General features: G+C 38.2%; 2 protein-coding genes across 3 annotated transcripts; both read left to right on the forward strand.

Moving 5' to 3' along the window:
- Nucleotides 1–14,375: 14,375 nt before the first annotated feature.
- ttyh2l (tweety homolog 2, like) lies at nucleotides 14,376–52,057 on the forward strand. 2 transcript variants are annotated; one of them, XM_059348985.1, is made up of 15 exons: nucleotides 14,376–14,799; nucleotides 19,239–19,411; nucleotides 27,403–27,514; nucleotides 32,171–32,291; nucleotides 32,364–32,391; nucleotides 37,325–37,420; nucleotides 40,057–40,129; nucleotides 43,127–43,196; nucleotides 43,304–43,359; nucleotides 45,314–45,406; nucleotides 45,495–45,587; nucleotides 47,971–48,113; nucleotides 48,264–48,449; nucleotides 48,530–48,608; nucleotides 50,348–52,057. In XM_059348985.1, exons 1-15 carry the CDS (start codon nucleotides 14,671–14,673, stop codon nucleotides 50,426–50,428), a joined length of 1,533 nt encoding a protein of 510 aa, XP_059204968.1. In that variant the 5' UTR covers nucleotides 14,376–14,670; the 3' UTR covers nucleotides 50,429–52,057. The 2 variants fall into 2 exon arrangements, with proteins under 2 accessions (XP_059204968.1, XP_059204967.1); XM_059348984.1 differs by having other exon boundaries at nucleotides 32,171–32,391.
- Nucleotides 52,058–53,687: 1,630 nt separating this feature from the next.
- Nucleotides 53,688–60,579, forward strand: LOC131983580 (charged multivesicular body protein 6-like). The gene is made up of 8 exons (XM_059348317.1): nucleotides 53,688–53,907; nucleotides 55,690–55,799; nucleotides 56,109–56,196; nucleotides 56,922–57,008; nucleotides 57,417–57,482; nucleotides 59,272–59,352; nucleotides 59,983–60,058; nucleotides 60,180–60,579. Exons 1-8 carry the CDS (start codon nucleotides 53,842–53,844, stop codon nucleotides 60,227–60,229), a joined length of 624 nt encoding a protein of 207 aa, XP_059204300.1. The 5' UTR covers nucleotides 53,688–53,841; the 3' UTR covers nucleotides 60,230–60,579.
- The last annotated feature ends 369 nt before the right edge of the window (nucleotides 60,580–60,948 follow it).

Raw genomic sequence — 60,948 nt, forward strand, 5'->3', positions numbered from 1 at the left:
GATGTGTATATTTATGTTATCTGGTGTCACATAGAGCATCAAAAAGAAATAGCTGATTCTAAGTAGACCTGTCATGACATCAAATATTTTAGGACTATATATTTTCCCAGAAACTATCACGGTAATGTTATTGTTAGTATTGTTGTATCGATGTTGTTTTAGCTTCATAACCATATTAGAGCATAATGAGTAAATCCTGTTCCAAAGCAATGAGTTTTTAAATCTCCAGGATATTAAACATTGGAATTGAAATGTGAAAAAGAAATATTAAAATATTCTAGATAAATAAAACAAATAAATAAACTACAACCAAAACAAATAAAATAGACTTTCAGGCTCTGTTAACAAAACATTGCAATGAGATTAACATTATGTATTATATTATTTTATTATAAAAAAAAATTTTAAAACCGCTGGAATGGCTGCTTGGGGAATATAATTTTTTCCCCAACAGTTCATGCTGCCTGTCAAACATCTGCAGCATTACTTTATACACAACACAAAAAAGCACAAAAAGTCACACATGTAAACAACAATATATTGAGTACAGCAAAAAATGATGTGTCCATTTTTATGTATTGAACGATAAGTTGATATAGTAATTATAGTGACAGGCCTAAATCTAAGCATTATTAGATTTATCAGGTGTCCATATAGCATTTATCAATTAATTTATATATTCTGTTGTTCCGAACAAAGAGAGAGCATATATGGATGCCTCGATAAAAAAGCATTGCACCCAGCATCTTTTTTTCAAAGCACTCCAACATTTTGATTGCAAACGGTCCGCATGTTATGACTAACAATAGAGGCAGGATGAAAAGGAGGCGTGTTGTACAGTAATGACTCAAGGCTTTTACTGTGGGATCACTGTCACACACTTTTTAATGGACTTAATGAACTGACAGAGTACACAGAGTCGGATACAGCCACAACAGTTTTAACAGCTTGAACCAATCAATCAGGGAAAATAGCCTCTGATGTGCATAAATACCTTATATAAATGGTCTTATGTGGATCAATTAGGCCTATAACAACCCTTACTGACTTCACCATCAACAGATGGATTTTTAAGTAGTTTAGCTTTAGAAGTCTGCACCAGAGTCTGCTCTAAAGTAGACGAGACACGCCAAATGGACCCGACTTATGCTGGGCTTACACCAAAAGATTTTCACAGTTCCAGACTAAAAACTGAAAGTTTTTAGTAAACCTAGGAGTTTTTAGTAAATCTAGGAGTTTTACTGGGGTCACTGCACGCTCCCGTCATCTCCATCGTTAAGTTTAAGGTAGTAATCTGCACTGTTTCACATCAGTCTTTTCCTAGTCTTGGGTTTGATATTATCACAAGTCGCAGTGACGTAACACAATCAACAACCAATAGATGAGCGGGGAAAGGTTCCCAGTAAAACCCCTTCGACAGGAAAAAGGAACAATAATGCTAGTAAGCTCAGTCCTAAATAAAAATATAGTGATGTCATATATTTAGATTTTTGGGGGCGCTGTTTCTTAGTAAAGACAACACTAAGGAGACCCAGTTAAAATTTATAAATAAATGTATACATAAATAAATAATAAATAATTGATGATTAATATATTATATTATATATATATATATATATATATATATATATATATATATATTGAATTGAAATTGATTAATATATGATTAACTAAATAAAAGTTGATAGAGATGATAAATATAATTATTCAATTAAACAAATGATAATTAAATACAACATAAATGTATATCATTAATTCATTTCTAAATTTTCCTTTCCTTTATTCTTCCTTATATCTATTTTTACTGTAAAATAGTGAACTTTTCATGTCAGAAAAACAGAAACCCTTTTTCAGCTTTGTGAGAGGACATTTTGTGGCGTCTTCTCTTCTTTTTGTTGTTGTTATTTTTTCAACACAAACCACTGCACACACTAGAGCAGCTGCTAGCTAAAAGCTGCTTCTCCTACATTTTGTAAGTTTTTACTAAGCATGATCGGGGAAAAAATGCTAAAAGAATCTAGTTGTAGTCTTGTAAATAGTGACCCTGCAAGATTCACAGTATGAGACTAAGCTGGGACTAAAAACTCTAAACACTTGTCTTTAGATGTGAGCAGGTGTGAGCTTATCGTTTTCCAGGAGTCTTTTCCAAATCTTTTCAAAGTCTTCTGATGTATAGGTAGCATTAGTTTAGAACCACACACATATATAAGTCTTACTAAGAAAGGTGAAAGAATGAGAGAGGTCCCATATGCGAGCATAAATGTGGTATGGGGTCAAATTAGGTAAGAATTTCCAACATCACACACAAACTCGTGAGTATTTAACTAACAAGCAAGAAGTTATGTGTAATGAATTAAGATGGATAAATCGAACTGCTGGTGCCCACTTGATATGCAGCATAAGGCAGAGACACATTAGCTATGCACTAGATCATTATGATCTTAAGCGTATTAAAACTCAGAAAAATGTATGGCTTGAAGCAGACAATCTTTTCCTAAGAAATGCTATGTAGCAGAGAAAATCGGCGGATGACCATCAGTTCATGGAAATAAGCTCAAGGTTTGCAAGGAGTGTGGTAAAAGGTAGTAGTACTTTAAACTGTAAAACAGGAGCTCAACAGTTAAGATGTAATTATGATAGGAGGAACAGTAAAGAAAGCTGTCACATAGTGCTTTGAATTGAATTATGTCCGCAGTGCTTAGCTGGATATGAAGTGTGTGGAGAAAAGGCGAATGTCCAATCATGACAAAAGCCATTTATTAGCCAACATTAGAAGGGAATAAATATGCAAATGGAGAGGAGTGCCAGAAGACTTTGCTCAAGCCAAAATACAATATAACCGACTAAAGAATAACACGAGTCAGTGTTTCCCACAGACCAGGTAGCAATTTGTGGTGCTCCACTGACAACGGTGGGGGAATCGAGTGTCACAGTGTCATGGAGTCATTTCACAGCTTCTACCTCTCACCCGGGTTCTTTATTCTAAATTTGGTTTTACAAAACACTCAGGACAAATGAATAAAGTCAACCATTTATTGAAAGAATCATAGCCAAATGCAATGCTCAGCGCTGGACTCTGCCATGCGACCCCAATGGCATCACAGGACAAAGTGGTTACAAGAAACCCTGATGTTACACATAGCTTCTTGGATTTTGGCGAAATCCCGTACAATGGGTGGGCTCTTTAACGCAATTGGTCAATTTGGAAATGATATGCACTGCTACCACCCCTTAACCAAGCATCTGGGGATTGAACATCTCACTGATCTTTCAAACTTTATGTGTGTGTGTTGTTGTCTGCTGAAGCTTCACATCCTATCCTCTGCTCCCCCATGCATACCTCCCCTGAACTCTGACCTCTCCTAACCATAAATGACCAGTCCCGTCAGTGTATGACCCAAGACAGGTCAGAATTTTAAGTCTCAGGCAACCTGAGTACCCCCAATCCCACAGCGGGCCGCGTTCAACACTTTATGAAGCTGTCATATGAAAGAAACTGTATCTATTGTTCTTCAGAGTCACCTGCTGAGACCACTATAAAGCTACAGCATTTCAGCTCAATCTTACTTCTTTAAAAGTGTAGGGGTCACAGCTACTCAACTCAACTACTTCAAGATGGAGGTCGTTCTTTGTCCCCCTCCAAACAAAGACAAACGACCCCCACCCCCACAGGTATCTGGAGATACCTAAAGGCGTCTCATTGGCTGATACGAACAGGAAATACAACTTCCATGGTGAGACACAAAAGTCTTGTGCAGCCATCCCTTCTCGCTCTTCTCTTCTCAACTCCCTGAGGAACAGCATGCCTGCTGTCCTGGTCTGATCTTCCAGGAGGAAGATCAGACACCTCCCCTCTGTCTCCAGCTCTAAGGGAAGGCTGGTGAGGCCCAAACCAAGTGGGCCCACCACAACGCTTCTAAGTTTCCTGCCTGTGATCTATACTGGACATAATCACAGAGACCCTCACCAAGCTTCTGGAGCCAACAGCAACCAACGCTACCACCACCAAAACCCAACCAGGAACCAGATTCTTCCTCAAAAGGAGTGCTGCTTTCCCCTTTCAACTCTGGACTCTGTGGTATAGTACTGGGCAGTTAGTAAGCAAGAACAAGTTTGTTAAGCTTTAATCAATGGTGTTGATCTGTTGTGTGTTTAAGTATATGTGTTGGGATATTTTGTGTAGTTAGATCACTTGAAGTTGTATGATTAATGTTGCTCTACATATCTCAAGTTGTACATGTAATTTAACTATGACTCATTTGATTTGCTCACACACTAATCCACATGAAATATACCTTTAATCTGGCTTCCTACAACACATAGACCTTCAAGACCGCATGGTCTATTGTTCTCCAAGAACAAAAGGGTTTCCGCCATTTTGATTTATTTAAATGACCGCCTTTCGGCAGCCATTTTGTTACACATTCTTTCTCACCCACATTTCCACTGTAAATAGTCTTTTAGATTAGTTATTGTGTGTTCTGTTGCTTTGTTTTATTTAGAATAAATATGTTTTTGGATTGATATGCTTCTCCCTTTAATGTTGCACATGAATGAGTGATTTGCTAACCTCTGCTATGGAAAGAACTCAAAATTCCTTCAACCGTTACTAAATATTAATAAGGTAATTTGATTATAATTATATTCATAATTAATAATCAATGTTCAAAATTGATAATTTGTTAACTTTATGAGACTGATTAACTATGATCTGCTATCTTTTCCTATTCCTAAGTGAATAGGTGGTGCCCCAAAATAACTTTAATTCATTTAAAGTATTAAATATAAATTTAGTCAATGACTGATAGCAAAATTGATCTAAATTAGCTTTACCTCTAAATATTTTGGTACCCCTGCTGGAGGCAATGTGTATCTGAAGCAGGTACCCCTACAAAAGTAAGTTATTTAAGAGAAGACAACTAAAAACATTTTTACGAGAACCCTGCCTGGTTTCATTCCTCACCCCAACTAGTTCAATCTGTAGATTCTGTGACAGGAATGATTTGCACAAAACAACTTCAATTTGAGGTTTTTATTTCAAATAATTAACTTAAGACCTAACTTACCTAACCTAATTTGGTGCACAGCTTGCATGTCCTATCAGAACACTTCATTTTCCTTGGCTTCCTGAAAAACAACTCAAGTGCTCTTCATAACTTCATAACTTCCCCATAACTCAGCAAGTACAATAAGTATTTTTAATGAATAGCAGAAATCAGCAGCCAACCAAATACAGGGCACAGCCAACTGCAGATCGGCAGGAGAGGAATAAAACAGCTTAAAAACTTTCAAGCAAACGTGTCCTTTTGCAGCCCCCATGGGCCCTTAAGGGGAGGAACTTGGGCCCAATGCAGGTAGCCCACTGTGGGCCCTTATACAATATGATGGGGCATGTTAGGGACCCAAACTTTAGGACCCGGGGCAGACAACACCCAGCCCAAAGTGTGGGCGTAGAGCATGCCCACTGGGTGCCCACTTGGTTGCACACTGATTGAACACTGTGACCTATTCACAGTTGACAACCTTAACGAGGCACTGCACTGCTCAAAAAAAAGAGACTTCTCTGGTCCTGGTAGTCCATACATGTGTGCCAAGTAGAAATGATCAGACAGTGATTTTCATGTCTATGGTACTCTGTTCTGACATGCTGGAATCAAACCAGAAATGTCGCCGTAACATGTCACGTACCGTGAACATTTGCCTACCAAGGCACGGCACCCAAAGATTTTTGTGGTCTCGATACTCTGTTATGACACTTAGAAAAAAACAGCCAGAGATTTCCGTGCCTCTGGTGCACTGTTGTGACACACTGGAATTGAACCAGGATGTTGCGGCATGCAATGTAACCAGCTGCCGACCAGGGCACTGCAGCCAGAGATTGTCCTGCCTCTTGTTCCCTGCTGTGACACTTAGAAAAAAACAGCCAGAGGTTTTTGTGGTCCTGGTACTCTACTCTCTCAGTGCTAAGACTAAGAAAAAAATCTGCCAAAGATTTTCATGCCTCTGGTGGTGTGTTTTGACACTTTAAAAAAAAATCAATCAGCAATAGATTTTCCTGCCTGGGTCCGAGAGCACGCTGGAAACTAGCCAAAGGCTGAGGAGGCATTTGGGGTATTGTTTGAGTGTAAGTGGACCCAGGGTCAGCCTGGGGAGCTTGCTAAAGGGTGTTGCAATGTTGGGAAGCACTATTAGGGGGACGAGTAAGGGTAAAAATAGGGCCTTGGGCCGGGTCGTTTACTTACCTCAACTCCAGAGGGTACCCTCTTTTTTTCCTTGTGTGCTTTGTTTGTTTCCACTCCATGGACCCACTATCAATACAATGCTGTTGCAATTATTACCATCAGCAACCATTTGGGATGATTGGATTTGCTCCAAAGGCTGAAAAATAGACTTAGGCTGTATCATATGGTCGACTTCGCACTGCTGTAAATCCGTAATTGGATAAATTGCATGCTAAGAAAGCCATTTTCCTGCAGGGGAATAAAAAAAGGACAAATGTGCCAATGTCAGTTTAGTTTTTTCTCCTCACAAAAATCATTACTGCATGAAATAGCCCTTATAGCACTGGGCAGCTGTATAAAATAAAAGCATTATCATGACATTAAAACTGCTGTCTCACAAAGCTCCAATGTCTGAGTTTCTCATTTTAAATGCCTTACCACACACAGGGTTGAAAAATCAAGCAGAATGGAAAAGACAGTCAACATGCGTACGTCAGTGGGGGGACGGGTCTCAAAGGGGACGATGCTGAATGCTTTGCACACTAAAGGCTTCATGTGGGCCGCAAGCAGTTTGAGAATGGACAAGAATTTTACCCTAGTAGGAAAGTAAAAAACTTAGGTTCAAGGCAGTCTTCTTGTCAGAAAGAAAATTGAAGAAAAGTTGTTAACTTCACAGTAACAATAAAAGTGTACATGTTTTGGCCACAGACTGGCCTTCATCAGCACTAGAGAACATGACCTTTTCCTCATAAAGAATTCCTAAGAGTACTTTGAAAAGTACTAAAAAATGTACTTCCTCCCTTTTGTTAAACTGTTTTCTGAATTTCTGAGGGCACAGATGGTTTAGAGGTGATACAATTTAACTTCAACAGAGCACCTCCACAATAAGAGCGCACTACGCCAGGTCTATATTGTCACCGTTTGTTCCCAAAAATTGCTGCAAATTTTGAAGCTTTTGAAACAGATACATTAACATAAATAAATGTAGATTTTTTGCAATGGGGACACTCTTAAGGAAATAATTCCCAGGGACTCTGTTCTATTTAATTTGCTGCACAGACAGAGACATATTGTAATCTGGTTATTCCCCCTGCTTTTATTGTTTATTTTAAGGTCACCTACACTGCTTTGACGTTTCATTTTTTTCCTGTCTCCATCCAATCATTGATATAATAAATTAAAACATGGTAGGCGACTTTTCATTCATTTACCGAAGCAATCTCCTACATGAGACATTACCTAAATAGACAAATCCCCTTGATCATAGCATGTGGCTATAGCATCAGAGGGACACTGGGTATTCCAAAGTGGCAATATCCTGAGGATTGCTGCATTGATATTACACCTTAATGCAATCTCAGGAGCCACTGAGCAGCCCAGTTTGATTGGGTAATACCAGCACATTGAGCTCTCAGGCATAAATCTTCATTCCTATGTATAAATCACTCAAAATAGAGCAAGGGGATTTGAGTCACAAATCCAAAAAAGCAATAACCATGAAGGAGGAAAAGTCCAATACAAAACATATCCACATCTCACTGAGCAGTAACTGTTATGGCTTGGAAGGAGCCCAGTGGTACAGGAAGTAGACACGGAGCTCTTCAAAACACTTTTAAATGAACCAATCATCCCTATGATTGTTATGGAGACAGTCAATCAGCAGGCAAATTCAGCACTTGTTGAGGACACTTGAGCACATGATGAGGAAGAAGCAACAACGATGTAACTACAAGGAGTGTGAAGAGTGTTTTTTTTCTTCTTTTAAATAAAAAATACCATCTGTAAACCTCTGCATATCGCCAAGTTTTGTCTGGGTGTGTCAGGGCACTTCATGCATTTCTTATTCTACACATTTTTAAAAAAAAAATGGGGTTTATGGTAAAGTCAAAGAGCAGCTTCTTTAATTCAAGTCAGGTGTGACATTATTCTCAAGGCACTTCCAGTCAGCTCCAGGTGAAATGTGGCTTCCCACAGAAATCAAGGTCGGAGTATAACCTGCTCCTAAAGGAATATTTGGCCAACGATTTGAAATTCAGCAGTTTTTTTTTTACCTTCTGTAAAACATTCCAATAGAGCTGTTGGACCAATTCTGACCTTGAGACTTGTCACTCACTATATGACTTTATTCCTTCACTGCCCACTTTGAGGTGCGGTTTAAGTTACTTGACTTCAAAGTCCTCTTTGATATGTATTTCCTCTAACATCAATGCTCAAACTGCTGACCCCAGGGACTATTTCAAAAAAAGTAGCGGATCTGTTCTAGTTCATTAAGATTAGATCTCACTTTATGGACAGTGTTATTCACAAAAGGAGCTCCGTACAGTGATGGGTTGAGATCTTGTTCGTCACAGATAAACACATGGATGGATGACCGGTCGCGGGCCCGGGGTTCCTCGCTGGCCTTCACCTACAAAATACCGCTCAAACAGAAACATGAACCAACCAGGTTGAGACAAAGAAATGTAAAAAAAACAGCTGCAAAGAGACTGGGGTTGTCAAAAGTATCGATACTCAAAAAAGTAGCGATTCTAAAATGTTGTGTCTGAATAAAATACTAATTTTCAAAAGTATCGATCCAACAACTTATTAAGCAGCTAAACCATACAACCTCAAAATATTGTTCTAATTGTTATTGTTTATTGTATTTATTTCTTTTCTGCACTACCTCAGACCTGAAGCTTGTTATCATCAACTGTTTTTTATTATAAATATTTAACCTGTGGTTCTGTTCATTTTTACATGTTGCATTTTTCTTGTTAATAAAAATATTTCTATTAAATTTTGCGGTCTTTTTTTCTATCCTTGTGGTATCGAAAATGGGATCGAGTATCGAATATTTTTTTGAGTATCCGTATCGAGTTGAAAATTTTAGTATCGTAACAACCCTAAAAGAGACACAACGACCCACAAAGACTATGAAAAAGAGGCAAAACAAGCACAAAGAGACACAAAATTAATTTAAAAAGAGACAAAATGACTAAAAAATAAAGACTAAACCACTGTAAGGTTGAATAAATTTAAAGTCAGTGTGTCTTAGTGGGGCCTTCTGCATGCATGTCTCGTAACAGTTACACAACCAGAGCACTGGACAGCGTACAGTAGAGGCATATGGTTCTCAACATTACAGAAAAGTGCTGGGCTGCCACCTAATGGCTCAGCCTCATTGTCTGTATGTGGAACTGTTGCATGAACATTTGAACCATTTCCCACTTGGTGGTGGCTTTAATCAGAGGCACTTTAAGCCACCACAACAGCATACATTTATAGTAAATCCTCTACAGGAACCAAACCCCAGCAGTGAAATATTTTTACACACTGATTTACAAAGTTGCACTCACATAGCTGACTTTAATTAGACTCAGGACATGAATTGACCTGACTGTAAAGAAGTGTCAGAAAATAAGACCATAGTGGGTTTTTTGTGGCTTAACATACATCCTTAGGGTAAAAGTTTACACTGACATCAATGTGATTTGTGAGTTTGACATGTTTTGTCTGCAGCGAGATAACAAGAATATATGAGCAGCAGGCAAAGGGGCTTGATACATGTGGCCTGAATTAAAGAGACACAGACAGAGGTGCTTTTATTCATGTCATTTCCTTTCTCACATTGGCCCCTCGGTCTAAACACTGAGAATGATTGGCACTGCAATCACTGGAGAGTTTCTTGGCACCAAATCCGACTGTTTGTAAATGCAGAGCACCGTCAAGAATTCATATTCATGCAGTGTATTTCAAGTGTCACCTACTCAGACTATTGAGACTCAGAGCACACACTCCTGGCACTATGGCCGTGGAGGTGCATCAAAGCATCCAAATAATTACAGAGGTAGCCGTACGATATCAAGATGGTTTAGCTTGCAAGAAAACCGCTCTGTACTCCATGTAGATAAATCAACTCCTGAGGGAAAAATGTAAATGACATATTTTCATCATCCCTTTTATCTGCCAATGGATTTTTATTTTATCTAATTTGGTTAAAGCGACATTACATGGAAATGGTAATTGTTGCAATATAGTGCCCCGATAATTTCAGTAACTATCTAAGTATGAGCATGAACATAATGCATTTGTAGTTATTACATTACTGATGATGAAAGACTAGACAATATTGCAAGTGCAACAACACAAGATGTAGCAAGCCAGCTAATATAATTTACTCATTCAACAGCCGTGATGGACAGCAATATTGCTAGCTCAGCGCCTGACTTTCAGCCTTTTATACTGCAAAGCTCTTATTAGCAACTAAGAGCCAATCCAAGGTTTACTCTTGTGCCGGTGTAGGTACCAGATCTTCCAGATCGACTCGGGGTCTTTCGTCTGCTGATTACGCCACACAAAATGCTATCTACAGCAACGGCACTCGGACAAACTAAGTTGTGTTGGTTGGTTGGATGGATGGATGGATGGATGTGAAATTTAATTTATGAACATGGAGATTTAGATGTTTAATTTCAATACGAAAGTAAATCTGATGAGAGAAAGCAGTAAGAACGCACGGGCGACACTCAGGCGACGATCTTAAAAGTACATCTGTATTTTTACTGTACTGTATTTTATTGTGAAGGACAGAAGTACGGTCCGGATATGTTGATAACGATGGTTGATAACGGTGATATTTATTTGGCTTACCCAGAAACATCCAATTTTCTCCCGAAAAACTCAGCAGCCCTCATTGTTTTAAAGCGAGGAAATTCAAGTGTCCGATTTGGAATCGGCTAAATGGCTAATTTAGCGGTGTTAGCATCTTTTAGCCGACTCTGGTGAACCCGAGGCTAACGTACACGGTTAAAACAATATACGGTTCAAAAGATAAGAAGTTAGACTTTAGTTTCACACCATTTAATTAATTGGAAGCATAACATGATAATTTATGTTAGTAGTTAATGTGAAATTTTGATAGAATCTCAGCCGACTTGTCCGACTTGGGATACAGTTATGCTAGATATGCTACATGATATGCTAGCTATAACTACAGCCAATTGCTATGACTACAGCCAATCACAAATGTCCGACATACAGCCTAAGGTACATCCTGCAAGAACGTGCATCTGTAGCACAGATTGAAAATGACAATGGCAGCTTTCTATTACAAGGCAGTGTATCAACAAAATTATTAATTATTTATAAGGTAGAGGAGTTGCATATTCTTGCTTTAATTACCCAAAGATTGCCATCTATATTACTGAGTGATGGTATTGGTGTAGATTGTACTGTCTGTAAGTATATATTGAATCTGCTGTATTCACCGTAGGTCTCCATTGTAAGTAAGGTTATCGAATCTCAATGTGGTTAAACAAAAGCCCATTTGTATATCTAATTCATATATGCTTTGGGCAGTTAAAGAGGTATCGAACTTTTTCTTTTTAATAAATAAACAGAGCTACAGGAAATGCAGAATGAGTCAGAGCCATATGCAATGTCATGACATAGAAGCTGATACAGCGATATGTTTTCTTAGTAGCCTACAGTCCTGGTCACCAAGGTTACTCTCATTCCCAAATCAATAGACATGGAGATGATATGTCTTAACACAATATATTAAAATATTTACAGTCAATTGGCAAAATAGTATTTAAATAGAATTGATGTCATCTCTAAATATGTTTAAGTTACAGGGAAATCGTAAAAAAACCCACTGTATTTTAATATGAAATACTGGCACTTTAAAGGATTTAAAAACAGAATAGAGTATGTTGTTGTGTCAGTCAAAAAATGTATTTATTTTTTGTTGAGTGTTACTTTTAAATTCGAATTTCTTTCCTTTGAGACTTTCCTTTAAGTAGATGGCATTCACTTCATTGAAGTATGCATATTTAAGAGACATGAAACATGAAAATAAAGTTTCATAATGGAGATCAAAGACAACAACTATAAAGGAAGATATTTGTTCTGATTGTTTAAAGGTTTGATAAAGAACACATGGGATAATTTGAGCTTTCAAAGGTGGTTCTGGTCCATTCAAAGTGGGACCATCTGGTCTTTCAGAAGAATCAGATTAACTATAAAACTATGCACTCATTTTAGCAGTGACCCAGGTCAGACAGTGCTCTTCTCCAGATTTGCACTATTCAATTGTGGCAGAATACACCAGCAGCATCAGTATACAGCATATTAAGATTTAAAAGTTATGTCCACATCAAAAAGTATCAAAGCATGAATAATTTACAGCTGATGACTCATTATATGGCACAACTTCAAAACTAATCCTGAATAGCAGAAGTCTTCAGAGCTACCAACAGACCTGCACAGGCACATGCAAAACTAACAGATGACTGAACAATCAAGAAATGCAAAAAATAAATAAAGTCTTAATGATAAATCAGCAAAACACAAACCAAGCACAACACACCAACCACTACACAGCGAGACGTTTTAGGCTACTTACAGACAGCCAGGAGACCGAAGTCATGACGACCTAATTATTTACTAGAATAAGAAACAGACAGGAGCTCCACTAAATTTATAAAAAGCGATGCACGATTTGAAGGTGACGATGTTTAACGAAAAAACAACAACAAACAACGCGATATTCACCATATTTTGTTGATGCCGAGTGACAGCAGCGTCCCGGGTCAAATGATGACCTTTTACCTGTCCGTCATTGTGTGACGTCATCGTAAGACTGACGGCGAGGAAGGTGTGCCTGCAGACCTGGAGACTGCAGATCTAGACCCGCAGTTCTGGACCCCTTGTATTTTGCGATAGCGCCCCCTATTTCATTGGACGCATTACAAACTAACTTTTGTTTCATGAAACCGAAGCGCGATGACTAATATTTTTTAGAAGTGGATGATATGAAAAAAACATCTATCTGCCTACGTTTTCATACAAGCATGAAACTGTTTAGGCTACATATTGGCAATTAGTGTACTTTATGCAAAAAGTTAATTTTGTATGAATTTCTGTATATTATGTAATACACCTATACACATTTTTCCTTTATTATTCATATTATATATCACGTGTGTTTATATCACTACATTGATATTAGCTACTCTATAGCATAACAGATTTATTTGACAGAAACTAAACTCATCCAGCTCAGAAGATCCGAAATGTATTTTTGTCTATTATTAGGTGTTGGCTAATCAAGCGCTCTCTTTTTAGGGAGTTTGAGATGATTTAGTTGCAGTTTTAAATACACGCGAAATACAAGGAGGCATACTTTTGCTGAGGGTTATTTTATTTATAGCTACATTTTTTATGTCTATTTTTTAATATGCTTGTAACGAACAGGCCGTTACATAAATAAAAAATAAAATCTGCCTTGACAAAAGGGGCACTTTTGACACCAAGTGGGAAAGGGGCACCAGCCAACCCCTCTGCACGTGTTTCCTGTCTCGTGCCAGTACATCTCTATTGCACTATTAGAGTCTCTGCAGCGGCCATCTGTACACCTTGCTGCATGAATTCCCATAGTGATAGAATCAGTTACTTGTGTGCTGTAGCAGTTTCCAGAGTTGTGCCTCACCATGCTTTGCATAAAAAGGAAACCACATGTGTATGCATATTTGTAACTGAGTCAAAATCTTTATGCCCAAGACACCACAACAAATCCCAGCACGTTTATTACAGTTAATATGGTGATTCTGAAACAGGTGGAAAATTTCACCTCTTAAAAAAACCCATCACACTGTAAATAAAAGCATAAAAGCCAACATATTGTCCCGCTGTCTGCGGCATCTCATTACCATGTTCATTACTGTTCACCTCAGTGCGCCTCATTGTCCACAAGAGGTCAGACATTAACAGCAGAAGTCATAAATAGTGCACTAAATACCCCTGCCTCTTTACGCCAACACACAGCAGCTGCAAGCCAAGGCCACTGTGCAGAGCTGGCTCATTTTTTTATATGACTCAGTTTTTATTGTGTAATCAACAGTTTCCTCGTGGAAAAAAGCATTCATATGAGAAGTGGGAGAAGGCCATTGACATCCATACAGAGCTGTGTAATCTCTTCCGATCATATTAATTTTTCTTTTTGAAATTAAGAGCAGACATTTAATACATTCTTGTCAGTACAAATACTACAGTATATATATTATTGTTTACTTTCCCTAAAGTATACCGTGGCCTGACCCACTTGACTGAGTGTTTGTCACGCCTTCTCTGTTTAAGGAGGCAGGTTCATGTCGTCACTCGATCCCGTGTCTCGGATACAAACGTCTGGCCCGCACCGAGGCTGTATATTGTTCAGTAGTGGCGCAACTCAACAGTTCACACAGAAATATGGGAACCGGAGTGAGAAGAAGTGATATTCTGCACTGTTCTGAAGGTGTAATGGCAAAAAAAGAACTTCCTCTTTGATATCCTGGTGTGATTGTAACCTCTCCCGAAGTCGCGTTTGTTTTATTTATTTATTTCTACTTTTCACAAAACCTGGGAATATTTGAGCGTCAGAAGCGTGCTGCCGCTTCTTTGGGACTGACTTTTTTTAAAAGCAGGAATGGCCACTGCAAGGCTTGATTACGTTGCTCCGTGGTGGACATATTGGCTGCACAATTTCCCTCACTTCAATTTTTTTTTCCAGTCGGTCGACAACACTTTCAAACCGGAGGAGGCGAGCTATCAGCAGGTTGGTAACTGTACTTGCGCGTAAAAGCGCACGTAGTTTCAAAAAGAATCAAATCAGAGCTGGTGTGGACCGCTGGCAGTGGTAAACAACATATTTAAATACACGTAAAAAATATACTCTCACACAAACTGCTGTGTTGAGTGATAAACGCTGTTTTCCCCCTTCAGCTTCTGTGATGCTTCAGTGTCTTTAAATGCTGAAAGTGTTGGTCCCAGTGTCAGGAAGTCAGAGCCCATACTGTGCTGAAGTTCTCACATGATGACACACATGACCTGTATTAACTGAGCTATGAAATATATTGGGTAGTAAACATCTACAGTTTGTATCTATATATGTGTGTACACACTGCCCAGAGAGCCACAACACATGCTTTATTCCAACATTCTCACTCTTTATTGCAGTGAACACTCTACTTCATCATGCATATTGCCTCAGCTATATTTTTTTCTACTTTCTCATCACTCTCTAATGCCTATAGCTAAGTTAACAAAGTAAACTGTTCATTCTAACACTTCAAACAACGCATTCCCTGTGAGAAATGGTTATGTTCTGCTCTTTTTTTTAACAGTCCCTTTCATGATTTTATTTTAAGAGAAATTGGTTTGTATGAGAAATATATTTCTGGGCGTAAAAAGATTCTTTTTCAAATAAAGCATTTCAATTTCCCCAGGGTACATTTATGACCATTTGAGGCCATGTTAATGTCCCAAACTGTCATGTTTAGTGATGGGGACTGAGTGTGGGCAGCAGGACCAGAGTCATTATAGATAAAATGAGCTCTGTGATGGAAAAAACAAATATGGGATCCTCAGTTGTTGCTCTATTCTTCCATCTGCACTCCATCAATTCATACATTTTATTATTATGCCGTTATGTTATGGCCTCCATTTCTTCGCTTTTTGTCTCTTTCAACCATCTAGACTGGATTTGTCTCAAAGAATTTGTTTTGTTTCTGCCACAGTGTTTTCCAATAAATATAAATCCCATGATAGGACAACAGTTTGACGGGCGTAAATTTAATTAAAAATCACTAATGAAGTTCATATGAGCCAAACTATCAACACCGCATTATTTGATTTATTCCAACAAAATGAAAGCTCTGTGTTAATTTGTTGCGCTACAGATAATACTGTTTCCAATCTAATTTAGAAAAATTGTTGACATACTGTATGAGGATAAAATTGCATACTGATCTCATTTTCAGCCTGGAAAGACATCCTACACCCATTGTTGTTTGGGCTATATTTCAAAAATACAACAACAGTCTTTGACAAGAATTATGAATGAGTTTAATAATAACTGGTGTGTGTCTGTGTGTCAGTGCACATCTGGCACTACATGCTCCTTTTTAGCTTTAGGCCATATATGAATGTAGAAATCATTACCAAGAACCTCTGAGCTCTGGCTTGTGTCCCTCACTGTACCTTTCTCTCATGTATCAAGGTTCATGTGGGTCATTGAATCCCGGCAGTGTCACCCTGGCTCAGCTGAGCATTAGTGAGTGTAGAGTGCCACGGTGGCATCAAAGAGGCTATTGGTAATCTACAGAGCTCACACAGCCCCGCAAGCCTGAAAATAACTCATGTTCTACATTTGACATCCTCATCTTTTGTCTTTTGAGGAGAGGAGAAAGTGCAGACTAGCTACAGACACTTTTCCTAAGGCTTGTTGTTTACTATTTAATTAAATTAGACAGGCGCACATACTTTTATGCAAACATCCTTCGAGGAAGATGAAAGATCAATGACCTTCCGGTCAATGACGGATACTGTAGTTGTTTTCTGTCTCTCTTCCCTCCTCCCTCTCATGCATCCTTTGCCTTGTTATGGCATTGCAGCGGGTGGAAATTGAAGTGCCTGCATGTCTAATTACAAAACAATGGAGTGGAAAATTAGAAGAGGGAGTGGAACTAGTATTATTGTGCGCATGAAGGGCCTGAACTGAGTTATAGTGACAGGAAATCTAACCAGGGTAGACTCTACTCTCTGCGGCTCTTGGCTCATCAACAGTGTCCTCAAAATCCAATGATAAGCAAATCATTGGATTAAGGTTTTGGCCCGGGTGCCAGGTAAGGTAGGGCACCTCGGCTGGCACTGTTTCTATATTGACCTATTTAATTTCAGGCACAATTAATGTCACATTACTGGGTAGAATGTTAACTGTATTTTTTGCTGTGCAGTTAAATTGGAACTGTTGGGCACGATTGGGGTATTTAAGGTCGCCATAGCTTCTTTGCATATTATGTCATAAATCAGTTCTTTTGACACATGATGGAGGCCAGACTACAGGGCGCAGGTTCTGAGGGGGAACAAATGCCTTCAAAAAGCACTGTTTACAGCTTTTTGAAGAACAAAGACTACTTTTGAGTGACGAAATAGTACTTATTAAGTATTACGTCCTTAGTCTGGAGGAGTCAACAAATGTTAAGTTAAAGTGTTACCATGCGTGTGCTGTGACAACCTCTTTTGGGGTTTTATAGCCCAAGATTTAAACAACATTTCCCATCACTGAGTGGTTAATATATTTAGTAGAAAGTGGTAGCTTAAGTTGGCTTGCTAGAAGCCTGACGCCACATTGGATCCTGAGATGAAATAGCAATATAAAATATGAGTGCATTTACTCACCAAAAGCACACAAAATAGTTCCTACAGGTCCTTTAGAATCTTAGACATTTTCATCTCGCTGGCCGTGTTGTAGAAGGTCAGCAGGGCAAGGCCGTTTGTAATGAGGGATGCACCACAGGTCCACTAGGTAAACTGAACAAGTTGTGTTCAAAAATAGCTTTTCTTAATTTTGTAGATCACATATAATATAAGTTTCATTTTCCCGATAGCTGTTATGTGCAGGTTCATCTAAACCTTTTATATCTTCACATTCCTCTATTTCCAATTTGCAGTATATGGATTATCACTTCCTGCCCTCCAGCTTAATTTTACCCATTATAATAGTCACATGATTGCAAATGTTGATCTTGGTTTGTAAATCAATGAACATCCCAGGGATACAGAGTTTATTACTGTATGCTTATTCATTCATCTTACACTGTTCTATGTCAGTCTTACCTCAGTCTGAATGTCTGATGATCTTATTTCTAATTGGCATATAATAATTGCTAGCCTACCTAATTAGTGAAACGCAGGGCAAAATAAGACTCAGCAGGACATAACTTGAAACAGAGTTTGAACAATGAAGGACTATGCAAAGAATATGCAAAATAATATAATTTAAATTCAGTCACAGTGTCAATGTCATCCAAATGGAATAATTAGTCACACACATTGTAGTCAAGGAATAGCTCTGCTTAGTCAGCCAGACTAACACTTTCTGAACTTGTGGGCACTAAAATGTGCAAATTATTTGCAAGTAAAATCAAGGTCATGCTTTTCTTTTGTCTTTAAACAAAACAGGAGCTCACTGTTTTGAGTTTGACTCAATGAAATGTTATGGTCCTAGTGATGATCAATGCTAGGGGAGGCCCAGTTGAGATTTCATTTTGTATTTTTTGGGTTGGAAATTACCAGCCAATACTAATTTCAATGTTTGTTCAGCAGTGTAAACACTTTTTAAATGGTTGAGGATTTGTTTTATGATGCTGCAATAAAGACAAACATATCAGTTTGTGTTTCTACTGCCTTTAGATGGCTTAGTGGGAAATAAGCTACTAAACTAAACGGCCATATGACATGTCTGTAAGAAAATAAAAAGGGATTAGAAACTTATTGGTATAAAGCAAGATAATATCCCCAAAGTATATTCTGATGCAAATAAACAATGCCATTTTTGTCTGCCTTGGAGCATACTGCCAATTCTGTATTTCTTTTCTCACCATGTAGTGATAAAAGTAACAGCTTTGCAGAGAATAAAAAAAAACTGAAAGGGGATTTATTATGAAATAGTGTGAGCACAGAGTGTCCATATACACTGTTTCAATGCAGCATTTCATACTTTCTCTCTACATCAGTGTTTCCTTCCATCCTGCAGGCTTTGAATATTTTGTACACTCAGAAATCACAAGACTGAATGAAAGCCACTGTGTCACATGATTCTCCCCTCCCACAGCCTTGGATCATTTCTGTTTTCCTTTGAGTCAAAGTTCTGCAGTGGCAGAAAAAACAGCATTCTCTGTGGGCTTTCTTCACCCAAAGACCCCCAACTTGTGTATTTCTGCCCCCTGTGCTGCTGGCAGCAGTGATGATGTTGATCAGAGGATGAAGTAGCTACATGCTAACCTCAAACATATCTTTACGCATGAGTGTTGGTTGATATTAGTCTCAAACTTTAAGGTGGCGGGTTCACCCAGCCTGACATCTAAAGACCACATACACCAGCTTTTCTGCCTCTTTAAATATATATGTGGATATAATCTTCTGAGAAGTTCTTTTTTAACTTTCTTCTTTTTTGTCTTTTGGCTCTGTTCTCTCTCCTCTCCCCTGCCCCAGTCTTTGATATTTCTAGCATGTGTCGGAGCAGTGGGCCTGGGTCTGAGCCTGCTGGTTCTGGCAGTGTGCCTGATCTGCCTGTGCTGCTGCCGCAGGGACATAGATGAAGACACCAAAAGGCCAGATACCTGCTGTCTCACATGGTCTGCTGTCATCACAGGTCTTATCATATGGTGAGTCAAAATTGTTAAAGTTATAATATGTAACATTTCCGCATTAAATGTCAAAAATGATTATACGTTGAGTTGTGTGATTACATTATTCAAAATCTTTCCAGCAATGTTCGAACCCAGAGAAATCTTTCATTTGATCAATATAACGGCGTGTTTCAATGGCGTTCTATAACCTTTGCCACCTCTTGTTGCTCTGACTTCTAGGGAAACACCAGATAATACATCAGAGAGTAATAGTAAATCTTACAATGTTACAGAATTATACCCTTTGCTTTTTCTGCCCCACAGCCTAATTTTTCATTGATTTGCATGCAAATTTGCAACACAGTAATCCAGTAAAGGTCTAATTTATAGATATGATATTTCAATTTTGATCCAACCAAGTGGGTCATGCCAGTGGTGTGTAATCGTAATGTTGCAATCTTCAACACACTTATTAAGTTATATTTGTGATGAAAATACAGCGCTGCGCTACCCAATGATAGAATTTCCCACATAAATTCAATGCAGTATCATAGTAACATTATTTGCTGTTATTTTATTAGAATGAAATGACATAACGTGAATAAACTTGACTTAATGCGACATAGATAAACTTATTTACATAAACTTGTTTGTGAACATTAGTTCTTCAGTTCATCAGTAATGGTCTTTGTTTAATAAAGAAGACAGCAACTCCCATGATCCCACACTACTTCACAGCATCATCAAAGTCCATCTTTTGTTTTGCTTTGATTAAGAAACCCCTACACTGCAAAAAAGCCAACTTGTATTTTTTGGCCTAAAACAGTGATTTAAGTTGGTAAAACTTGGAAATATAAATTATTGACATTTAGGGCAATAATGTAAGTTAGCACAACAAAGGCAGCCAGTTGTCTGCTCAAAAACAAGTTTGTGAGTTGTTGTTACTTATATCTTTAAGTTGGGGTTCACAACAAGGGACAATAGTTCTGCTAACTCTTATTTCTTTGTTGTGAAATGCGGCAAAGCGGTAGCCTGGCTAACACCAGATAAATCTCAAATGAGATGTGGTCTGGGAACCAGCCATTCATTTCTCCGTAGAGGAGCTGTGGTTTACGATCCTCCGGAGCCGTTTATTGGGCGCTTAGAATGTCTATCAAAAGCGTCTGTAGGTAGCTCTTAGCCAATCGTATCAGTTATACCAGATGACGTAGTAGAGCAACAGAAATGGATGTTTGTTGTGTGTGTGTCTGTGAGAGAGTGTTGCTTGCTGCGTTGCTTCTCCAGTTCTCGCTTTCTGCTATTTATTTTCACGCTTTATTCCCCCTCATGTCATTCAGCCACACACATCCACTGATTTTATGGGCAATAAACAAGCTGCTGCGGGTCTCTCGGCGGCTCCGCTGTCCCCTGGCTCGGAACGAGTTCACCGCCGTTACGCTAGCGCCGGTGATTAGCGCCGCTAGTCCCGCTACCGGTGACCTCGCTACGAGCCGGGGGACAGCGGAGCCGCCGAGAGACCTTTCGCCTTTCAACTTTCGCTCTAAACTATTTAAAACACCATCTACAGCTAAAGAGAGTTTCGCGTCTGCAGCAGCCATGTTGGATCCGTAAGAAAACTACAAGCTTCCAAGTGCCGAGTAGTATGCATCATCGTCTTGCCGTCCCTCCCCGCTCTGTGATTGGATCCCTAAAACAGGGCTAAGGAAGCTTCCTGGTTTCCAGACCGCCTGGAGGTTCGAAATTAAATTCGAGCGCGCAAGGCAGTCAGGGTATACCCAGGCTAGGAAAGCGGTGAAATTAATTAGCGAAAGCTAGCGGCTAACTGATGCTAGCGGCTAACTGATGCTAGCGGCGCTGCTAGTTACAGCTACAAGAGTAGCCATTAGCGTATCAATGCTAACTCAAAATTGTGGTCGCAACATTAGCTGACATTTCATAGCGGCGTTACAATGGTGCCAATTCAGCACATTGCAGAACTTAGCAGAAGTAAGGATTAAAAGTTATTACAATGTAAAATTATAAGTTAGTAAAACTTACAGTTGAGTTGACAAAAATCTGAATTCAGAGTTGAGCAAACTCAAAAACAAAACTTAGAATATTTAGTTTAATTGTCCAACTTAAAATTTTATCGAAGTTTGTTGCCTTGAAATTTGAGTTCACCCAACTTTTCTGTTTTTGCAGTGTAGCAGCAGAGATTACATACTGTGCATTTAAAATGTTTAAAAAGACCATTGTTATTCTTGTTGTGCCACTAAACTGACAGATATGATTACCCTGATTAGTAGCTTTAAATATAAAAGAGGTGAAAGCTTTTATTTTTTTGGGGTAATTTTTTGGCTTCTCTACGTCATGAAAACACTGCAAAAAATGTCACCCAGACATTCAGGAAGAGCGAGGAAACTTTAGGATAAGTAGTCTAACTAGAACACAGCATGAGACTGTCTTAGAAGATTATGCTCAAATTTTGATATGAGTCAAATGACTTTGATCTACTGTTTATTCCGAACAAATGTTCCAGTAATGCAGGCTTTGGCAAAGCGTGCTTTTGTTTTTAAGAATACAAATAAGGCTGATTATTCCTGACAGGCCACATCATCAATAGGGCCCCTGATCAGCTGACGGCTAGGTGATCAGACTGCTAAATCCCTCAGCTGACTGTTGAGCTGAAGCCCCCCACCAAAACTCTGACCACTGATTGTTCAGCTGTGTCCATTTAAATCAATGAGCTTTAAATGTTGCAGCCTCAGATTTGGCCTTTGTGCTTTTATAATATATTGTCTTACCTGTTCATTTTACAATCTGTACCAGCAAATATTCCCCCAGGTTGTATTCTTTAAATTTATGCAAGCTTGAACGAGCAGGGGGCTTCCATAACAACTTCATAGCGGCATTTCCCGACATAATCGTGCTTTTGATTAAGCTCTAATATGCTTTGACTCAAAAATCATTGAGTCAGAAATGAAAATGGATAAATCAGTCTCCAATTCTTGATTGAATTTGTGTACAGATCCGCTCAAACTTGTGACATTTATCTAAGTGTTGAGCTTTAACTTTGTTTGCCGTCTGTGTCCGTACCGAGCACATATGCAGCACACAAGGCCTGTTGTGCTGTTAAGTGACTGGGCATGATGCTGTTTAGCAAAGAAGTTCTGTTATCTAGTTTCTGCTCAGAGCTCTCATCCATCTCTGTAGAAGCTCGTTCCAAGGGATGTTAATATATTCAGATCAACAAATTATAAAAACAAACTCACATAGGACATCCAATTTAATAATCAAGCCATTAATTAGATGACAGTATAAACACTGCATCTTTTCTTTCTTTTTTTTTGGTATTGCCTGCTCTCTGTACATAGAAGTTTACTTGCTGAAAACAGCATTTTATCTTCGTATTGAAATTGGGAAGTTTTTCCTTTGGATGTGCTTTATTGTTTGATACCTATTGACTGGTGTCATTGATTAAAGTTTTGAGCTGTAGCAGCTCAATTGAAAATGTGCTAGCTTTTAATTACTTTTATTTTGGAACAAAAAATGCTTGTAAGGAAACACAAAAGGATGCATAGAAAAGGAAACATTGACCCACTGTATGTATTTCCCTTCTTTTATTATGTTGGATCATGGGATTTCTATTTGCTATTATGAGTAGAAACATCCTTTCATATAATATAAGAAAGACCCAATTGTTTATCACGATCACTACATTCACTTTTTCCCAGATTTTCACACAGCATTATACTCTCTAGAAGAATTACATCTCGGCTCCACTGCAGAACTCAAATAAAAAAAGGATTTAAGAGCTGCCGCACCTATCTGGATGATTATTTCTGACCCCAGGAGAATGAATGGGGGTAAATTAAGGTTAAAGATAGCAAGCAAATCTAATATTCTAAAAATCCTTCCTGACTGTGTCGGTTTCTGTTAACCCTGATACAATTTATTATAGCAGCAATACACTGGTCTCCACAGAATCAAGGCATTTATCTGTTATTACTTGTTCATCCAGTGTGGCCATTTGTTCTGCTCACAACATGTTTTGAATACTAAGATGCAATTGTCCAGTCAACACACAGTCTTAGAAGTAATCTCGCCTCGGAGGAACAAAGACACTAAATATCCTGGAGTGCATATATGCTCTAGTCCTATTGTTTATTGTGTTGTTTTCTTGTAACACCTCTCACTGCAGACAGCCTTTTCCAAAGCCACATACATACGAATGTTTCCCTGGAGGCTAAATCTATGATATCCTGTGCCTGCGCTGTTTCTTTACTGTGTTGTCTTTCTTTTCGCTGACATGTCACCACGTTGACCACGGTGTTGATGAATGGCTCATTGTCCCAGTCGTTACAGATCCACTGAAACAAAAATGTCTTGAAAAGCGATAAGCAAGCCTTCTTTAACACCCCCGCAGCCACACTGACCAGTCTTTAGGGGGAGATAGCAGGTCAGCAGTAGATACCACATTGCAGTGGTTTGCGTCAACTGAAATCTGGGAACATGAAGGTTTATTTGAGATGCAGCTCAGCACTGTGTGTGATTTTTTTTTCTTTCTTTTTTTATAGAAAAGAATAGAATAGAATATCTTTATTTGTCATTATGCAATGCATAACGAAATTAAGTGTAATACTCAGTGCAGAAGTATACAAATATGAACTATGTAAAAACACATAGTATAAAACATAAATCAAACAGATAAAAGGGATAAAAAAAATGTTTTTAAAACCATGGATAATTAAAATAAAATAAAATAAATAGCGCATTCATCCACGTACACATACATACACCATTTCATGAATAACTTTATGTGGTCATTTAATGCTGTAATTGTCTTTGTATAAAAGCTGTTTTTTAGTCTGTTTGTATGTGTTTTCATTGTCCTGTATTGCCTGCCTGATGGTAACAGTTTGAAAAAGGTGTGGCCGGGGTGGGATGAGTCATGTCTGGCGTCAGAAATATGTAAAAAAAAACAAAAAAAAAACAGGATCTTTTGGTAGGAGCTTATTTATTTGTTTAAAGTGTCTAGAGCAAATGTCTAGAACATTACAAATGATCATTCCCTTGCTCAATTATGTTATAAATTGCACCAGCAATTTTTGGGTTGACACCATTGACTGGAACATCTTACAACATTCACTCAAACTCAGCACAATTATAACAAAACTGGGCCAGTTTAAAACTATGATTACCAATAACTGCAGCTGTTTTTAATGTTTTCCAAGTGTTTTGGCTGTGTTTTTTTGTACTTCATCGTGCTTTCTCTGTACTCTTGATATCATTAAATGAGGGGTTGCCCTCAATGATTACTCGAGAATTGAATAAAGGATAAGTAAATAAATTGACAACGCTGCATCAGTAACTTCTTTTAAATCCCTTCTTAAGAGCCCTTTTTATAGACTTTCTTTTATGTGATGTCGTCACCTTTTTTATTATCTTTTTATTGCTTTATTGTCTACATTTTTTATACGCATTTTTGGGCATTTTTGTGTTTATTTTTATTCATTTCTTCTGATAAATATTACTTGTTCATTTGCCTGTTGCCCACTATTATTTTGCATCTTGGTTTTCTTGTATTAATCTTACCCAGATTTATTTTTCTTGCTCTTTTTGGGCCGCACTGTTTGACCTTTTGGTCACACATTACCTTTTGCCTTTTGCTCTTGCTTTGATTTGTGTCTAAGAAATATAATATATAATATAAATGCCATTTATAAAGGTTACATATTTATAGAGTTAGAATTATAATTATTATTTGGATTTGGATCAAAGTTTTAAAATTTTTGACCTCTCAAGAATTGCTAAAAATGATCAAAAATCCCTCCGAAAACCACATTAAGACACCGAAGAAGTTGAGGAATACTGTAGAATTCATCAAACGCCAACATCTGCATGACCTTTACCCAGAACTGTGTGGGATTAGCATAAAGTGTCTGTAAAGGAAAGACAAATCTGTTTTCATTCAGTAATGCTGAAGTCAGGGGTAGAGGTAGAGACCACTTTGAAAATGTCCTTGCCAGTGTTTCCCTCATCAAAATTTAGCCAAAGTTTGGAGCCTTATTTAAAACTGAGCCTGCTTGAGCCTCTGAAATAAAGTAATGTTGGCAGGGGATGCCGGCAGCCGAGGGGAGCTGAAGATCAACCAGCAGAATGAAGTAAATTTCAAAACCACATTCATGAATTTTTGCTTGTCAGGATTACTGTCATTGTGTCTATTTTTTCCCTGCAAATTTGATTGTGCAGAGAATGCCCTCGATGCTCCTAATCATAACCAGATGGAACTTGGTTAATAGATGAGACGCAGGCAGTGGTTTTCATTATGCTTACAAGGTTACAGTGACAGGATGCTAATGGACACAAAAATAAACACACCTATGCACATAAGCACTCACAGTGGCATATCACATGCACCCTGACAGGATATATTAAATGTAAAAAAAACCCTCCACATCCTGTCTTTGTACTTAAATAGCCTCCTTCATTGTCTTTGTATGACTGTGGAGGATGACAGTGTTAACCCTGACATTTGTCTATCTGGATTATGATGTATGCTTTTTTTGGCTTTGCAGCTGATATGGTGTATGAGTCATTTCGAGGATAACTTTCTGTTTTTGTGTGTTTGTGTGTACATGTGGTATCCCAGAAACAACAATTTTGCTGTGACTTCCTGCTATCAGAAGCTTGATTGATGAGCTCCCTCCTATAGACGTTGAAAATGCCTCTGAATGTGGCTGAAAGTGTTACTAACCTATGACCTTCGTGTAGAGTAACCTTGCAGCAATCAAGTATGATGAAATTGTATCATTGCTCATGTCACTGTGGACTGCTAGCAGTAGGGGTACACTGGCTCCGGGTGTTAGGACACTAATCCCCCCTATTACAGAGGCTCCGCAAAGTCTCCGGCTGCTGGAAGGTGGGAAATGGGAATCCTGTGTATTCCACTCGGATACATTTTTGGATGTCAAACAGAATTCTGATGTGGTTTTAGCTATGAATGGGATGACAAATTCAAAGTTACTGCTGGAAATAGAGGGTTTGATATATTGTCAGAGAAAAGCGTAAAAGAGATAGAAGTAATAGACGTCGGAGGGTGTGGTTTTAAAGTAGGAAATATGACTTATAAAAATGTTATCTTTCACATATCAGCTCCACTCCGTTCATCCAGCCCATGTGGTGGTAGGAGAAAAAAATCTTTGGCAAGCTTATTTAACTTTAAGAGCGCTGACAATACAAAAGTAGAAGTGGAAAAAATGACACCTAATCCTCTTATTTTTTTCTTTTTTACAACTTATTGGCAACTATTTTGATGTTCATGAAAAATGGCAGAAAATGCTGTTTTCAGCCTCTTAGATGTGGAGATTTCCTGCTCATTAAACTGAATATCTTTGGGTTTTGGACTGACAGAAAAAAAGACATTTAAAGACATAATTTTTGACTCGTAAGGACATTTTTTCTTTTACTATTTCTGACAATCACGATAAAAACATGATCAGATTGACTGAAAATAATCATCAGCTGCAGCCCTAATGTCTAACCAAAGATACCTTTGTTTATCCGTGAAGTTGTAGTTTTGCTGCTAAAAGAAATGCGTTTTATTTGTGCAATATCAATAATTTCATAATGAAGCATATTTGTTTATACTTTTTTTGTATATATGTTGATATTAATTTCTATCTTTGTATTTTTTGCACGTTTGAGCCTATTCACAGTCCCTCCTAACCTCCTCACCAGGTCCTGCATCAGCACAACCCTTTTATGTTTCAGTATGGATGAACAATAATAGAGGTTCAAGAGTAAGAAGATTATAAAAAACAAACAAACAAACAAACAAACAACACAAAGCATTTACTGGTATGGTACTTTACATATTCCCCCTGAATCCTCAATGTTTCCCCCTTTGGGAACTGTGAATACCATTTCTTTGTCTCATGTCCTTTGATAACCTCATGCAGAACGTTATCATGAACGACAATACAAACAGAGAATTAATTATGTTTATTTATTTGTTCATTAAACCTGAATCTCTCCTTTTTTCACAGTTCTGCTGTAGGAGTGGGTTTCTATGGAAACAGCGAGACCAATGATGGGATGTACCAGCTGACCTACTCGCTCTACAATGCCAATCACACATTGGGTGGCATCAACAATCTGGTAAGACAAGCATGCCAAACTCTCTTCAGTATCATATCAGCATCATAAATATTAAATGCACAAACTGAAATGTTTTTTTATTCATATCAGTTACAATTTAAGCCATTTTCAGGTGGATTACTTTGAGTTGGCCGTCAATTTCGCTGCTTGTCTCACGATTTGTGGTTGTTTTTCAATCAACAACATTTTTGATTAGCCATGATGGTTTTAAACATGGCTTACCCTACTTGGAAACAGTGATTTACAGCTGGTAGACACCAGAACCCCGCCTTTGTTATTGGGGTGTGCATCTGTCTCGAGGCTCGCACCTCACTGTGGGGGGTCTCGATCCGCTTTTTGTCACAGTGAAGGAATTGAGGTGACTGCTGCCTAAGGATTTGTAAATGGGGGATTCTTTCTATGCAACTCCTGACCTGCATTCAGGGAAGTTATTTGGGAGGCTTAGAGGGGGAGGAGGGAGGGATAGGGAAGAGAAGGCAGAGCAAGGGAGTCAGAACAAGGCCCTGCGAGAAGCAATAATCTCAATGAGGAAGAAGAGGATTAACTCCATCTGCAGTGCATTAATGGATGTTAAGCCTCCTCTTTCCATCTCTCTCAGTCTCACTACCTATATTGTATATATATTTGTGCGTGTGCTTGTGTGTGTATGATCACACATCCACTTATAGGCACTCATATGCACACATACTGTATTAACGTATGGACACAAACAGCTCTGTGTACACTCCTTCACTCTGCATGCTGAGATTTAGATTTAATCCATTTGTAGCTCACGTCATGATGGATCAAGGGTTATTTATGAAGTATACATTTATTTGCCAGTTGATTATCATCCCTAAATAAATATATTATATTTATAATGATCAGCATTTTTGTTTAAACTCCATTAACTCTACCATTGTTGATATAAATGAAATGGATAAAAATGGAGTAGTGTCTCTCAATATAATTCAATATATTTCAGCATCATTGCAGGGGACATGCTCCAGAATGACCATAAAGTTGAATCAACACCTCTCTCAAAAGCAGTTTAAGTCGTATTGGACTGCATTAGTTGCAGCTTGGTGTAACAAATAACCTGTAAAAAAGGTTGTAGATTGCAGTACAGCATTTCATTCGAGCTGTAGGAAGGAAATGGGATTCAGGCCTGATCATTTCACATTCCTGCTACTGACTTTCTCTGCTGTATCTTGGTATCGATTTGATCCTGCAGCATGATGTACTGTACAGCATGGCTGCATGAGAAACATACTATAGATGTTCCCTAGGGAAACAAAGGCTTTCTCACTTGCGGGATCATAGCTTCATGTAATGTACTCCACTTAAAGAGCTGATGAGCTTGCCGGCTGTCCATCGCATAAGCTGCTTTCGTCTGGTGATTGAGAGAGTCATTTCTCCACTGATCTTTATTGGTTTACCAAATCCTTTCTTGGCCTTTCATGTGAGTTTCTATGAAGTTGGTTCAAATCTAATCACTTCAGTGGTCTGCTATAACTTAATACCTTAAATACATGTTGTTGTGTGTCACACTTGTGGTTTCCGACATTTCTATAAGACACACCCCCTAGTATGGTCAAATGGGAACGGCTGTTCTTTTCAGTGTACTGAATCTTTAGAATGCGTTCTTTAAAAAAATAAGTACAAAAGATTCGTACACTGAATCGAGTATCAGTTCTCACTGAGCTGAAACACAGCTGAGTGCTCCGTTTTGCTCGCTAACGGCCATACATGAAAAAGCCAATGAGCTGAGAATTAATTAGGATAGTGCTACAGTTTGCAAACTGAAAGTTGCAAAAACGCTTATTTTCCGATACAGGGAGCAGACCATATTTGGACTGTGGAGGAGCAAGAGGGATCTGACGACACTGACTACACACCTCTCTACACCTCAACCTGAATGAGAGAAGTTACTGCTAATTCATGTTAGCATTAACTGGAGCATTAACTGGGATGTTAGTTTTGGCTAGCAAAAAACAAAACAAAATGTACGTTATTCACCTAATAAAAATGAACAGCGACTCCTTGGAGTGTCTGTTAGTCCAACCAAACGCTGAACAAGACATTTTTACTGTACAAAACATTCAAAAAATCTGTCATTAGCTAATTATTTGAACTGTATATTCAGTATATTTAGCTGATCTACACATTACTTTTAGTTAACTGTTTTAGCTAACTGAACTTCTTTGCTCGTTTGCTAACCGCTAACTAATTTTTAATTTCAAATTAGTTGATCTTCTTTACTGCAGAAGTTCACCCAAAAGTACAAGTACCCCTGTTTGGGAAATACTGTTTTACACACCAGGTTGATATCAAATTTGTCCATTAAAGCACATGGGCACAAAGGCGACAAAATCTCCATGATTCACGAGGCTCCTAGCTGTGAGCTTTGTGATTTACACTAGGAGCTGTTTGGCTCTACTGATGGCTTGTTAAGGCTCTTTTCATCATAAAATATGCAATCTCTCACGCTGTGAGGAATCATCTTGTGTCAAAGAGAGAAAGATTTGATCAGGAGGACCACTCCGTCTATCTCTATTGAAGGAGGCTTTTGATTGTTCGCAGGCATCCTTTGTTAAGCTTTATTTCCAGTGTTCAGCTTGCAATATTAAGAGCTCGTGAGCGCTGCCTGGAAATGATGGATGAAAAAACACGGCAATCACACTATATCAAAATGCGCGCTTCCAATTTACAACCGCAGTTACACTTTTATATATAGCTCTTCCTCTTTGAAAGTGAAAGCTCGTCTTGTGATTCTTGGAACAAAATTATTAGTACTTTCTGCACCGTGCATTAGTTTTCCCTGAATGTCTCTCCTCAGTGTCCCGTTTCTTAATGTATTATCTTGCTAGGCTTTAAACCACTGTGATCATATATATATTGTTTTATTGTCAAAGTTATTACAGTAAATCTCCGATACATGAAGTCACTGAAGGCAGAACAGTTCAGTTGCATGTGAATTGGCACTTGGAGTGCTTCTGCTGTGAGCCTCAAATCAGTTTCATTTAACAGGCGTGTCCAATATGGAGAAGCCTCCTTGTGACCCGCTTTCAGTAAAAGTGAGCTTTAATCCATTTTAAGGGAAGACGGGACGGTCCAGATTAGGGAAATGTGGATCACCCAGAGCAGCTAGCTGATGGATCCCATTTCTCACACTCAGGCATACAGGCTTGCAGATAAGATTCGGGGCGTCGTGGCAGGAGCTGTGAGAGATGATGAACATAGAGGTGGGAAGTGGGAGCAGTTTACTGGCAATCACATATCCCCCCCTGGGAGTTTTGGAGTGGAGGATGGGCCTCTATCTTTGCCTCATCTCCACACGGATACTCTTTCTTGCTCGCAAACCATTAGCATCCACTCTAGAATTTAATCAAGAGTGTTTGAAATGTTTCAGTGTGAAGAAGACTAAGATATGATTTTATCTTCTTTTGTGGCGAGTTTTCGTAGCGTGGGAATGAACATTCTTCCTCCCAATACTTGAGTGTGTTAAAGAAGTCATGGGTGTAATGGAGAAAAGATGATAGATAAAGAAAGTGGGACTGCCACAAACTGCTTCAGATTAGAATACAGAAAGCAACATCTGTTCAGAATTAGTGGAGCCTCCTACTCAGTATGTGTGTTTGTGTGGGTGGGTGTGTGTGTGTGTGTGCCCTTTTAAGGGTCGTCTTGCTGTATTCTTGTGGTTTTAAAAGAAAACTTAATCATTCCCCACTACTATTTCTAACCCTGCATTACCTTGGATTCTTGAAGAAAACTTTTCTCACAAGGGGAATAGAGAATCCTAAAAGTTAGACGATCTTTGATGAATTAAAATAAAAGGGTACTGCATATGAAAGAAGAAAAAAAAGCTATTTCAAATCTGTTTACAAACTCTGCAGAATAATGAGAATGCATTTTCATTGTATGGTAATAGAGTTTTTTGGAGACAGAGTTTCTAATGTAACTCTCCCCAAAATGTTGAACTGTTTCTTTAAAAGAAAAATATAACCTGTCTTTAAATCAATTTCAGAGTGACAGCAGGTTTTGAGCACATGTTTTCAGTTTTTATTGCAAGTTTACCTCTTTGTTCACATTTGCAGAATGGATTGCACCTTTCAATGCCCTTTCTTAAAATGTCTGTAAGTGAGTCATGCTATTCTGCCTGTGATTCTCAATGAAATGAGGCTGTGGTAGAGAAACAATTTCCCCCTGCCTGTCAGCATCAGGCTAAAATTGACCTGTTTCTGGCTCCATTGATGCTGTGAAAGTGCAGGCGTTTACTGCATCGCATTGTTTTTGTTCAAACAGAAAAGTAAAATGTATTTACTCTACTCCACCATGCCTCCTCCCACTCTGTTCTCACTATCAAAGACCCCTGTGATAACAGGTCTCCCCGGCATTGTTATCAGTATTCCACTCTAACATTGTTTACCCGAATAAAACACACGTTTGAGGAGAAAAGTTAATCTTTTCCCGAGGGAGTTCTCCTTTGGTTCTCTCACCTTTTTCTATATTTTCAATCATGTTTTTATGAATATCTGTTCATGAATTCATTTATGTTCCTGTTTCCTTCTGACCCTGTTTTCTCTCTGACTCCTCTTCACCTCACTTGTACTGTTATTTCTTTTTCCCCATTTTCTTTCATTTCACCCATTCTCTTATCTTCATTTTGTTTTGTAGGTTGCAGGATCTGTGGGCAATGTACAAACTGGTCTCAAGCAGCATCTGGAACGACTGGATGAAATCTTTTCCACCAGGCCCGACTACCTCAAAGTTCTGGGCTTTATGCAGCTGATGGTCAACAACGTTATTCGTGAGATGACAGCTCTGCCGGATATCAACAAAGTCAATGTTGACATTGCAGCCGTTGCTGACCAAATAGCCTTCGCTGAGTATTACAGGTAGGTGGAGCCTTAGTTACTCCCCTGGGGTGATTGACAGCTTTTAATTTCATCTGTGATTGGTTGAAGTAAACATACCTCTCAGAATGGGACTACAAGTGATCCAGAGCAGACAGGGAGCAGATGGGATTTTATTGATCTTCCCTCCGGAACACAGACCGGAAAAGCTATTTTCTCCTGATTGCTAAATAAATGAAAGCTGAAATTGAGCTTATTGCCCACTGTGCAGTTTGAGCTCTAATGCTTATGATCTCACAGAATGTTATGCATGGCAGAATGGCTATTAGACCATAAATGATCTCCTTACCCGCAGACCACTGCTCACATTGATTACAATTATTATTTTGATGTGGTTTTCCCCTTGAAAACTGTGTTCTTTTCAAAAAACAGAACTGTGAAAAAGTATTAAGAGTCAAAAACTGAAATTCAATAAACGGGAAAAAAAACTCCAATCAACAAAAAAGAAATCCAACTGAATTAACTATCCAGCATTAATTCAGGGGGGTATGCTTATTTATGAGACTCCAAAGGCTGCTGGTCCAAACTGTGAGTGTAATTTGATAGCTTCTGCTGCATGTTTTATTCTTCAGCACATAAAACTTCATAGTGCTGTTATGCCGTGAAGTTTCACATTTGCAACCTGTTCATTTCAGTACTGTAGGAATATTTTGGGCTAAATTGGAAGGAGAGACTCATGGGAGGTAGATTTAGGCTAGTATGGTACCTTCTGCAGAAGGATTTGTTTGATATACATTATATGCACAAAGTTAATCAGGGAACAGAGCTTATCTGAGTGTGTGCTCTGTAGTGATCTGACGCTGATGTCATCTCATCAAATTCTTCCCATAACTCCTGTCTGTCCCAGGAGGTTGCAGATTTAGTAGAAGTAAATTGCAAAGCGTAAAACTCTCCCTCTGAAGCACATTAAACACTGAAGTGCTATTAATTCTACAGCCTGATTTTAATTAAATTTGAATAAAACATATGTTGACTCGTATTTGTCACCACCTGAGATCTTTCATTGCAGATGTGGCATGTCTATAATGCAGTGCACATTGTAATATTTAAAGTGTAGTGCAGTGTGTAGGATTAAGAGACATACTCTAGCAGAAATGGAGTATAATATTCAAAATGATCTTTCCTTTCTATGTAGTCACCTGAAACATGGAATCATTGTGTTTTTGTTAACTAATAAGTCCTTAATGTCTTTCACGTAGTCCATCATGCATAAACGCCATGTTTCTCCAGCAGCCCTGAATGGACAAACCAAACACTAGCTCAAGGGAGAGCCTTTTGTGTTTAGTTTACCATTGACTTTGTTTAAGAAGTGGATGTGGTCACTGCGATGTCACCCATTGGTTTGTGGACTATGGTTTTGAAGCCTCAAGTTTGATATCTTGGTATCTTTACATTTAGTCATTTAGCAGACGCTTTTATCCAAAGCAACTTACAAGAAGAGTAAAAGCAAACAATCAAGGTATAGTGCAATAATAATTATTGTATCAATAAGTGCTAGTGACAATTCTTTGGGGAGTTTAAACCACAAATTACAATATTTGGACAATACAGTGGAGCTGGGCTCCTATAATTAAAAATTAACAGCTGAATCCTTAGAGTTATTTTATTACAGGGGAATGTTGAACAAGATATTTTTTTAGGCAACCAAAATGTTCCAAATAACTGTCATGAACTGATAACACACCGTGAAAGATTCAACGTACAGTGCGCTGTGGTAGCAACCTGTCAATCACAAGATAGCCACGCCCTAAAGCATGCCTGAAAAAAATGTTTACTGGGGTAATAAATCAAGTGAGAAGTAGGGTTAATTTCTCATTGATTTTCATACAGTCAGGCTTCTTCTTGGAACCACTGTAGTCGCCCCCTGCTGGCAATTAGAAAGAATGCAGTTCTACAGCACTACTGCATTGGCTTCACTTTTCCGACCCTGAGGTTGCGGCTTGGTTTTCATGTCACCTGAAGGCCACCGTAGTTCTCCAACCAACACCCATTGAAAGGGAGGGGTTAGCGGAGGGTTATTATGTTGTTTACAATCTACAACCCCACTGCTACCACTAAATCCTACACACTGGTCCTTTAAGCCTAGGCCCTCAAAACTGACAAATTTATGCATGGTTCATTCTTGTGTAACTGTAAGAAGCAAGCCGATTAACCACACAGTTTATTGCTTTGTTTCCTATTTATGAAAGTCATATCTCCTTATCTATGGATACTTGTGTTAGTCACCTAGCCTCTGGTTATAGAATCTCAGATAACCTCCAATGCAGCTCCATTTGTTTTACTCCCTTTTTAAAGAAACTACTTTTCAGTGCTTGTGCTAAATATTAATGTACTTCTGTTTGACTTTTATGACCTAAATTATTTCCTTTGTTATGTTTGGAATTTGTTAAAATAGAGATTTCTTGTTTTCGACTACATAATGTGAGGGAGTTCTACGAATATTGTGTTTTCAGATGTGCAAAGAAAGAGTGTGGTTAAAAAGACTTCAGTGTCAGCATCCACATGATGTAAGAGCGCAGATGATTCATGGTGCATGACCTCAAGTGTCCATCTTGCTGTTTGCCACTTAAACACATTTGTAGCAGTGAAGAGTGTGTGCCTACACAATGATGTAACAAAAGTGCCTGCATTGCTCTGTAGTCAAGGTCTATTTGTCACTGTACTATAATAATAAAATAAACAGATTATATGAACAGTATGTTATTTTTCTGTCAGTTGGGGTCTCTCAATCAAAAGAACAACAAAAGACAGAGTTTGTTGACATTGTGAGGCAGTGTGGGATCATGGGAGGCTTTTACAGAGAGCCGAATCATCCGCAGAGATCTCTTTCTCTCCAAAACAAGTAGACCAGGTAATTAAAACCAGTAAAAACACAGAATAAAGCCAATTCATGTTTAAAAAAAAATCTGTTCGGCGGGAACCAGGACCTCCCAGAGGGGCTGCAAGTCTGGCTGGTAACATTTGCTCAGCTTGTTTCTGTATAGCTTTCATCCAATTAAAATATATTGTTAAAAGCGGCCAAGGTCTAAAAAAGCATTTCCAAAAAAAAGTGTCTTAAAACTGGCAGCTTGCAGGCAAACACAATGCATCATATCCCTTTGCCTATTTGTTAGTATTGACAGGTGACCAAATGAACAGTAACGGACCGTTATCCTGATTAAAATGACCGTTTTCTATAGCTATGAATATTATTGGAAACATTTGGAATAATAATAATGGAATAAAAAACGACACAAAATGACAAAAAAGACACAACATTACTAAAAAAAGACACAAAATCACCAAAAAAGACACAAAATTACAAAAAAAAGACACAAAATTACAAAAAAGACAAAAAATGATTGAAGAAACACTAAATTACTTAAAAAAAGACACAGATTTACCAAAATAGACACAAAATTTAAAAAAAAAGACACAAAATGACCCCAAAAAAGGACACAAAAAGACAAAAACTGACCAAAAAAGACACAAAATGACCAAAAAACGACACAGAATGACCCAAAAAATACACAAAATTACCAAAAAAAGACACAGAATGACCCAAAAAATACACAATATTACCAAAAAAAGTAATTAAAGGGACCTTCCACACACAACACGTAAAATGCCATTCACATAAAACTCACATTAAACTTTCATATCAAGGTGAGGGCCACAAAATATCGTCACGAGGGCCGCAATTGGCACGTGGGCCGTGAGTTTGAGACCCCTGTTCTAAGGCATTTATTCTTTCTTTGCTCATTCATTTTGTATTTTTCTTATTTATTATTTGTGAATAGATTTCCACATTTTCTTCTGTACTTGTTATTGAAGCAGTGACAAGTGTCCCTGACTCCAGGCATGACAGAACACAAATAACCAGAGCTGTGTCTTTGGTGCTATTGTCTCACTGACATATTCCTCGCATTGATTTCATGCAAACATATCCCCACATGGTTTGTTGTTCTTTCCTATCATGACACCAGATCTTCTTTTGGACTACAGTTGCCACTTTGTGCATTTCGACACCAATCTCCTGGGTGTTGATTGAATTTCATACAGCCATTGAGCTATGAACAGCCTGTGGCAGGGCTTTATTGATGAACAGCAAATGTTATGGCCAACCCAGTGTTATCTGAACAAGGGAAAAAATGACACCATTCTGTTTTTTTCAATATTCTATCTTCCCTTCCCTATTCCATTTCTGAATTCATCCCTGTGCCTGTGCTCAGAGAAATGAACGGCAGTTGTGTTCATGCAGATAAAAGTAAAGTGCATCTCCTCTCCATCCATATAATGCCCTCCTGTGAGCAGAGGAATAGCCACTCTGCAGTTTGTTTTTTAAAATCTATTAGCTTACATCTAGACTTCTTCACGTTGTATGAATTAATCATATTTCCTCATGACCTTGGCATACAGATTTACTATAAACTGTAGATACCTCTCATAACAGCAACTCCATGTTAGTATACAGCATCTCGAACATCAATGGCTTTTCTTTCCTTTTTTTTTTTTTGCTTTGTCATCGCTGAAAGATTTACGAAGCTACTGGGGCTTGTGGAGTTAAGAATGAGTCATGAGCATTCCCACGTGTTTGGTTGGTCAGAACACACACACACACACACACACACACACTTACACTTCGTCCAGGCTGACTGTAGGCCATTCCTGTGAAGGACATTTTCAGGGCTTGAAAAATTCATGTCTATGGATTTGTGGTGTTGAATTATTAAGCCAACAGGCTGGAAATTACCTGAAACAGATGGGCTCTAACTAGAAGACAGGAATGCTGATAGCACACACAGATCTCACACATTTGGTCCAGAACATATGTTGGACCAGCTCTTCCTGAGGCTTGTACATAAAGCATGCTGCCTGCAAGTGAAAGTGATCAATCAGGGTTGTTATACTGATGCTTTCCCCCCCTGTCTTGTAGATGGCTGACCTATCTGCTGCTGCTTATCCTGGATCTGGTCATCTGCTTGGCTGTGTGCTTGGGGATGGCTAGACAGTCTCGATGGCTGATCATCACGTAGGTAACCCCGGAGTGTGTATGTATGTATAAAGAGAACTAGAGGTCAGCCCTGTTCATTCCTATGAAAGTTGCTTAGTGGAGCATGAAACGAAAATAATTAGATTTCCATGTATAAATTTACCAGGATCTTTTTATGGATCTTCCGCACTGTGGGGCCCATAGATCGTTCCGGTTCAGCCCTCTGCTAAAAATAATTTAATCATCCTGCTCTTCTAGACACTCCAAAATTTATCAGGCAGAATGGATTAAATTTTGAGTGAAACAGGTCATATGGCCGGGGTTCTTACACTCACAAAAATGTTTCTAAGTTCTCTCTCCCAATGCAAACCTATGGAAAAGTCTTTCTGGGCCCCGTGGCATCCCGTGACAGAACCAGAATTTGTAATTCCACGGTTTGGCCACGTGTCAAATTGGCTTCAAAGCTCAGCACTGTTTATGGGGGCTTGGAAAAAAGTGCTGCAGGAATGAGTGAGTTAGCATTTTTGCACTTCTGGTCTGGAGTTCAATGGATTTTTCAAATTGTTTTTTGGCTAAATGCCGTAAATAAGGTTTGTGGTTACTACACAAGCTTAAGTGATTTTTACGCCGTAAAATATGTCAGTGAATACCGACCCTTAGATGGTTAAGCATTTACTTATGGTTTACAAGTGGCTAAATGACACTCTCATTGACTTGTTGTTATTTATTTACAGCCTAAACAATAGTTCCTGTTTTTTGGGTGGTGTTCATTTCTGAAAATGATCTTGCTGAACGAAATGTCTAAGTACCATAAACTTTTGTTTGCCACAGAGCCTAAGTTCGGCAGTAATCCAAATCCAATGTAAAATCCTATTGGCTTTTGTCGAGGCATACAGGGCGATGCAAACTTTTGGGTTGCCCAACAAAATTACATTATCCCTGCAGCACTCTATGTGGAGGTATTTACCTTTCATCTTGTTTCTGGGCCCTTTTTGATGCAGTTCATCTCTGTTCTCATTGGCCTCTGCTTGGATCACAGACCGCAGACAGACAGGGCACCAGTCAGCCTCTCTGGCTCCATAAGGCCACTCCATTAACAGCCCCAGCGATAGCATTACATCCTCAAATAGCCCCGATAATGCCTCTGCCCTTAGTCCTCTCCTCAGTGTTGTCCTTCTATTTCTCCATACGATTAAAGGAAACCTTATACCTTGATACGCTCAAGTAAACAGACCCATCAGTTTACTGATATATTTTAAAAATATATGTATATCAAACTAGATAGAAAAGTGCTGTTGTTTCTTCTCTAAACAATAGAAAGGAAGTTTGGACTCCAACGCCGTGATAATGAGGGAGCATTAAGAGGAGGAATGTTTGATTTACTAAATTGCAACCATTCATTTAAACCAACACCGATGTCTGACAAGCAAATCCACAGTCCAGACTTCCCATCCCATTTGGCCAATTTAGTGCAGCCTACGTGTCAGTGTTAGCAGATGATGCCCAGGATCCCTCCTCACATCTCTCTGATGGGTCTCACTAATGCCTATTGATCGTACGAGCAGGATGAGTCCGGTCCCTCAACTAATTATTAAGTGCTTTCAGGCTACTTTATTGGTGCTTTCAAGAAGGTCCGAGGAGTGAGTTGAGAACAGAAGCCCTCTGCAACCTTTTTACATCCATCATGGGGCTTTTCCTTGTCTTTTTACTGGTTTTTCTCCCTCTAATTCACTGCACTTTCTCTAGCTTCTGCCCTTCTGCCGACGGTCACAAAGTAATGGTGGTTAATAGTGGGGAGTTTTTTTTTTTTTTTTAACCAGAAACCACCTCCACAGTGTTAACCTTTGTATTGTTTTTCCATCGACCGTGCAAAATCGTTGTGTTTGATTGTTTATATAGCATAACCACCTTCTTTGACAACTTCCTACTCATTACCACATGCTATGTACTTATTTTTGAATGTATCAGTGTTATTTTGGGGCACTCAGATTAAAGACACAGATCTTAAACAGGTCAAGATTAACCTGAGGGATGTTAAAACCCTGTTGAACACTTCAAATTTTCCAGACAAAAGGGTGGCATGTAACACAAGAGGTCGAAAAAATCAAGAGCTTGTGTCCGCTTTTGATTGACAGCGACATCGCACAGTGATTGACAGCCATGATTGACAGAAAGTGCCGCCAATTAAGATGTTGCTAGTGGAATCTAGCAGAGCAGAAATGACAAAAGACAGAAAAGGAAAGTCCCCAGACTTCAAGTATCTTTAGTTGTGGTCTTGTGAGACCTCTACTGAACAATTCTTTTTCTTCAATCAAACTTATATCTGAATAGAACAGATCTTTTATTATACGAGCTAACAAGTGAATTCAGCTAGGAGTCATGAGTTAATTTATCTTTATATCACCCCATAATAAATTGAATTCCAGCCGTATCGTCTAATCTACGATGCACCAGTACAAAGTGTGACTTGGGCCTCTGTCTTCAGGCAAAAGGAGAACAATTCCCAAGAAAATGCTGAAAAGAATAAATCAAATTAACTAGTTGAAAAAGAGCTGAAGATCATTGGTACAAAGAGACGCTGATTCATCTGTTTCTCCCCATGTGTCTCTGTCTTTGTCTGCATTTCCCTGTCAACCCCATCCCTCTCCCATTTTCTCTCTCTGGTTTTCCTCCAGGATCATGGCTTTTGTAATGCTGTCTATGATCCTAAGCTGGGCCTCACTGGGAGCGGGCACTGCTTCAGCTGTGGTGAGAAAACACTCTTTTTAAAAAATCTTTTTTAACATCTCCAAAACCGTATTCATGTATTTGAAAACCAGCTTTTAACTTGCAGAGTTGCGGCCATATATGTGTTTGTGGATGCTGGTGGTTCTTGTATTTAAAGGGGTTTACTTCTTGAGGGTTTTTCTGTCAATAAGCATGTGTTCTTTGAAATCTTTCCTGGTTAGAGTGTCTGTATATGTTTGTTTAGTTTACAGCAGGAGCTTTTCTATGGTCAGTCATGCAGTAAAGCTGATTACAAGTCCCTGGCGTTTTAGGTTTATCAACCCTTAGCCCCACTGTTGTAAACAAAGCTGTTTCTCGCATTAATTACTAGCTCTGCTTTCTTCAGAATATCTCCTTTTGTTCTGCTCAGCTTTATTTGTCCTTTCCTTATTTCTGACAGATTGTTCCCTTGTGTTGTCTGTGCACCATGTGTTCAGCACATCTGGGCTTAGCGTGTTTATTGGAACCCATATTAGGGGCATTGTCTGAGGGTACAAAGAGTAGGCCCTTGAATCTAGCCTTCCTTTTCCGCTCCTCGATCTCTTTACCTCCTGTAGATTATCCCATCTGTGAATTATCCCACAAGATTTCACATCTGGACAGCTGTTTTAAGTGTGTGTATGTGGGGGGGCTGGCAGCCGCGGCAGCTGCTTTTAACCTGAAATTAACTAAGCAGGCGTGAAATGTATCCATCTCTTGTGGTTCTCTGTGAATGCAGAGCTTCTCTGGAGTAGTAAAACCAATTACCAATATCTCGGACTGTGCCTGTGGCTTCGTTTAGCCCATTATAGTAGAACATGACCCTGCATTAAAACCAAATCAGTTGAATTTAGCTGACTCCATCATGCATCTCTCTCTCAGTGCCACATCAGGGAGATTTGGTCAATAACTGCAGCCCGCCTAGTTATTAATAGGTAGACAAGTCCTCCACACAGAAGTGGATTTTCAAAGAATGCGGTCTTCATTCAAAGAATTTGAATATGGGACAGTATGCAAAACATGCAAGTAAACTTGTTGCACCTGTACATCATTACTCAAAAACAGCATGGTGCATAAAAACATGGTGCATCTTGAAAGGAAGGTAGATGATGGTGGTGTCCTAGAAAATGCTCATAAATTTATACATATTTGATGAGAAGAAGCATAAACAAAATGTCCCTGCTTGTATAATGAGATAGAGATGAAGGGGAACATCCACACAGGGCCTGACACACACATTGCTGTACTGTTTTTTCTGTGAACAAATGTCATGTGATTGTAGTGTTTAGAGACATGTTGCTGATGTTAAATCCAATAAGTTTTGTGTGTGTGTGTGTGTGTGTGTGTGTGTGTATGTGTATGTGTGTGTGTGTGTGTTTTTTTTTTTTTTTATAGATCATTAATTTGTAAAGTCCTTTGAGCTGTGTTATACAACAACAGACTGGAGAAAGATACTTTTTGATTGGAGCTGACATGAAAAGCCGTGGACACAAGACTACATTAGAAATAAATGAGGCTTTGATGTTAGATTCTGTATCAGAACAAATTTTTTGATCCCTTTGAACTTGATAAATGTGAACAGCAGCCTGTTATTTTCTCTAACTGGTAATTATGCATGTGAAAGACAAATTAGTAACTTTTTTTAGTTTTTTGACCTTTTGATGCAGCTGCTCTGGCGACAGCCATTGCCAGAGGCATTTTTTGTGGTGGGGTTGTCTGTCTGTCCCTTTATATCCATCCGTCTCTCTGTCCGTCTGACCCTCCGTCACATTCTCACAAACGAGATATTTCAAGGACAACTTAAGCAAATTATTTCAAATTTGGCACAAACTTTCAATAGGTTGCATTCACGTGATGTCACATTACTGAATCGTGAGAGCATGAAATTCAGATGGAGGGCAGGAAGTGAATTTGCCTGATCTGCCATCTGAGAAAATGTTCTGTGTTCTGTGCAGTATATGGCTGCTCCAATCGTTCAAACAGAGAAGGAAAATCTTTTTTTTTTAATAACAAATGTTGTAGTCCATAAAGGTGTTTATAAATGAGTATCATTCATTTGTTTAACTGCAATGTGATTGATACGGGCAAGCTAGCGTGCTAACATTAAAGGAGTGATCGATATCGTGCTAACGTTAGCGGGCTAGCAAGACCACGACCAACTCGGTGCCTTTGAGAGAGACCAACTAAAGTGCATACCATTCATTTGTTGGTGGTTTCCTCCATGTTTAGGCTACCGATGTTTACTTTCCGCCCTCCATTTGAAATTGCCCCGCCTTCACGCGTCATCATCATTATCACGTGACTGAAACCCAGCTATTACTGATTAGAATTTAGTGCCCCCCCCCCCCCCCCCCCCCCCCCCCCCTTTTATGAGACAGACAAAATCTTCTTTCATATATTCAAGGAGTCTGGACACATATGGATGTAAACTGCAATTTCACTGGTTGGTGGAGGCATTGAACCATTAGGTGATAATTCCAGTTTTTATTGCTTCTTTTTATGTTGTGAGCAAGACTAAGTGCACAGAGACTGCCTGACCTTGACCCATAATTGTTTATGCATGCACATTATCAGGTCTCCATGGATGAATTTAAGAGCATGAAGATATTTAGTGGATTTCATACATGGTCAGCAAAGCAAGTAATGCTCTATATGGTCAATACAATCTGAGGTCTGTATCTGCATACCACACATTTTTCTATGTTCTTGTTTAATGGGTGTGTGTGGGTGTATGTGTGTGTGTGTATGTGCGTGTGCGCTTAGTGCCTTAATTGCACACGCCTCTGAGCATTTGTGTGAATACTCTTATTTCAAAGGTGATAAAAGTGTTGTAAAACAAACAGTTTGTGTTGTTGAGAGTCTATACCTACTCAGTGCAAATTCAGTTGTACTCAGTTGCAGCACAGGAAAATTGGATCTAGTTCATGGCTTGACTGAGCACTGCACTCTTTTTGCTCTTGCATACTTGCAAGATAACAGCATGTTGTTGTTTTCCTACAGGGCACCAGTGACTTTTGTGTGTCTCCAGACAAGTTTATTGTGAACCAAACCAAGGATTTCCTCGCTGCAGGTAATTTATCTCCACAAACAGAAGAGCACAGATACCGGCTCTGTCATTCAATGTTAGACACAATGCTAATCTCTCTCCCTGTCTCCTTATTTCTCTCACCCCTACAGATGTTGCACACTATTACTTGTTCTGCAGCCCAAATCTACCAAACCCTTTCCAACAGGTATTGACAAAATGTCCAAAAATCTCAGCTATCTGCTTACACATGTAGTTGTTTACTGAAAGTCACACACTGGAAAATGTATTGCTATTTTAAAATTAGTTTTTCCTTGTTAGATGCCAAGCTGCTAGATTATTATCGTCCCCTAATCGGATCAGTTCTGAAAAATGAGCCCCCAACACTAATTTAATTACTTAAAGAGAGAAACTTTGATCAAAGAATATTCCTTTTTCATATGTGGGTCTCCAAAAATTAGCCGTATCTTTTACCCTGTGCATAATCTCTGCCTTGGGGTGCTCTCACAAGCATCATTTCTTAGTTATTTATTCAATTTACTGTATATCATGCATAAAGGCAGCTACTGTTTAGAGGCAACAGGAAATTCCTGAGGAAAGAGGGTGAGGGAGGAAAACGCAGAATTAAGAATCTGCATTTATTATTTATTTCTACGTGGACAAGACATCACGTCTTACTTTTATGAAAGAAAGATTTACACGTTATATGTTCCAAAGATGCTCATTCTTTGTGCTTGAAATGCAGGGGCATTCAAAACTGCCTCAAAAAATGGCTATAGAAATGATACACCTGTCACACAAAACCTGTGCAGTCTAAGCATCAGAGCTCCTATTCAGAATGAACTTTTTTCAAGGTCAGACTTATAACCTTGTATATGTAGCACAAAGCTCCAGCTGTCTTTCTTTGTATTGCTCATTCAGAATTGGTTTACATCTAGATGTCTCATAAAAGTTCATGTTGGAGGTATAATAGCTCTGAAACAAAATTCTGCAAGGAACATTAGGCCAAGGTAATCTTACTGTGCATGACCAGGTGCCACGGGGGTGGGGAAATATCAAAACATTATAGTATCACAATATTTTGCAAGGTAATACTTTTTTAGGACGCTAAGTTATATTTTATTTTATAAATGATTGGCACTGAAAATACAAATTGAAATCTTTGTGAATAGAAAAATAGAAATAATTGCTTTTCAGTCCACTAAATGGTGCTGAGTTGCTCATGTTTTATTATTTTTTACGTTTTTTAAATGAAATTAACTTTTACATTCCACAGATAAGTATATCAAATATTCTGCTGTGATTAATAATTTGTATAACACGCATAAAAAGTAAAGCAACACTCAGAAAAGAGGCTGGGCACACTTTTACTCTCTCCATCACTGACAAATTCTGGATCTGCCCTCAGCCCTGCACACCACTGCTGCTCATGCACTAGGTTGACCGGTGAAAGAGTAGTGTGAGGCAGCTGCGGCTCCCAGTCTGCAGACTGCAACAGCAGTGTTGGCTTTTGGTCTATTTTGTCTGTTAGAAGAAGCATTACAATATGTTTTAAATCACAAGAATATCATATTTTGACTCAAGTATCAAGATTTTACTGTATTATGGGTCCTTTGGTGATTCAAATCAACAAATTCATTAACAAAGCATCATGCCGTTTAAGAGAGTGTAATCTTACTACTCCTTATAGGCATTTGTATAATGTCAGCAATTTTTTCATGAGCAAAACTGTATCTGTATGGCATGTGTTGAGGGAAACGGTGGAGAATAAATCCATCCCCAATAATTAAAACCCACATGCTTAGTTATTGTTGCAGCATCCATTTATGGATTAAAATGATGCCTGTTAAGTAGGTAAAGATAATCTTTTTCACTGATGGCCTAGTTGATATAAATATTGCTCTTTTGTTTGTGCCTGGGTTGGGGGGAACGGGAGGAGGGACAGTGATTGGTGGGCGAGACGGTTGGTGGCGAAGGATAATCTGGGCCTATCTGTCTGGAAAGAAATGTATCCACTGTTAAGCACATTATAAAGCCTTCTTTAACACCAAATTACTTGTTGACATGTCGCTCCTAAACAATGCTCTCGTTAACGTGATCCCGTCTTTGTTTGTTGTGGGTGTCTGTGCGTGTGATGTTGGTGGACGATTATCATTTCACAGTCTTTGACAACCTGCCAGCTTTCTCTGACCACCATGCAAAACCAGATCAAGGGCTTGCTGCAGTTCTCTGTGCCCATCTTTCCCACTGCTGAGGTAAGTGGCAGGCTGACGGACTATTACAGCAGACTGTGGAAAAATGTGTATCATCCCCTGCTCTCTTTTTTTATACCTTTTTATACAGAGAGACCTGTTGGGGATCCAGCGACTGCTGAACTCTACAGAGTCCAGTCTACACCGGCTAACAGCCTTGCTCGATTGCCGCGGGCTACATAAGGTAAGGTCAGATTTCGACCAGGACTTTTTTTAATAGTGCTGCTTTGTCGTAAAGCTCAAAGCCGCTTAGAGGAGCACCTTGATTTTCCAACCATATCTCTATGTACTTATTATAGACAGATATGTTTATATACACCATTGAAACTGTCAGCACACTCTGAATCTGCTAGTTTTCTCACTTTAAAGACTAACTTTCTGTTTCAGATCGTAATACTTTTATCTCTAAAGGGAATGAGTCATGTCAGTGCTGAAATGAATCTTTCTCACTGCTGAAACTGTAACATCAGATGTATGCTTTTAGATCATTATGGCAATTGTGATAGTGTATACTGCATGTACTGTAGGTGTGTCATTCTTTAACAGAAGTATAGAGATAAGTAAGGTTGAGGGTGAGGGTGGCCTGTTATTACAGGCTCTGGCTCAGATTGGGGACTGTATTCAAAATGTCAGCAGGGTGGTACTTTGGTGAACGGGGAGGTTAATATGCCTGCCAGTAATAATATGCAATTTACATGATTTTTCTTTTGTTCTCTGGGCTAAGAGAGAATGTGCCTAAGCACAGATCTTAAGAAATGTTATAAAGCAGTCGAACTACTGTTTTTGGCTGAAAAATTCTTCCTATTATACAATATCAAGTCTTTGGCCACAGGGAATAATGTTTTTATTTTTTTTCCATACTCCATTATGTTTTAGAAAATAACAGTAGTCCCATATGCCCTAAGACTAAATATAGTATAAGAGAATGGCTGTATCTCAAAAACTACAAGGAGCACAATCTGCTGGTATCTACAGACATATAAAGATAATGCAACACATTTATTAAACACAATATTAGTATTTATCAATACCCGGACTTAATTAATTAATTAAGATAATTTATATTATAATTATGCCAATACCAGATATGGACCAATCAGAGCAAATGCTGTGGCACAAATGGGTTAAAAGTGAAGACCCACTAATAGACTTTAAATAATGCTCAATAATAGTGACAACTAGGGACGTTGTGACATACTGATATTGACGATAACCATATTTTAAAAAAATTAAGATATTGATCTCATGTTAATACTACTAATACTACCTCTTAAATTATTTCATTTGGTTGCCTTATTCTCCGTTGAATGTATTTGTTATTTTTTATATGCTATTGTACAGTTTTTGTTGCAGATTCACTCACCACCTCCCTGCACTCATGATTGATAGAATTTTTGTTATATTTTCTATACATATCTTGATAATATCGTTATCATGAATACATTTGGCTACGGCAATCGTGCAGTGAAAATCTGATATTCACAGCCTTAGTGACACCACACAACAACACAAACATCAAGGCTGTTCTCACAGCTTGTTAGTTTTTACTCAAATACAACAAGCAAAACAGACAAAGAATGCGTTCGTAACATGCATGTCATCAGAGTAACATGACGGTCACAGTATGGAAAAAGACAACATTGTGTTTGTGTGTGTGTAAAGTCTGTGTAAAAGTTTGCATTCCTGTCATTATCTCCGCTGTGGAAGGCTGCACTTGTTGTTTCTTCCCTGTCACAACTGCTACAGTGAGACAGGGAGGTCACATTTAGAGTAGAGATCTATTGTTTATATAGACGTAGCCTGCCATTTAAAATTAACTGCTTGAATTAAAGTCGATGAAATGTCCCCAAGAAGTGACATAAACAAATAGTTTTTGTTTCACATCAGTGTGCTCATATAACATTTTAAATGGGTCTTCAGTTTTTAGGATTTAATCTCTGAGTTAACAGGAATAGCAATACACAGACAGACAGACAGACAGACAGATATGTCAGTTGACCGATATTATCAGCCAATATTTTGCCTATCAAAGGCATCAGTGCATATGCTGTCCGATATTTGCTATTCTGAAAATGTTTCCTACACAATACATAATGCAGCAAAATGTTGCTTGGTGTGATTTTATTATTAATAGTCAGCAATTGACTGACACTTAATAGTAATGATGTTTATTTGGCTATTTTTATTTATTACTATTTAAATTTTATTTTATCAATTATAATATTGATAATATATTTTTAATATGTTTAATAAAGTATAATAGTGTTAAATATTATTTATAAGTATAATACATCAGTTTTATGTTTGAGAAAGAAGCTCTCTGGGTACATTTGCAGAGTGGTGAAAAATCAGTGCACAATCCACATAAAAAAAGGTCTATTTTCATTCCAGCTCAAATAATTATTATATCGGCCAGCACATGGGTTATCGATGAATATCGATTGGCTTCTAGTACACACATAATACACTAAAGTTCTCTTTAAAAAATAGGCTGTTATTTGTGAGAGGTAAAATTTTTACCGGACTCTGACAATAACTGACTGTACTATATGTGTGCATTCTTCTAGGACTATGTGGATGCCCTAATGGGTGTGTGCTATGATGGGGTGGAAGGGCTCCTCTACCTCTGTTTGTTTTCTCTGCTGGCAGCCTGCGCTCTCTCTGCCATGCTGTGTGCGATTTTCAGAGGGTGGACACTAATGGCCAGCAGGTCAGAACCGAGCGACCCCCTTATCCCATTACACACTGCCCACAATGCACTCCTGCAAGGTGTTAACGCATGCACTCTCTCTGTTCTGTCTTTGTTCGTGTGTGTGTATGTGTGTTGTGTGTTGTGTGCGGGTGTACCACTTTGATCCAGGGACAAAGAGTATGACGACATAGACGAGGAGGACCCGTTCAATCCCCAAGCGCGGAGGCTGTCCTACAACCCCAGAAGGTCCAACATCCACAGTTTCTGTAGCTATACCAGCAGCCTCGGCAGCCAGCCGAGCCTTCATCCACCTCCCCAGTCTGCGTCTAATGTCATACCACCACCAGAATACATGTAAGATCAATAAAAGATGACAGTATATTCGGATTTGTGAGTTTCATCTCTTACTGCCTTTCTTTCCCTCTCCGTCACAGGAATCAGTCCATGCTGTTTGGAGGGAGTCCTCGATATGAGAATGTGCCGCTGATAGGGAGAGGATCCCCACCTCCTTCGGTGCGTTGGCCCTATGGGGCTCTAGTGACCTTAGTGTGATGACAATGATGGCACTACTGACCCCAACACTAACAGCAAGCATGCATGGCAGCACCATATGCATAGCAACACGTATGAACTGTGTAGTACCTCACACTGTTAGTGAGGAGTGTTTGCAGGTGATGAAAGACTGCTCTCTGCTGGCCAATGACTGAAGTGCACACATTTCGAGCCCGATGCCTTCTCTGTATGCAAACACACACTCTGTCTGCAATATGTATGTGTGAAATAACCACAGGTTTTAGTTGACTACACACGGGGAAGACACCCCAAAATCAAAACTACATATTTTCCTCTTGCTGTAGTGTTTTTCATCAAACTACAATGCTTTTGTGTGAGCTACCGAGTGTTGCACATATTGGCTGTAGAGATGTCTGCCTTCTCTCAAATATAATTGAACTATATTGCACTTTGCTTGAGGTGCTCCAGGGCCCAAACAAATAATTTCATAAAGATAACAACAACGGCTTCTTTCAGAAATCATGACAAGGTTACTCAAGATCCAGGAACTATTTAATTTTAAGTACATGAAACTGCTCACCGATTAGATATTTTCAGTCCGGGTACCAGTACCTGAGCTTTGGTTGTTTTTTGGTGCTCTGAGCAAGCTGAGTGCCATCTTCTGTAGTTCCATTATTTTCAAGAGAAGGCAGACATCTCTATGGCTGATCTCTCCAACACTCAGCAACACCGGCCAAGGTAATCTAGATTGATAAACAACACTTCAGGTATAGTAAGAGAAAAAATATGTTTTGATTTTTGGCAGAAGTGTCCCTTTAATGGTAGGGTCCATATTCTGTAAGTGTGTGGTGTGTCTCCAGAGCTGAAGCTAGAGGATAGATGACGCTGGTAAATCCACAGTTAAAGTTTGTTTTTAGTGAAGTTTCTCTTCTGTTAAGTTTTCTGTTTACGTGGCTGACTCATTGCTTGAACTGCATTCACAGCGTACCAAAGACTTGAAAACACCTTCTGAGGAAGAGAAAGCGAGAGAATGTGGACCATTGTTTAAAATTTCAGTTTGCCTCTGCGAGACACATTTTTAACAGCAATGTTGTGTTTTTTATTTGTTCTTGTGACAGAGATTTATTTTTTTGTTGTTTTGTGTGTGTGTGTGTGTGTGTGTGTATCAGCGCTGCAATACATTATGTTTTTATTCAAGTGATTTACCAACAAGGCACCTTACTGCTGAGTAATACCCAGTGTTTTCTTACTAACCTTTTTATTATTTTCATTTTTTTTATTCTTAGACTTTAAAAAAACGTAAGTTTCCTGTTGTCTAACTTCTTCTTGATTTCATTTTCATTCCACTCCTTGAAACATACTGTGGGTTTACCTCTGTAATGAAGCTTGCTATGCAGATTGTTTTAACCTAAAAGGCCACCTTAAAGCTCTTTACAGCACCTCAGCTGTGTGACCTTTGACCTTCCGGCACTGTTTTATCCACAGAGTGTTTTATGTGAGTGTTACTTATTCTCTAACCCCTGACTCATGCCCTCTGTCTGGTCTTCACCTGCTCCTTCAGTCCCCTGCTACATTGAAGTTCCATCCCCTGATTCCACAACCTCCTAATTAAAGAGCAGCTCATAGTTACAAGAAATACTCCACAAACTTAAATTTGATCATTTCAATGTTTATTTTAAAGTGCTGTTGTTGAAATGCAGACGTCCTAAATTGTGTTTTCCAATCCTTTTCCCTTGCAGTACTCGCCCAGTATGAGGACCACCTATCTATCTATGACTGATGCCCAGATCAGACACTTTGGGACAGACTTCCAGGTGTAGCCTTCTACCTTCTGAATCCTTTTCAGAGAAGCACTGTCTGAGACTCTGGGTTCTTACCAAGGAGGCCGTCTTCATGGCGTAATCCTGTTTACGGGAGCTGCAGCCTGCAGTCCCAATCTGAGACATGAAAGCAGGCCATATGAGGAAATTACCTCAGTAACACACCAAAGCAATGCTCTGAAAGCCCTGCATGCAGTTTTGAACAGAGATGGGCCTGCACGGGTTCATCTCAAGACTGTTGTTGATGTTGTCATGATGTATGGAAACACTTTAAGCATTTCTATGAGTCATTTCAAGAGCCTTTGCACTGATTGAATGAAAAACTGTTTTTCACTTTTTTCCTGTATTCTGGTGGCCTGCATGGATATGATCATCAATACGGTCAGTATTTGGATGTGAAGTGGGAGAATACGACCTTCCGTCATGGCATTTAGATTTTTGCAAAATCCCTACTCTTTAACAGTGTTTTAGTCCTTTGTGTATTTTTTATGGGCTTAAATGAAAGGAAGCACCATGCTTTCAACCTTTCTAAATAATAAAAATGGGCAAACTTTATCATTATCATCATTAATACATGGTAAATTGATAGTAGTAAATTGATAAATTTTCATTGAAGTTTAGTTATTTAAACTAAAATGACTAAACTAGCTAAATGGTTAGATCGTTTATAATGTTTACTGACTATTAGTAATGACATAATTGATGTTATCTTAACAGTTTATTGTTGCACACATTCTAACATTTTATGACCTGCAAAACTACTTTGTAAACCTTTAAGATATTGTTCATAAAATGTCTATAAACATTACATTGATAGGTGGATCAGACTTTTAATTTGGTCCAAATAAATCTTTTATTGGTTATCTATAAAAATATAAGTTATTTAATAAAGTAATATAATCATCATTTGCTCTTTTGTAAGGGCCATCCAAAAAATATTTTTCGACGGTTTACAGATTATTTGGTAATTGTTAACACATACTTATAATATAAAAAGAGCAAACTGTTAAATTACTTGAACTATATAATTCCTAATAATCAGTAAACGATAATTATTATTCTATTGTAGATAACAGTAAAATAATTATTCATTCAATTTAATTAACTATCAATATACCCTTTGTTAATGATGGTAAATTAAGTGTTGAATAAAAATGAAATCCACACCAAATATTGTGGTTTTGCTGTAAAGAACCAAAGATGCTACTAAGCTGATATTTCTGATCACTTTTCTTTTTCTCTTTCTAGTTAACTTCCACAGCATCTCATTGTCCTGTATTGAGTGTACGACCTGCTGATCAGGAATAATTTAAACTGTTGTAGCTGAAGGGTTTATTATTGTTTAGCGACATTTGCTGACCATATTAATTGCATGTGGGTAAATTCCCCTGGACTAAATAAGGACAACGAAATGGGATTTATCACAGTGCTGTGACACAGTTGGTTAAATATTAATTGCATTTGCAGAAGTGTAAAGGCATGTGTTGTCAGATCCATCCACCTTCAGTATTTTGTGAATGAGAAAAATGTTCTCTCCACAGTGTGTGAGAAGTCTGCTGTATGCTGTTTTTTTTGTGTTGGATAATGTATCAAACTAAACTGTTTGACCATAAATGCTGTGTTCAGGTTTGTGTGTTGTTGTCATTGCTTTCTCCTTACTATGTTGTTACTACTTGCGATTCTTTAATCTTTTACTCTATTAGCCTGGAATGACTTATAGTAATGGGATTAGGCTAATTGAGCTTTTAGGGGTGCCACATGAGAAATATACAGAGCCAGTGTCCTACATCTAAAAAAAATTGTAGAAACTCCATTACACTTTTTACAATTGTAATTACTGCACATTTAATTGAAATGCATTTAACAGACATGTGTATACCTCTTATATAAGTATTAACTAATCTGAAACAAACAAAACAATGCACTCATTTAAATTAATATTCATGTTCAGCTTTGTTGAACACTATGAACAGATACACCCACAGGCTATAGCATCCTTCTGTCTTCAGGTGGGTCATTTTCAGAAAATGTTGTCGTGATCACTGTCCAAGGTGCTGATCCTCGACCCCCCAGCCGGTGAGTCTGGAGCTGTTCAAGGTACCCGGCCTGACTCCAGGTACTATTTTTAGATCATGTGCTGCTGATGTAATATATTGTCACACTGTTAAAATAATCGCCCAAGTCATTTTTTGTCTAAATTGTTTTTTTTTTTTCCTAAATCATCTCCTCATGACACCGGCCACCTATGGTAAAATCACCTACATCCTCAGTTGATCAGATCATGTGATTTTACCCCTTTAAGATAATGGCCTATGTCAAGCGTGTTACTTAAGCGGATTTATTATGCCTAAGTCAAAATAAAATGTGACTTAGGCAATTTTTTGAACATGCCTTTGTGACTTAAGCAAGATATGGTAACACTTTATTTTGAAGGTGTCTACATAAGAGTGACATGAGCGTGTCATAAACATGACATATGATGTGTCATGAACATTAATGACACTTTGAAGTAACATTAATGCTCATGATACTTGTCATGTCATGTTTCTGACAGGCTTGTGTGACTCTTATGTAGACACCTTAAAAATAAAGTGTTACCATATCTTGCTTAAGTCACAAAGGCATGTTCAACAGATTGCCTAAGTCATTTATATCTCTTAAGTTACATAATTTACACACAGTGTAACTACTATGCCAATAGCCATTTTTTGTTACATCCTTTTTGAGTGAAATGATCAATACATGTCATATGTTACACTTTTGGTGAAGTTTTTTGTGTTTCCTGCAAAACTTGAAAAAAAATAGTTAGGCGATTATTTTAACAGGGTGACGATAGAAGTATTAATGAATCTGAATAAAACAAAAACAATGCACTCATTTAAATTACAGTTCAGCTTTGTTGAACACTATGAACAGATCAACCCACAGGCTATAGTATCCTCCTGTCTTCCTGTAAAGCTCAGGTGGGTCATTTTCAGAAAATTTTGTCATGATCGCTGTCCAAGGTGCTGATCCTCGACCCCCCAGCCGGTGAGTCTGGAGCTGTCCAAGGTACCCGGCCTGACTCCAGGTACTATTTTTACGTTGCTGATGTCATATATAATGATATATCGCGACAGTTAAATGAAAAACTGATGATAAATGATAAAGCTGCTTATCAGGGTGCTGTCACTGAGAAATGTTTGCCAGGGTTGGATACTGGAGTGTAGTCAAACCAACGCTACAGACCACCGAGTTGATGTCCTGCCTCGCTTGCCGTAGGAAACACGGGAAAAAAAACAGTGGACATGTTGGTAGTCAGTTAGCCTGCTAGATAGCCATTACAGGCTGTTTAATATGATGGCAAAATGTTCGGTAATAAGTATTAGTTTGTCTGTTGATGAAGGAGTATGTGGAGGAGATGTGGCTAAATAATGGGAAACGTTTTTGGGAGAAAGAGTCGACCTTCGCGTGTAACGGAACAAGACAAAGCCATCTTGGTGAGCTGGTAGCAGCTGTAGCCATAGCAGCAGATTAGTCCCGTTACATGTTAGCTGCGTTGTGCAGGCTAGGAAACATGGATTAATCTTAGCCGCTGTGTTAAGCATTGAATATTACTGTAATTCAGCATGAAACAGTCCTTTGTTGGGACTTGCTGTGTGTTGTGTTGTTCGACATTTGAGCTTGAGTGTTGTGAGGAGGTCCACTGACTGATAAATAAATAGGGCTCTATGTACATAGCAAAGCATACAAACCAGTCATGTAAATGCAAATCGTCACCCTGTTAAAATAATCGCCTCACTCATTTTTTCAAGTTTTGCAGGAAACACAAAAAACTTCACCAAAAGTGTAACATATGACATGTATTGATCATTTCACTCAAAAAGGATGTAACAAATGATGGCTATTGGCATAGTAATAACACTGTGTGTACATTATGTAACTTAATAGAAATAAATGACTTAGGCAATTTTTGAACATGCCTTTGTGACTTAAGCAAGATATGGTAACACTTTATTTTGAAGGTGTCTACATAAGAGTCACACAAGCCTGTCAGAAACATGACATGACAAGTATCATGAGCATTAATGTTACTTCAAAGTGTCATTAATGTTCATGACACATCCCATGTCATGTTTATGACACGCTCATGTCACTCTTTTGTGGACACCTTCAAAATAAAGTGTTACCATATCTTGCTTAAGTCACAAAGGCATGTTCAAAAAATTGCCGAAGTCACATTTTATTTTGACTTAGGCATAATAAATCTGCTTAAGTCACACATTTGACATAGGACATTATCTTAAAGGGGTAAATCACATGATCTGATTAACTTGAGGGTGTAGGTGATTTTACCATAGGTGGCCGGAGTCATGAGGAGATGATTTAGGCAAAAAAACAAACAATTTTGACAAAAAATGAGTTAGGTGATTATTTTAACAGTGTGTGACCATATTACTGTGGTGAAATTTAATCTGTTAATTATTATGAAATAGATATGTAGTAATTAAACATCAAGCATCTGTAGGCTATTTGCGTTGTAGAGTATTACCACAGTAATCAATATCTTTGGAAGGTTGTATCTTATTTGTGTGGCTGTATTCTGGTACGATACGTGTTTTGCAATGTATATATTTTTTAAAATACATCTAGAAAGTATATGGAGGAGCACAGGTGAAGGCATTTAATACATTTTAAAATAAAATTTGTCATTAATAACATTGTTTACAAATGTATTTATTAATCTATTAATAAAAAGACTAGAATTCAAAGTAATTCATTAATAATGTGAAGAGGAATTGTAAAAATAATTTCAAATGAAATATTAATCCATCAAAAAAAGAGTTTAAATTAAATGGAGAAATATGAAAATATCATGAAACAGTCAATACGTTGTAATTTATTTAAAAAAATGAAAAAAAGTAAAAAAAAAAAAAAAAAAGTACAAAATGTGTTTTAAAAATCTATTTGAAAATGCATTTTATAACAAGAAAAAAATAACTGGATTCACGAAATAAGTTAAAAATTCAGATTTTAATTGGGAATTTAAAAGGGCAATCTCTTTTCCTATTTGTATTTCATTTCCCTGCTGCTTGTTCTTCTCATATTAGCTATTCGATTTGCTTAGTCATTTAGTCTCTCTGTGAAACTTTAGGCTTTGTGCCGGTAAAACAATGCAAAACAATGCAAATTAACCATGGGATGAAACAAGCTCTCTCTAATTGTCCTGCATACGTAAAGGCTATTTTGTTACTTGTTAAAATGTGTGTTTTTCCCCCCAGCAATTGAAGCAGCAGAGAGATAAGCTGAAGCAGTACCAAAAGAGAATCACCCTACAACTGGAGAAAGAGCGACTTCTGGCCAAGCAGTTGCTAAAAGATGGCAGGAAAGAGTAAGCATAAAAAAAGATAAAATCCCCCCTTTCAGTTGAGATCTGGAATTTGTCACCATATAGTCACACCGATATTATAATATTTGTCATGGCCTACATGTAATTGTAATAAGGGACACTGTAGATGGATTAAAAAACAACACTACATGCAGAACTTCACACAGACTTTGAAACAGATCTCCTGAGGTGCAAACCTCTCAATGCTCTCAGTGGTGCCATGTATTTTATTCTACAGCAATGCTACGCATTTTATGAATACCATTAAAAAAAAATGTGTTTTTCCTTTTTCTTTTTTATTTGTTATTGAAGAAAAGCGCTGCTTCTTCTTAAGAAAAAACGATATCAGGATCAGCTACTAGACAAGACTGAAAATCAGATTTCAAACCTAGAGCGCATGGTAAGTTACACTACTTGATTTCATCATATTTAAAGTCACCAGCTCATGGGTGAATCAGGTTTACACTTTGTGCATTTCTCTTAAAGAACAAGGAGAAGAGTTCAGTGTGATGTGAAATATGGAAATGAAAAAGTGAAATCTTCCAAAGTTTGCTTACTTCAGGGATGGGCAACTGAAGGCCCGGGGGCCGCAGATGGCCCGCACCCTCACTTGAAGTGGCCCTCAGTACAACTACATGCATTTGAGCATTAATTCTTAAAAGTGCAGTGTAAAAATGCACAAAATTACTTCTTGCAATTAATGTTGGTCTGCTGTTCTTGCACTGAAAAAAAAAGGAAATCACAGTAAAGTGGTTATTTTTTATTTGCTTCAAACCTTTTGTATTCCTATTTATACTGTTATATATGCATTTGAGCATGAAATATGTTAAGTTACTGCACTGTAAACATATTTAAAATTGCAGTTTCATCATATCTGGTTAAGTGCATGGTCCTATATGTGGCCCTGTGGTAGTGTCAATAAAAATTGTGGCCCCCTGCAGCATTTAAGTTGCCCATCCCTGGCTTACTTATATTTAACAGACATATATAACATTACGAGTCAATGTCGTATGAGAGAATAAAAGCAGCATAGTATATTTGAACTTCTATAAATATTTGCAATTTGTTTTTGTGTGTTTGTCCTGCATGTCTCTAATTTATGCATTTTTACATTTTTGTCCACAGGTTCAAGATATTGAGTTCATGCAAATTGAGATGAAAGTCATTGAGGGACTCAAGGTTGGCAATGATTGTCTGGAGAGTATGCACAAGGTAGATATGCTTTCATGTTTCTTTTACGGCTTTGGTATTAGGAAATACACCTTTCACATCCATGTGTTTATAATACCCCATTAAACTTTAGATATGCGAGTGTATACATCAACATGTCAAAGTTTCCACTGATAGGCGTGCTTTATCCAATATGATCCATGGGTGAGGCTCGAGCAGCGGAGAAAGTGTACGGTTTGTGTTAGCATAGCTGGTGCACATTGTTTGAAGATTAAGGGATTAAGAAGCAAAGCCTTGACTACAGCGGTGTGACTGCTGCACATCCTTGGATACAGTGTTCAGATCTTGCTCAGAAAAAATTCACAAGCTTGCCAGAATGGGAGGAAAACACCTTTGATCCAAAAACACTTTTCCTCTGTAATATGTGCTTCCTTTTCTTGTTTCTGACAGATCATGTCAATTGAAGAAGTGGAGAGGATCCTGGATGAGACCCAGGAAGCAATTGAATATCAAAGGGTAAATGTCTGCCTGGTGTCAGTGGAGTACACCTTTACATTGCTTTTTCTATTTTTCCAATACTTGTTTGTTTAATAAGTATATTTTTTAATCAAGTACAAGATTAAAGGGGTAGTCCACCCCCAAATCCATCATGCATGTTTTTCCGCTTACCTGTCGTACTGTTTGTTAATCTACATTATTTGTCTGTTTTCTCTCGGAATCACGGTCGCCTATAAAGTTGAAATAATTGTTGTGTTTTCAGACACAATCTTGTGTTAGTTGTGGTTTCATTTTCATTGTGATATGTTTGAAATAATAAAGTTTAGAAGATATACACTTTATCTGTCAAGAACAAATCACATTGTCCCAATCATTTCATGGAAAAAGGTCAAAAATATTTTATTCCAAGTTTATGGGCGGCTGTGTATAATAATAATCACTTATGAAAAACTCAAAAGCAAAGTCTCTTTGCAGAACTCATGACCTGCTTTACTCTGTGCTGGGTATACAATAATCCACAAACTTTGCTGTGAGCAGTTTCATGTGGGAACTTTTTACTTTCTACCAAACCAAACAATGCACAGAAGGAAGTGTGCATCTGCTCATGGATGAGAGGCTCATGCTTATGACAGTGCGAGATGTTAACATCGCTAAGTTTATAGCAAACTAGCATTAGTGCTAAATCACCACTGAGGTAGCCACTAATGTTTACATCTCATCCATAAGTACATACCTGCATCCTTCTTCTCGATGTTACATTTGGCAGGAGTAGTTTGGAGGAAAGAAAGAAGTTCCCTCATGAAACTTCTCACAATGAGGTTTGTGGATTATATTAACTAAAAGGGTCATGATCAAGGTTACAATAGTTTTGGATTTTTCTTTAGTTTTAGTTTTAATTTCATGGTCAATTTTTGTTTTCAAATTCAGTTAATTTTAATTAGTTTTTAGAGTGTTTTTGCTAGTTTTAATTCGTTTTTATTTTTGGGAAAATGCTTAGTTAGAAAAAGTTTAGTTTTTATTAGTTTTAGTGTTAGTTTTAGTTTTTTTGTAATGGGGTATTTGTTGGGTGCCAGATTCAATAAGGTCACAATAAATGTTGCCTTTGTCTGATTCATCTCAGCCCCATTAAGTTTATTTAAAAAATTAAGTCATAAAACCAGGTAGATGAAATAGATTTCATATCAACCAAAAGGTTTACATAGGAAAAAAGTTGACAAAGACGAAAATGAAGGACATTTTCACGATAATTTTAGTTAGTTTTAGTTAGTTATCTTTTTTTTAAACTCGTTTTTATTTTTATTTCAGATAACGAAAATATTTTTTCAATTCTAGTTTTAGTTATTTCGTTAGTTTAACCTTGGTTATATAATTACCTTGGTCATGATAAAAAATATTTATTTTTGATTTTTTGAAATTTTACTATATTTAATGGTTTCTTCATACAATAATACAGCATATGTTGCAAAAAGGGGTCCTTGAGGGAGTTCCAGGGGACCCAAAAAAAAATTAGGAATAGTTTATTTTGACTATTTCATTCACTATCGTTAGCCCAATGTGAGTTTGAGTCATAAGAGTGTCACTCTTATGATATTTCACTTCCCCAAGGTTATTTCCTCAAATAGCTGTAGTTGGAAACTATCTGGCCTTAATCATATCCAACAACCAAAATGTTTTCAGATGGAAAGTCAAGGTTAAGAACTACTGTTTTACAGGATGCTTAAATCTAATTTTTGCTAGACATTATATGGATAGGTCAGCAGAGCTGTCATTGTGCTGTCAGCTAACACACTTTTTTTTGCTCCTGCAGCAAATAGATGAATTGCTGTCTGGAGCCCTGACGCAGGAGGACGAGGACGCTGTTTTAGCAGAGCTGGAAGCTATCACTCAGGTGGGTGTTGCGCTGCATGTTTAACCTTTATTAACACACAGAATGTTTGCTGACCATGCACGCGCTTTCCCTGTAACACCCAGCTTCACATTTATAGTTAAACACACTGACGCCTGCTGTAACTACAGACTTCAGCTGTTTGCCACTTACTGTCGCGCTTCCACTGGAGCAGGGCTGTTGTTAAATGTGTGATTCAGAGTTGAGTCAAGTGTGGTTTCATACCCAACTGCATGTTGGTATTTTTACCAGATTTGTGTAATATCTGTCTCTTGAGGAGAGGAATTACTTACAATATCATTATTTTTTATGTAATAATAGGCTGTATAATTGAAACAGTTGTGGATACGAATTTGGTTGATTCCTAATAATTATAACAGCAGCAGATTTTTTCCTCTTTTGTAATCTAATTATTATTTCAGTGACACACTCTGGAGCTTATTAACTACACAAATTATTACGTTTCACACTTGAACACAGACACAGATTTTTAATTCAGTGTCTTCTTAATTTGTACTCCCTTTTCTCAGTTTGTCTATAAATGTTTCGGATGCGAAATAAATATTTTTGTGCTTCTCTAGCTTGTCAGTGTAACTGTTACAACTTTTGTCACACTGTCTTCTCCTGAAACAGGGAGAAGATGTAGCACTTCCAGAGGTCCCCACTGAGCCAATACCAGAGGTCCCAGAGACGGCTAAAGCTGAACCGGGTACGGTAGTTTTTTATTTATTTATTTGACATCACAAAGCATTACACACACACTTGGTGTATTTGTGCAGTAATTAATGCCAGACTGATCATATTTGTTTTACTTTGACTTTTTTTTCTAGAGAGGAGAGAAGCAAAGAACAAGCCAGACAGAGAGATGCTGGCAGCCTAGCAGAGTAAATTTGTGTTTGGGGGTAGGCTGTCTTTGTACCGACTGTCTATGTTATTTTCAGTTTTTCATGCTTAATTGCTGGTTGGTAAAGATGGGACCTTCAGACATCAGTGTACTTTCACACATTTTACAGGATCAGCACTATGTCTGCACTCTGGTTCACTGCTCCATGGAAGTACCTACATAAAGGAAGTAAAACGTTCTGTTTCTCTGTGTCTGACTTGGATTAGCAAAGCAAAGTCACGTAACTATTCTGGTTATGGTGTAACAGAATGAAATGAGCTTTTTTTTTAGATGTTTTACACATTAATTTCAGTTGTTTTCCATATTAAATTGAGCTGTGGCAACAATTTGGTTTTCTCGGCTGTTCTTTCATGAACCTTGGTATTAAAACAAGTCAGGTTGTATGACTCTATTGTCATTCAATAGGCGTTTTGTTCACATGTTCAGCTTGTGTATCATGCTTTCTCCAGAAGGGGGCACTCCTTGCTTCTTTTTGTTTTGTTTTTTTCTGACTCAACACTATACAAAACAGGTGTGTTCATTCACATCCCATCAGTGAAGTGTATGTGGTTATTGACAGAAAGTAGAATCCTAATATTGCTGACATGCAGGACATTTTTAGACAGGAAAACCAGTAAAGTATTTACAATTCTACACATAATGGGCATGTAGACTCTCACTGGCATGTACAAAAAAATTGACATATTATCCACTTT

Source organism: Centropristis striata, chromosome 13 (assembly GCF_030273125.1).
Source record: "Centropristis striata isolate RG_2023a ecotype Rhode Island chromosome 13, C.striata_1.0, whole genome shotgun sequence".
In the NCBI taxonomy this organism is placed as follows: Eukaryota; Metazoa; Chordata; class Actinopteri; order Perciformes; family Serranidae; genus Centropristis; species Centropristis striata.

Coding starts and splice junctions, on each gene's coding strand:
- ttyh2l (XM_059348984.1), top strand. CDS start 14,671: ATGGCCACTGCAAGGCTTGATTACGTTGCTCCGTGGTGGACATATTGG. Junction 37,421..40,056: donor TCTCGATGGCTGATCATCAC/GTAGGTAACCCC, acceptor GTTTTCCTCCAG/GATCATGGCTTTTGTAATGC. Junction 48,609..50,347: donor GAGGATCCCCACCTCCTTCG/GTGCGTTGGCCC, acceptor TTTCCCTTGCAG/TACTCGCCCAGTATGAGGAC.
- LOC131983580 (XM_059348317.1), top strand. CDS start 53,842: ATGGGAAACGTTTTTGGGAGAAAGAGTCGACCTTCGCGTGTAACGGAA. Junction 57,483..59,271: donor AAGCAATTGAATATCAAAGG/GTAAATGTCTGC, acceptor TTGCTCCTGCAG/CAAATAGATGAATTGCTGTC. Junction 59,353..59,982: donor AGCTGGAAGCTATCACTCAG/GTGGGTGTTGCG, acceptor CTCCTGAAACAG/GGAGAAGATGTAGCACTTCC.